The 72,089-nt window shown below is 40.2% G+C and overlaps 4 protein-coding genes and 2 long non-coding RNA genes across 7 annotated transcripts; 1 reads left to right on the top strand and 5 right to left on the bottom strand.

The window, feature by feature from the left end:
- Positions 1–9,532: 9,532 nt before the first annotated feature.
- On the bottom strand, positions 9,533–12,631 carry LOC111243920 (uncharacterized). Its single transcript, XM_086979358.1, has 4 exons — positions 12,467–12,631; positions 11,027–11,377; positions 10,399–10,717; positions 9,533–9,874 (listed from the first exon to the last, which is right to left on the bottom strand). Exons 2-4 carry the CDS (start codon positions 11,223–11,225, stop codon positions 9,673–9,675), a joined length of 720 nt encoding a protein of 239 aa, XP_086835484.1. The 5' UTR covers positions 11,226–11,377; positions 12,467–12,631; the 3' UTR covers positions 9,533–9,672.
- Positions 12,632–19,648: 7,017 nt separating this feature from the next.
- On the bottom strand, positions 19,649–22,825 carry LOC111243919 (uncharacterized). The gene is made up of 4 exons (XM_022790256.2): positions 22,670–22,825; positions 20,950–21,291; positions 20,206–20,515; positions 19,649–19,980 (listed from the first exon to the last, which is right to left on the bottom strand). The coding sequence occupies exons 1-4, from the start codon at positions 22,746–22,748 to the stop codon at positions 19,746–19,748; spliced, it is 966 nt and encodes a 321-aa protein (XP_022645991.1). The 5' UTR covers positions 22,749–22,825; the 3' UTR covers positions 19,649–19,745.
- Positions 22,826–24,810: 1,985 nt separating this feature from the next.
- LOC111245641 (uncharacterized) lies at positions 24,811–32,345 on the bottom strand. The gene is made up of 4 exons (XM_022794252.2): positions 31,621–32,345; positions 31,264–31,484; positions 26,432–26,568; positions 24,811–26,045 (listed from the first exon to the last, which is right to left on the bottom strand). The coding sequence occupies exons 1-4, from the start codon at positions 32,051–32,053 to the stop codon at positions 25,880–25,882; spliced, it is 957 nt and encodes a 318-aa protein (XP_022649987.1). The 5' UTR covers positions 32,054–32,345; the 3' UTR covers positions 24,811–25,879.
- Positions 32,346–35,222: 2,877 nt separating this feature from the next.
- Positions 35,223–40,323, bottom strand: LOC111245727 (uncharacterized). Of its 2 annotated transcripts, none has more exons than XM_022794434.2 (5): positions 40,139–40,323; positions 37,409–37,512; positions 36,906–37,017; positions 36,649–36,729; positions 35,223–36,070 (listed from the first exon to the last, which is right to left on the bottom strand). In XM_022794434.2, exons 1-5 carry the CDS (start codon positions 40,145–40,147, stop codon positions 35,990–35,992), a joined length of 387 nt encoding a protein of 128 aa, XP_022650169.1. In that variant the 5' UTR covers positions 40,148–40,323; the 3' UTR covers positions 35,223–35,989. The 2 variants fall into 2 exon arrangements, with proteins under 2 accessions (XP_022650169.1, XP_022650168.1); XM_022794433.2 differs by having other exon boundaries at positions 40,100–40,286.
- Positions 40,324–40,531: 208 nt separating this feature from the next.
- LOC147757240 (uncharacterized) lies at positions 40,532–42,537 on the top strand. Its single transcript, XR_015320532.1, has 2 exons — positions 40,532–41,579; positions 41,678–42,537. It is a non-coding gene; the product is annotated as an uncharacterized LOC147757240 (long non-coding RNA).
- A 6,813-nt stretch (positions 42,538–49,350) lies between these two features.
- On the bottom strand, positions 49,351–51,373 carry LOC147757239 (uncharacterized). Its single transcript, XR_015320924.1, has 2 exons — positions 50,477–51,373; positions 49,351–50,263 (listed from the first exon to the last, which is right to left on the bottom strand). It is a non-coding gene; the product is annotated as an uncharacterized LOC147757239 (long non-coding RNA).
- Positions 51,374–72,089: the final 20,716 nt, after the last annotated feature.

The raw sequence follows: 72,089 nt of genomic DNA, 5'->3' as shown, positions 1-72,089 counted from the left end.
ACTCCTCTCTAGTCGGAGCTTTGTGCCGTTCAAAAGAGATGCCTCTGATTACGGCTAAGTGATCCCCGGCAGCGAGGGCCTGAGAGGAGGGTACCCGAAAACCCATTAGGGTGGAAAATCCCGAGAAATTCTTCGAAGGCTCAAATTAACCTAAGCCATATAAATATATCCGTATATGTGTGGTTGTGACCTGCAGTCTAAAGCGCTCCTAAGTCATATAAAGGCATGCGGAGTTATCCGGCACTTAGCAATATATGGCGACTGTACTAATTCTCGTATATAGATATAATATGTAATATTCTACTGGCACTTTTCACAAAATAACTGACATGTCTACCTCACTCATATCTACTTTAATTAGCAATGATATACATAAAAGTGATATGAAAATATTTGGTAAGGACAGAAAACGAAAATGCTTCCATGGTATGGATGACGTTTTGTCTCTCTTGGTTTTATGTCACACAGTGAATTTACCGTGCCTAAAATCATAGATGTTTGGTTATGACACCGTCTCACGATGTCCAGGATGTTCCGCGATGCATAAATTTGCATAACGTACATTGCGTTCAGGTCCGTAATGTCATACAATATCTCATGTCGCAGCTACCGTGTATAGGTTTCTCAGATGCTTATTTTAAGTAATATTTGTTGTTGCCTAGCGTCGTCTGCTATCGTGTCGGCTGCTATTCTTGGTGCTTCCGGTTTCCTCACTACTACCTGAAAAGCTTTTAGCGAAAAATCACGAGAGACAATAGTCACAATTAAAAGGGCTGGCGTTGTGCAGCAGGGGGTGTAGGACACAGTTAAGACTGAGCTATACTTTCTCCTGATTGCCATTAAACACAAATACCATCAAAGTCGATTCAGGACCTTTTAGCTGCTGTTGCTTCCGTTAATAAACAAAAGTTATGATGTTCATATGGTACGCCAGCTGGTAAATTGCAGAACACAAATTGGATTTGTCAGCATGTCTCTTTTGGAATGGTTTCATCGTCACTATCATGACTTTACATTGAGCAATATAAATGGAATTACCTTTTTAACAACAAACTGCATCGTCAATGTACAACAGGGAAATTATTGTAGTTTTGCCTAAATTTTTGATCAAAAATTAAAACACGTCGGCTTCACACGTTTACACTCGAGGTTACCAATTGCCTTAATAGTTGAGGCTCATAAGGAATTACTTTTTACGTTGTAATTCCATTATAATTTTATAGGTGTACTAGTTGGATACAACAGTACTGTGAACTCATGTTCGAATACTAAACATTTAAAAGTTATGTATATATATATATATATATATATATATATATATATATATATATATAGAAATTGTTCGTTTTCGACTCTCTATATCAGTGACTTTGTGTGCCTATAGCAGCGAATTATAAGTGAATTATATTAACTTTTAGCAGTCAAAAATTTCAAGCGATAGAAAGCCTTTTACAGCCTTTTATATACCGATAAAATTGTAACATTCGAATTACTATTTGTCGCAGAGGCTAAAAGCATGTGATATTTCTCAGACGTTTTAGCCTATGCGTCCTGAAGGACCAAGAGTAATGCGATGCCACTTCGCTGGGTGGCCTATTGCCGGAAAATAGATATCTCTGAGAATTAGTGACTTGAAGTTATATTGGCAAGTGTCAACAAATACTCTCTTTTTTTTTAAGTTACGTGTGTAGAAAAAATACATTGAGCTTCGACCCAGGTTGGAATCACTTCGTCACAGTCAAATGTCTTGTGGTAAAGGCTTCGAACGATTTACAGACTTCGCTGGATTAGTGTAGGTTAGAAATTTTATAATAACTCTTCATATCTTCCTTCATATCAACTTACCGCAGTTGAATGAGACCCAGAAAAAAGCATAACAAAAATTTATAATCAACATCAGCGACATCCTAATCTATATGTCTGCGGCTACCGCACGGACCAGTATCAGTAACAATATGTAATAAAGTTTGAAGATTGGAGAAAAAGCTAATAAAGAACTGAAGCTTGAAAATCTCTAAAAGACGAACTTTTTTCATCAAAAATTTTCTTATTGGCGTGCAAGCGAATGAATTCTATATATGTAAGGTAAAAGATGAAGTTTTATATAGAAAATTGCCGCTTATATTTTACTTTTTCTGAGACGTCCATAAGTTTTGTAATTAATATCATGTATCACAATGGTATGACATTCGTTTAATCTGCGCTTTTGCAAAACACGCAATTGAATTTTAGTTCTAGGTAAGAGATCGTTACGAGCGTATCATCTGCTGTTGTGGATTGGTTTTTAAGCGATCTAGCTTAGTCAAACGTACTTCAAATATTATTTACTTTTCTACGCATGTACTTGTTTTTTGGCAAGTAAGTAGAAAACTTTCCCTTTTGGGGTCCTAACCTTTCGCTGTAGGTCGCGAGCTGGACTTAGGGTCACGTATTTTCTTCAACAAGTTCTTCGAATAGTTTGTCCGTGACCTTTATGTGCATTTAGGCGCACAACGTCGATAGCATATTCCCAACAATTACAATTAGCGATGTAACATTTTTCTACGTATGGGAAACGGTCGAAACGGAGGCTTTAGATATAATACGTGTCGACCATAGTTAAAAAATGGGTTTGCCTACCTTAGAACGGCACATCCGAACGCATATCGAGCCTTTATAGTGGCGCCACTGTTGCATCAATAGTTGGATATTCCTAAGATAATAACGTAATGTTAATTAACGTAATCGTGTAATTAACATCGTGTACACCTGCATATACGTGCTGATGGCATGCACCAGCACACAAAAGACAACCAGCGTTATATATGCCCTATGAAAAAATACCTAGAGTCAGTACTGATCATACTCATTCGTTAGTACATGCAAAACGCGACTGCAATATCATCATTACTCAAACAGTAACAGAGAATGAATTCAGCTATTTATTTTGAGCTACGAATACAAAGGACCAATTGGGCATATTTCCTCAGTAAAATGCCTTTTAACGTCTGTATTTACAAATAAGAGCGTCCGTTAATATAAGTAGCTTTGTAAATGTTACACACAACATAATACCGCCATTGTTTTGTCCTAGTTACAATACGTAAGATAAAAAAATAAGGGTCAGACAGGTACTTATTCACCCTGATCAAATATAACTATACCGAAATGACAGATTTCGCGCCATCGTATTTTTCTATAATATGTCCTCTAACATCGTCGATGCAGTGGTATCTGTATAAATGAAAACAATTAATACATGGCCACCCTATGTGCGATGCACTGCTAATGATTATATATTAAAGTTACGACGTATTTAGCAAATCTCTCGTCTAAAACGCATTGACATGAATAGATTCACCTCGTGACGAGGTAGACGCGCTGTGGATAAACAAAACATATAATAAGCGAGAGCCTTCGAAAGCGTTCCAGTCCGACTTTGTCTTCCGATAGATATATATATAGGAGTATATATATATATATATATATATATATATATATATATATATATATATATATATATATATACTCCCCTCTCCAATACGTAAAAGGGCACAGTCTATCCTGATTGAGCTCTACTGGCCGGTGGGGTGTTGGGGGTACACGTGAAACATCCATTTTCGATTTATCTTGCGAAGCCCGATTCTGGTTAGGCCCTAAACGGAAGCGAATTTTTCGACGCTATCCCTAAGAGGGTGATTCGAAAGGTTTGTCCACATAGTCCATGTAGTCGAAAGCGTCAAAAAAAAGCAAACTTATCTACGACAGTTGACTCAGAGCAGCTGCATCTCAGGACGCATTTCTCCTTCTGCACATTATTAAAATCGCGCACCGTTGAGTTCCAGCGCATCACTCTCTGCAAACGGTCTCTCGCTTGCACAACTTCAAGCGCTGTGCTTACCTGAGCTAAGCAGGCCACATTCAAGTATACTGTCGTCTCCCTGTACATGAAATATTCATAGGTGAGGCTCAGGCCAAGCATAGGTTTCTGTGGAGTAGAGAGCTACGAGCCTTTCATGACAAGGCCGCTGTTGTCGAAATCGACCGCTAATATCCAAAGCCAAGTTTATGTCAAGCGCATTCAAGTATTGATATTTCAGATGGGCAGATATGCTTGTTTTCATAATAAATTACAACGCTAATTATTAACAATGTTATCGTTGCTTATTGAAAATCACAAGAATTCTATTTTTTCCCTATTCCATCCTAATCTATTTACAGTGCCCACTTACGAAATGCTAGAACTTCGTTTCGACTACTACACCAAGTTGAAATTACCCTCTAATTTTTTTTAAAGAGAGGGTGCTAAGTGTTTATTGAGCCCACTATTAATTACCGACCTAGTTGAACAAACAGGTTGTTTACCTCTGCGTAAATGGTAAGCCACGCGTGGCACAAATAGCGTAAGATGTATGTGTAGGTAACTGAGAGTCAGTACTTCGGAAAGGCCCGATAAACAAAAATGTTCTGGCAGCGTCTAACACGATAAACAACTCTAATCAATAAAAATTAGTAGAATAGCAATATACTGATTTTTGATTTCGTTGCTTACGCATATAGCTTTCTTTTACTGCAGTGTATTTCGGCACGATACTGCGTAAACAGTAGCAGCTGTCAGAATCTCTCCGATCACAACTTTTGTAGGGACTGTACCTCTCTGCTCGTTTACGCTTCTGTCGTTTTGTTGACGCCTCACCGCATAACAATAGGATATCTTGATCGCACTCGCAAAGGCAATCGAACAACCTCCATTTCCTCTATTGCAATGAAGAGTCCTATATATGGGAGCGCTGTTAACGCTCTGTTACGGCGTAACAATGGCAGAAAGTGACGCTCAAGAGGCTTCAGATAGTTTTGAGTAGAACAGTTAGTGGTAGGGAAAAGAAACACTGTTTAGTGAATACATCGACAGCTAGCTGGAGATCCTTGGAAGTGTGCGCAGGAAAAATATGAATCATAGTTATAGCGCTAAAGGTAACTTGGGTACAGGTACTTTCGTATTCCGCAAATTTTAATATCTAGCAAGTCTATACACCGGTAAATGCAGAATATTATGGCGCAGCTGAACACGGATAATCTTCTGATTAACATCTTCATTACAGAAAGAATTCCAATCAGGTAGAATCGCTAGCTAACTGTTAGGTAATTGTCGTTTTCAAATAGAACGCCGCATCATTTGCCAGATATCTTTAATTATAGAGTACCTGGAAGCACCAAAGGAGTGCATGAAGAACGTAACGCTTGTATCTACAAAATGATACTGCCTCAAGGTAGACTAAAGCATTCATTCTAAAAATCTTCGCACAGAGTCTCACTTAGCGCGACACGATTTCATACTCCAAACGTAAGTATATAAATCAGCTGGTTTTTAGCTTTCGTTTTTTTGTCTTTACCCTGTGCGGTACAAATCCAAACTATGAGGAAAAAAGTTGAAAAAAAATTGGACGGAGGGGTCATAGAGCGGGGCTTCATTAAATCATGATGCCAAATGTAGCGCCAACGTTTTATCATTTAAAATTTGCATAGGGGAAAAATTTGCGGTTACGAAATTTATGGGAAATCGAAAGGTAGTTGCTCTAAAGTATGCTGAATGATTAGCAGAAGGCAAGATTCTGTTTAGAACGAGCACGGGCCCTGAGACTTATCTTTTCAGGACTTAAGCGTATTATTGAGGGGCAAAAAAGATCATGAATAATGGAAGAGACTACGCAACTGGTAACATTGTTTTTAGTAAGAGTGGAAAAACGACAAATCAACTATACAACATGGCCTTCATATTCACCAGAATTTGGTAAACTACTATTTAGGCTCAAACGCTACTTATCAACAGCTGGCAAACTAGCTTAAACGATACGGTGCGCCACATTGTACCCGAAATACGTGCTGTCTCCGTAGAGCAAAAAACTATGGAATCGACTGATCGCACGAAAAAGTCGACCTGTTTCCTCTTTAGCATTGCGGTACATCAGAACGGAAGCCTTTCTTTTCGTACTCCCCACTCTCATTTTTGCGTCCTAACCAGCGTATCCAATACACAGCGGTAGTACGAATAAATATAACTGCATGTAGAAAATTGTCAGGTTAATCTCATAAGAGATATTCGCTTTCCAGCCGGAAATTTGATGGCCATGGTTCCCTTACGAGACGTGCTGATTGCCTGTGCTCGCAAAGCCCCAAGAGGATTTAGTTATACGAAGGGGTGCCTATATCAACAATAGTGAGAACTGCAAAGCAGAAAAAGGACAATTCAAATTTGTTTCCCTTTAGTTTTTCATGAGTGACGTTTAAAACGGCATCTTTTTGTAACGGAAAAGTTCAGATGAAAATTTGAACGAAGCGTAGGGAACCATTTTGTTCGAGCGAGGACACTCCGGAAATCAGCTCTTTCCATAAGTAAGTGAGAACTACATGTGTATGTATAGGGTTAGGTATCGAAAAAATTACCGTCATCCACACAACCGAATCAGATCAATGAAGTTGCTAATCAGCCTTTAACGAATTTCAGATTAGTTTCTACTTGTTGCCTGACAGGTCTCTCTCGACCTAACTCTCCATTTAGCGGTACTACGGGCTGAAAAAGTTGTTACTCGATCATTTTTCTCTCTGACTTGTCGTTCGTAGCGGCTAGCTATAATTTAATATTATCATGCCGAGACGCCGACATCTGAGACGTTCATAATGGCCCTCTATATATAGACAGAGGGTTGTGCCAAACGAATACGACGGTTGGTAAAATTATTTTAGAATACTGCAGAATCGCTGGGGAAGCTAAAACACTGGTATCAGCTGTGGTTCTTACATATTAATAGAATGCTTATGAAGCCTTTTTAAATGATGTAGTAAAGATGTGACACGATGGAGTAAGGGCTTAATCTAAGCGGCACCAAGAAACCCCTAGGGAAAAGATTTAACCGAATGCCTTATAACATTCTAAGAGCTTCACTCTCGAGTATCTATGCAGGCGACGAGTCAAGCAGAGCTGAAGCCTTTAGCTTTCCCTCATAAACAACATCGGCGATATTTTTTTACGCTCTCCGAAAGATAATCGTTAATTAAAAGTGAAAAATTTGCTAGGGCATTGATGCCCTCAGGAACTGGCAGACCTGAGCAAAAGGAATAAAAACCAAAGTGTATAGTTGCTTTTTACGCGCCGATACCGTGCAGAAGCTACGCCATGGGCTGTGGTAAAAAATCTCTGACGAGTTAACTTGGATCGTAGATTAACAAAATAAACTGTATACAACAAAATACCTGCTCGTTACAGTCTCCACACGAAACAATTCTATTCCTATATCTGATAACGTTACACATACAAATATCAGAGAGTCACGTAAGTTTCTATCATGTTCTGCATGCCCAGAACTTGTTTATGAGCTAAAAGCTTTTTAACTGCTCTATATAGGTACGTTTTCAACATAATTCCGGATCATAAACTTGGCGCCATTATATGTACTTAATATAATATAATAATAACCGAATTGAAGCACGAAGACCTGATGATTTTCGAAGTCAACATTATCGATATTCAATCAATTAAACAATATGTGAAGGATGAAAAGTCGTAACTGGATATGTGAACTCCAAACGTAAAAACAGATAGTAAAATAACAAATATAATTACAAGCGAGCTTAAAACGTCTATAGAAATTAATTGAAAATAAAAACCTAGAAAAAAAAAGGTATGATGAAAAAATGATAATACGTAAAGGGAAAAGACGAACAATGATTGGTAAAAGCATTGGGTAACATACCTTTCTATTTTTCTAACTAAATTTAGTCGTTTGTCGAAAACTAGGCTTTTACCGATCCTCGATCGATTTGACCTGTTCATTCGACGAGTGTTATTACGTTTATTTTTTAAGCACGCTTTTTACTTTGTAAAATGCCGCCAGCGCGTCCATTTACAAATTCAGACCAAAAGTAAATCAATAATAAAAGTGTATATCAAAAGCTTTCCATGTGCTCAAATTGACATGTTGAAACAAAATTTAAAAGCAACAAATAATAAGAGACTAGTAAAAGTGTGTACATCTAAAACATGCACACAAGATACAGTCGATATTGATAGTACATTTCCTATCTGATGGTTAGGAGGAGGGTGAGACGCTATAAATAAGTACTTTTCTGGAAAATACGATACGAATAATATGAAGACTAAGCTTTTGAAGGTCACCAACATTTTGGAAGACCTGGGTGTGGCGTAGCTGCAAACAATTTTCTGGAAACAGTACCAGACCTTCTAAAACCTTCGAAGGCTCATAGCAGACGTTCCCTAGGCCCCAATAGCGAAAATAGCTCCCTGTACGATTTTGTCAAATGACTTTTCAGATACATTCACATTCGACTAGATCTATTCTTTGGTTTTCAATTCTGTGTGTATCCTCCTCTGCTGTCGGCGAGCTTTTATATATTAAACATTTTTTACGACAAAATGTATACATCGAAACTTCTTTTTAACATGATCGGTCATGGACGTCGTGCGGGAGGTTTGTAGCTGTTGAGAAATGGAGAGGTTTTAGCAAGAGTACGTAAAAGGAGGAACAAAGAAAATCCGCTTAATTGCCAGGAAAGCTCTGTTTAGATTCTACTTCTCAAATAATTGCCATTCGGCCTCCCTCATATTATATAGATATACGCATACCTTTTATTATTTTTTTTAGAATTATCATTTTTTGGAAGGCATCCGCGGCAATGTTTGTCCAGAGGCATCTCTATAGAAGCCCTAGTTATATTCCACTGAGCTACTTGACTGGATCAAAGCAAGGGAAATCCCGTAATCTGCTAGGTTTTTATATGAACCGATATCGCATCTCGTTTGAGCATATCGCGGTAGAAACTGTTGATAGTGACGCATGACAGATCGATGATTGAATAGATTGATCTAATAACTGCAATATCGGTAGCTACATATGGGTGCTCCCTTAATAGATTGAACTCTGGAATTTTATGCTGTATGGCAAACTTTGAACTTTTGTGATACCCTTTGTGATCATTTGGTATAAGGACAATTGCGTTATCAAGTGGGGACCTAAATACGGAGACAATCTGATAAGCTGCTGCCCGAAGGACCACGTCTGGGTGTTTCTTGATCGCGGGAATTTACCGCAGCCCTGTGTCTTAAATGATCTTATAGCCATTTCAAAATTCAGCTCAGATCAAAATTCAATTTATTAAAATTACGTTGGAATTAATTGAGATCTATTATTTCTAGATTGAATAAGGACGCTGTCCCAAAGAGTCGTGTATTGGAAGCGGAAACTATCTAAAGGTACAATAGTTAGAACGTAGTCGGTATGATGATATGAAATTGTGACTAATAAAGGAGCTTATGTAGAATTAATAATCTCCGGAAAGATACAGTTGAAAAATGCAATCTAAGTCGAACTTCGTTACATTTGCGGGGGCCTTATCTGAGTAGGCCCAGACTACGCGATGACCCTCCCCTAAAAGGTGACCATTATATCTAAGTCTGTTACTTGATGGCAAAATGTAAATATGCTAACGCTAAATATTTACCGTAAAGTTTGTATTGCCACATGAATGAATGGTCCAGTTTAGCTAAAATACGAAGCGGAAACAAAACAGGTTTATTTTACCCCTAACTTCTAGCATTACCTTGGAATCAAAGGATACTTCCGTTGTGTCTTTTCACCTTTCTCGAATTTGTTATCCTGTGAGGTGCCTGAAAATGTTTCAAACTTCGAAACGGGCTATAAGACGATCTAGCATTTTCTCGGGTAATCCAGTGACCCAGACGCTACAGCGGGGCCCGAATTCGCTAACGATAGATGTAGGGAGACAAACTGGGCAACCGTTCCTATCCACTTCTTTACTTCTGTATAACGAGCAGCACTCGTGTGGAATCTCAGGACAGGTGTAGAAGTCGCAGAATTTCCTGCAATTATATGCAACACATAGAATGGTTTTTAGGCTAAGGTAGTGCTCCACAATAGGCAAATGGGTTTCGAAAGCTTCATCCGTATTATACGTTGAGTTCGACGCCGCAGACCTGCTACGTTCCGCCCGAATGTTGGAATACCTAATTATTAAGTAACTCAGCTCTGATCCATAGAACTGAACAAAGCTTCTCTTTGACTTCTTACAAAAACTTGCACATTTATACAGGAGCAGTTTGTTACAGCAAGCTGACATATATTGGCTAACTATAGATGCACCAAAAGGGAATCGTTGTGAAAAAGCCGCAGCTATTACTGGATTCTACATTACAAACTACGGAAAAACATTGTTCAGCGTCTAAAAGGCTTAGAGGCGGCCAGCAGTGTCATTTAACATTTCATTAGAAACCACCACTAGACTACCGCTTGTCGCATTCGTCATTGTTTCTTAATTTACATACTTGAAATACAAAATTGACAAGTATAATAGAATGTAACTAGTAAGTTATGAAGCTTGCATTACAATAAATAGTGGCTGTCTGCCCAGAAAGAGGGTCGGTGCAGTTCTTTCTTGGCGCGTACTAATCGTCCGTACTCGCAAAGCTTCTCGCGGAGTGCTCGACTGGTCGCTTCGGATCCGAGACAAGACCTGCAATTACACGGAGCCGCCTTGCCAAGAAGAGCATACTGCATGCATTTATCGCTCAGCTTGGCTTGATCCATGAGTCCTAGGACAACCAGGTAGCGTTGAAACCAATTCGATTCTGAAAACGATTGGGTTTTGTGCGTCGTTTCAAATAGACACGAGACATGGTGGCCTCTCAAGTCGGCTGAAAAAATAGCTGTTAATAGATAGGATACTATTTGTTAGTGACCGGCCTTCCTTACCGTATAACGTTTGCACGAAGTACTACATCATTCTGTAACAACACAGTGTAGAAGAATAAGAACCAAGTTTATTATATAATTGAAAACCTTAACAATAATAGGTCGTTACAGATATATTGCATCATTATTGTGGCTTTGCATTATCCGTATAGTTGTTCTCAAAATATGTAAATTTGTCCCCATAAATTAGTCCACAGAAATTGAATGTATTAGTAGATTTATGTTACATTCATCAACCTTAATTAGAAACGATATTCGCTTACAGTTGTCGGTTGGTAAACAGGTAGGACACCCGGCCTGCATCGGCAGTTTTGACCCTACGGGGTCGCAACACGTCGATGGGAGGCGAAAACGGCACCTCGGATTGCATATTGCTCTCCACATCCAGTTTTTAGCTTGGACCTTCGTCCTGTCGATTGCGTCTGCGTACACACGGGCCCTGGCTCTTCGGAAAGTGCACATTCTCGTCACGAAGTCAGGCTGTGCTTCTAAACATGCAGAACAGTCGCATTCAGCGACACTGTTACGTTCTGCATATTGGAAGCAGTCGTAGCTGATATTCTGGGCGAGATATACCTCGTATGCGGCAACCAACAGTTTTTCGCGTTCTAAAACTAGTGCAGAGATAGTGAGCATTTTTTAGAAAGGAACGGGAATTTGAATTTGAATGTAATAGAAAAACACGATCACAAGTAGTATTTTCAAAAGATTTCAATAGATAGCGTAGATGCGTCCGTTGGAAAGGAGAAAGAAATTAATAAGATTGTGCTAACTCACAACACAGTTGTGTGCTTCATTATTGGCTTTGTTATGGTACAGTGGTATAGTGTTTGCCTATGTAACCTTAAAACAGGTCAGGTGGCCTAGGTCTAAAATTTGGCGCAGGAACATTTGGGCTGAAAAGACAGTATTAAACAAAGACACCAGAAGTACCATAGAACTTGAAATATTTAGCGGCAAGAAGCGCCGGCATTACTCATTACCTTGCCAAAGAATGTCGACATTTTCTGTTTCCCAAGCATCTTACACTCTTAATCTACCAAAAAAACAACAACTCGATGAAACGTTGAGGGTTCAACGACCCATTACCGCAAAAGTTTAAAAAAATGGGAAAAATTTGCACACCTGGGTTCAAGGAATACGACGATCCCAAACGAACTAGATATTTCAGGAAGTCAGAAAAGGGCTTAAGGAATTGTATGGGTTACTCCAAATGGCACAAAAAGAACTGAAGTGACTGAATTGAGATTTTTCATTTTCCGCACCGATTTAAAACAAACACAGTATATATTTCTATTAGAAATTAGGGGTTGGTATTCGGTAATATGTAACTGCTCATCAAATACGGACAAACATACCATACGCTACAACCAACAAGAGTTTTCTTTCCAGCCAAAACGGCTATAATGATCATAAAGTACAGGTAATTTTAATAGTTTTAACAAAGTTTGCTTCTAGTACACAATGAGTAAATACCTGGATCATGCGATTGTTTAACGGCTAGCGCTGCATACGATACAAACAAAGCAACAGTTGCTTTGTTGCTGAATAGAACCATCTTGGAGCAGCCAAAGGTAAAGCAATCTGTCACAAGCAAATGGAGACTTCTCAAAAAAGTCCAGGGTGGAAAGACCCTCCTAAGAGGCTAGCTGCCCAGCCGCCAAGCATTACAGGTTCGAGAAACAGGCTTCATTTTGTCAAACCTTTTGTGGACACGCACGCGCCTACAAACGACGTCCGGACACATACGAGCCGCTCATTATCGAGACGGTGTCGATCCTCGAGTGCGCCCCGTTTCCACAATGCCCGCTGTTCAATGCCGCGAAGATAGGGCGAGTCCGTGACGTAAGAAAAGCAAAGTGCACACGTCTCTTCTTAAAGGGACAGGGCCATTTGTTCTGATATCAATTCTCGGCTAAATAACCTCGAACCTTCATCCTGCGTCGATGTTATACTTGTTTCTATTGTTTGAATTGTTCACATCTTTCCATGTATTGTAGAATTACTTATAGTACTACGGGCGCATGCAAACGCTGTTTGAGTCAGCGCTTAACCGTAGTAACGGACGTAAAACTCGAAAATATTTATAGGTGCCAAAAACTGGCCCATAACGAGGGTTCATCAGTCACATTTTAGCCTGGCTATCGTCACCTGTCGATCATTCCAGGTTATTTGCTTACAGCAACTGAAAGTGCCAAGGGAAAACGTATTCAGCTAGTTCTCTAAATGCCAACTAAAAATGCGGTGCCTAATACTTGATCAAAGAGGGCACATGGCTATAGTGAAGACAAATTACTTTCAACGGAAACCTAACTAGAAGACGAATAGCTTATATATATATATGTATCTATTAACTGTAGAGAACACGTGGCGACCTAAGCTCGAACCCGTTCGTTTCTTGCTGGCAACCGGTCGTCTGTTATCATAATGCGTAACGGCAGTTCTGGATGTAAAGGGCGAAACATTTATATATTTCTATAATCGTAACATTAAATAAATTATGTAACAAATCACCAAAAACGGAGAGACGCTACGGCCGCTTACTCGTATATCAAAATATTCTGTTGACGTTCTCTATCTCATCTGACTTTCAAGACCTAAATAGCTTTAATGCCCATATGGACTATCAGCAGATGTTTCACATACTGACCCTAACCTAGCTATTACCTCGAAAACTGCAAGTCAATGTTTTCGCGCGGTTTCTGCTCGACATTTCTATGTAGAGTATTGTTTGTGTGTATATTTTCGGTACGACTCGTAGCCCGTAGATGATATGTTCACGGTTCGGTCCTATAGAGCCTTTCGGACAATGAATGATAGGAGCTGATTATTGAATTTCACATTTAGCGTACAACGTAGCCTGTCGAAAGTTTACTCTGTAAATTTCAATTCTGCCTATGTTTTCTTCATCTTTCAATGATGTGTTTTCTACTTTAGTTACCTAGTTGAAGTGACATTATTGAACCAAGAACCTGTAAAAACTCCGCTAATATATTTTTTTCTATCAATTAAACTTAACGCACAGTTCTATAGAGATTTCCTCCCTCTGGATATACGTATAACAAAGGATGGGGCGAAATTTTATTATCAGTTTAAATAAAAACTTTTTGATAGCTAAAGCGTGTTCTCCACGTGTGTTAAGTTAGGGGGAAGTGCACAAATTGTTGCATTTATTAGCAAATACGCATCCAAATTTTATTTCTACAAATCCATAAAAATATGCTATAATGCCAAAATGCCAGTATATCTAAAACGCATTAGCTGTAACAATGACCACTGGGGTCATTCAATTGAATAAAGAATACCCCCTACTAAACGCACTGTGACTTGCCTATCTCCCGACTCCTTAACAAATGTAAAGTTAACATTTTACAATTGTAAAAAAGCAAAAAACTCTGCTTGGAATCATCGAACAACTTTTAACCAGCTTACTTATGCATACTGCCACATATCACAGTATCGAAATTTATCAGAAAAAGTGAAATGTTTTTACAACATACACACGCAAACTTCGTCAAAGGTGTAAAATCGTGAGATAGTTTTTTATTTTTTGAACTTCTGAAAAAAAAATTATTTGTCATATATCTAAGAAAAGTATACTTTTTCTGAGTATCTTATAGCCTTGGAGGCTAAAAAGATAGCACCCCCCGTATCGATGGAACAGCTAAGTGTGTTGAGCGTCGTTCCCATTGAAGAATTACTATACTCGTATGATTTATATATATATATATATGATTATAGGAAAATTTAAGGTAATGATTCAAGGGTTGCTGAATGTCTCATTTGGTAACTAACTTGGTTAGTTGGAATTCATACGAAAAGCAAACGAATTGATCCTAAGACAATTTGCAACAGACTTTAGAAACATATATACCATATAAAAATGCTTTAAGGCTGTGTTCGATTAGTGCCCTGAATACGGGTGATCTGAAATCTACCGTGCGAGGGTAGGGGATTACAATACCCACTACCTATTTTATCGTTCAAGCTTTTGTAGGAAAGCTAAGTCATGTCTATGCAGAGTTTCATTCAGGCCAGTAGACATGCTTCTCAAATCTGTAAGCAAACACACGTTTTCCCTTGCTATTATGAGGACAAATTACAACATTTACCTTCAATCCCATAATTGCTTCTTTCGCCGATTCAATGTGTGATTCGCAGGGCCCCTCGAACAAGCAGCTTCGCAAGTTCGTAAGCCAGAGGACGTCATTGAACGAAATGTGCCGTCTTCTTCACTCATTGAAAATCAGCCTTGCAAACCCAGACTATCTGCTTTTCCTTTTCCCACCCTTGGCCATTGGTGTTTCGCAGGCTACAAGGCTCAAAACTCTCAAGACACTGCTACGGGAGCCACGAGTTGAACGCGCTTGATACACACATGCGACCCTCCAGCTAATATCTTTCATCTCCTAGGAGCCATCTCTTTTTTTTTTTCTTTTCATGTTTCTAACGACACGATGTCTCAGGTCGTGGCCATCATTTTTCGCGTACCAATTTATTTCTTATGTATCGTCGCATTTGCCTATTTAGTGTATTTGTCGCTGTTGTTCACGCATCCTTTTCCTGGTTGCCGCCTTAACCATGGCCTTCACAGAAAGTAACTGCCTCTTAGAAATGATTGTCGAGACCAATGTACGGCTTACACAAAGCTACAAACACGCTTTTGCTTGGCGATGACCTCTTGAGAAATCCAAGCTTAGATCATGTACAGCCAACGTTGGAGGTTTAGTCTATACAAACAGACTCCTAAAACTTACTCATTATAAATGGAAAGGGAAAGATCAAGCAGCCTAAGTCAACATGATAAATAAATAGAGAAACGAAAGTCATTTACCCAAAAGAGTAGTCGTATCACCCGCCGATTGTTTTCCAAGCAGCATTGGCGAAAATAGGGCTTAATTTGTTGCTATCATCACATATACATACAGGCATAGTAAGATACTATTTGGTAGCTAAAGGTCTATACGAGGTATATATTCGAAGACGACATTTTGCGGGATCGAGTTGATTTTTGTTCATAAGTGTTAGCATGGGAATGTTTCCTTTTACATGGCGAAAATTAAATGTTGATAAAACGTTACGTATTTTTTTTTATCTACACGGCGAATTTGTGACCGGGGTAAGCAAAACTGCTAAACGGTAAGCCTGGCATAAAATTAACTGTATTAAGCGTTCTTAGTGGCCATTGTACTCAAGGATGACGCTGATATTCTCGCGTTTGGCTCAACGTAATCCAGCCTATATAATTACATCAAGGACTATGTATGCTTATTTGCTAGAGGGTAAGCATATGACAAAAAATTAAAAATCTACTTCAGGCACATTTTTTTGTTGCCTATTAACCTTCCTATTTAATCTGACCGGGTTTGTTAGGCTCTCTCGTGCATCGCGTGCTTCAGCCGGCCTTATAAGCGTGCTATGAAAGAGGCTAGTAATGCGTTATGTCCATCCCCAAATGATGGGAAATTAACAGGAGTAAAGCTCATTATCGCCTTGCATTGATCAAGCATCTTAGTGAATGCATCCAAATTATACAATTCCTTAGAAGGTTTTGTCCATTTAATACTGAGAGTGCCTACGCTCTTCAAAGCAAGAATATGTATTTTGAGTATCAGAAATAAGTGCCCGGAATGAGCTTCGTAAATAAACAGATTTATCCCTTGTATAGTTTCATCATTAGCTTAGAGTCTGTCGCTTTTTTATTATGTTTTTGCTGGCATGCAAACGGTTCTCAGCTGAAGCCTCGAAGCGCTCTGAGAGTCATGTCCGAACTATCTACGGCAGTTCCTGAAGCCTGCATTCGTATCTCGGACTAGAAATGATAGCAAAGTAGTTTGGAAGGACAGGACCTTATTATTAGGTTAGTACTTTGAGCCGAATCTAGGTAACATTTTAAAATAGGCTTGAAAATCAGACAAGTTTCTGGAATCACTCTACGACAAACACGCAAATGTTCTGGATCCTAGATTACAGTTCGAGTTTGAGAGGCCTGCTGTGTTGTGTCTAATGTTCTAATAGCTTACTTTACTTATTTACGTCCTAAATTTACTTGGTCCGAATTCTCAAAATATCGCCGCGCTGTTACACCGTTAACATTCAATGGAAAATTCACAATAATAATAGAGATATCACTATCATAATTAACTATAGTAAGTGTTGGAGTTTGTTTCACGAGTAAAAAATGTTTCTATCTAAATGCTGGCCAAACGATTTTCCGTTGGCGCGCACCAACCTCTTGTACCTTTAAAACTTCCTACGAAGTATGCGACCAGGTTTCTTGAAATTCCAGCACAACCTGCTGTCGCATATACTTGTTTTGTCAAAAATAGCAAAATGGATACCTTTTTCACTCAGGTTTGTTGAGGTCAATGTTGATGTGGAAGATACCGAGGCTTCGAGTACCTAGAAATTCCCTCCATCTAACATTCGAGACTAAACAGGTTCTGAAAAGAATCACTGATACCGTACCATCGGCAATGTACTGGGTGAGCCAAAAATCCCTTGATAGTGAAAGCCTCCTCATTTTACAGCTGTTAAAGTAAGAGTTCTTATAATATCGAGCGTATTTATTTATACGATGCATTCGTAATAAGGCCACTATAATACAATACAAGGTATATTAGAAAGTTCCTTAGTATTAATCGAACTACGACACTGACTATCATTGTCGTAGCTTTTGCATTTTAGGCATATACTAACACTGCGGCCTCATAGCATCGGAGCCAATTTGATTTTTGAAGCTCCTTTAGTGTAAAACCTATTGGATATATTCTAACACTTTTTTCTTTTTCTTTTTTTTTCCAATTTTTTAGACGTTTGATGAAAATTGAAAAAAAAAATGTAGATCACCACAATCAGTGAAGAAAGAAAATCTTTAACTTCCAAGAAACTTTGTCAAACGCAGAAAAAGTAAGTAGTATCTGATCTTTGCCTCAAGTCGCATATGAAAAATGATGCATTAGTTTTCGCTATAAACAGTTTTTTTTTAGAAAAAACTAGCATTCTTCCGATACCAAGAATAACGGGTAAATGCGTACTTGCTAACACAAATCAATCGATCAAATGTTCCACCCTGTATATATATATACAATAGGTTTTACGTCTCCGATGGTATAATGACACATTGCTTATATCTATTATATAGTATAGTACTAGTAAATAATGATAGAGATAGGCTAAGTTATTAAACTGTTTTTGTTTGCCTATAAAAATTCGAATCGCTATTATAGTAAGAGGTCATTGCAAAAATATCAAGTTGGTCATGCTTCGGCTCTATTTCAACATATTTCCATTACCCTGATTTACAAAGAGGAAATCTCTGAGCAGATATCTCAATTGCTATCGTAATCAAACATCAATAAATACTATTCGTGTGTAATTACCGTTCCCACTGATTGATCGGTATCCGTTGGCAAATATGTGGGACAATCATCCCCTATTGGTAAAGTAAGCCCAGTAGGAGCACAACACTCGTACGAAGCACTCGCATATCACCTTTCACAGATCTTTCGCTTCAATCTGTCTTCTGTGTGCGGCACATACGTATGCTCAGGTTCACGCCTCTCGAAATCCGAGTCACGAAGTCAGACTGTGCTTTCAAACAAGCCAAGCAGTCACATTCAGCGATGCGGATGAGCCGAAAAGGAGCTTCTGGCCAAGCTATACCTCACGTGTTTCGCCTGTCACGAAAAATACGTACGTTCATTTACTTGGAAGCCGCTGGTCGGTGTCCAACCTTCACTCTATATTCATAAAATACAAATAAACGTCGAAAGTATGTTTGTTGTAGATAACGAAATAATAAATTCATTCAAACGGTAATTTCTGTTTATTCTTTGTGAAAAGACCGATACGGCACATTAATATGAATATTCACAGAATAGTAAGACCGAAATTCATGACCGCATTTGTCTAGGCCGCGTTGCCCTTCATAGGTAACAACGCATCGCACAAACAGGACGGTTCCCAGTGAAAAAAACTCGTACCAGAACGATAAGTTTTGTTCGTGCATTTCCAAAAGTTCTCTTTGCTGACTACGTTAAACTTCAAGCGAATCCTTCTAAACGTGTCTTGATCATTTAATGTCCTTGCGGCAAACAACACACACGGTGCGAGCACCATGGTTCGAGGACCAGACTTTAGTCTGACGGCTGATCGTACTTTCGAAACCTATAGAATATGTTTCGGATCGACAATGATAAAACTCAGAAACAATTCGTGATGTCTCTCTGCGATTTGTTCAACCTTTTCATATATAGGTCCAGATCTGTATAAGGTCGTTGTTTCGAAATAACAGTGAGCGTAACCCGCAAGAGCCGGTTATTCAATGCGGCGGTAGCTGGCGTTGAGGCAATAGAGTGACACGGAACAGAGGAAAAGTAACGACTCTAGAAACCGGCAGGATGCCCACAATCATCTATACGACTGGTGTCATTTGCTGGTTTTCGACCCGCTATAAGGCACAACTGCTGTTGTGCTGACAACGTAAGATGGCATTCACGGACCCCTAAACATAACCGTGCTATATACTATAGCTTGCATAATATTGCAAATTGAATTCGCATATTCAACTTGATACAGAAAAGGACCTGTTCTAAGTGTTTATGTGCTTTTGTCAAAAACCTTTCCCTCTTCTATATGCATAATCAAAAACTTAAATGAAATAATAGTAGTAATTATAACAATATATCGAATATATATATATATATATATATAAAAGATATCGGATATAACTCAGTTCCTGTAAATAAAAATTAAAGTAGAATTTATTGGCCTAAAACAAATCAGTGGGATTACTCGCTAGCTTCGGTAACAAAGGAAGTTAGCTGTTTCGCGTACACACAATCAGGAAAGAGCTTCTGGAGATCAAAAGAGACAGCTCAATCTATAAGTTAGAATACAGATTTATTGCATAATAAACATTCTGATCGAAGTTTTAAGACTTGTTGGACTTTCCACTGATTTGCCGTGGACTTATTGGATTCAGGTCGTTTGGCCAAACTGGAAGTTGTCCACGATGCGGTCTCGAATGGCAGCAGGCAGCCGCCGGAATTTCCGTTGACACCGGGGTCCAAAACCGTACAGGTCTGATGTAGGCAGACAAGCAGGGCAGTTCCTATCGTCGACGGGGTAACGGCCCTCCTTGCTCTCACCACCATCGTGTGGTGTGCAGCATTTACGGGGCATGTCAGGACACGCATCGAAGTCACAGAATTTCCTGTATGCAAGAAAATCAAACTTACTGACGCTATGAACTTTACGTTTAGTAGGCATCTTAAGATAAAGGAGCGGAATTAAAACGGAAGGATATAAAACAGCTGTATCGCACACATTAAAGCAAGTTGGTAACGAGTGAAACTTTCTGCAACCATCGAAAATCAACTGTTGTGACTAATGAGGACGAATCTCATAATTGTTTAAAATGAAACGTGTGAGGTCTCACAAGAAATAGTCGTTGTGCCCCCAAAAGTCCGGTCGACTTAGTTCTTTCGTGGCTCGCACTAGACGCCCGTACTCACAAAGCCTCTCGCGAAGTGCCTTCGTCGATGGCTCGGACTGGAGGCAAGGTTCACAGTCGCATGGGTTGGCATTACGAACAAGAGCATAAGAAATGCATTGACGATTTAAACGCGCTTTATCCATGGCAGCTACGAAGAGGGAGTATCTTTCGAGCCAATTTAGATTTGATGGTTTCCTAGCCGCATCCGTTTCAGCTAACAAACACGAAGCATGTTGACCGACCGTCGAACCGGCTAAAAAAAAGTGGAAAATGATCATTTTGAGTTTAATGTAACTATAACGTAACGTTATTCAATTCGGCACAGCGTATAATAGTATTCTATAAGAATGACCCCCCCCTCCACCCCCGATACGGCCAAAGCGGCCTCGTTTCGTTAGTGCCCTTGTTTAGGGGAAAGGTCGTTGTTGGAGAGATTATGCGCCGCGAAACAACAATGCCAGTCGTGTTTCGCGTGTGCCTAAGGCTTTCGACACGTTGCCCGTACTCAAAGCAGCAGCAAAAACTGTGCTTTATAGGACAACGGCTTGTCACGTTGTTGAGCACATTGTTCGAAGGTTATTTCAATTATACTTGCATAAACTGTCAAGCTCAAATTCAAGTGGTGCCAAGTGGAAGCAGAACTTATATATGAGACAGTGTGCTACCTAACAAACAATCGATTCTTACATTGACGCGTGGGTAAACAAACAGGGCATCCATGTTGCGTTAAGACTGTTGGCTGTGCGGGATCGCAGCACTTGAATGGATAGTGCGAACTGCATTTCTGGTCGCAGATAGCCTTCCAGGGTCCATTTAAGTTACGTCGTGTCGCTACAAGATCGCCTTCGTACAACTGCTCTTGAATCTCTCGAAAACGACACATTCGTTGAACGAAATCGGGCTGAGCGGTCAGACACGCGAGGCAATCACATTCAGCTACACTGTTGTGATCGGAATATCGGAAACAGTCGTAGCTAAGGTTCTGAGCAATGTAGGCGTCATACACGGCTGTTAATAATTTTGTCTGCTCTAATACAGACATACACATCACACGCGAACACACACACACACACACACAAAGCAAGGACGGCCTTTTTATATGGAAAAGGTTATCTTTTTTTCTTACGTTTACGTACTAACTTTGTACATATTAATAACACTTCTATAACACATGCAGAACAAAACAAAGCTTGCTTGAATCCCATATCGTTTTCAGATCTATGAAAAAAAGCAGCATGCATATTCAATTCGAATTTAATGTTATACTCGATAAGTTGCTGTATACGCTATTTTAAAATATGTTTTGTTCTTTTTTTTACAGATAAAGATTGAACCGTAGAAGAAGAGGTCCAATATCAAACCCATTTCAGGGTTTCTCGGTAACAACTCCAAAAGAGTGTGGAACGATTCTCCTTAGATTATGTATAAAATGGATTTTTACTAAACAAAATTATTATTTGCGAAACCCTTAAGAACAAAAAAAGGTTTGGTAATATTAAATCTCTCAAAAAGGCTTGTTGATATAGATTTCGTCACTCCTTTGAGACTATTGTCCTACCAAGTTCTAAGTTTCGTAGCGAACATTTCCATTACAGTGGTAGCTTCTTTATTAAGGACAATCCGTATGTATTTTAGCGGGTAAGGTCTAGAATCATTAGCGAATGAGCTTAACACGACCGATCGAATCTAACAGGGCATTGATGTCCTAGCAACAATAAACACCTAAAACAAAGGTCTTTTTTTGATTGACAGTCGAGTAAACCCATTTATGATTTCTATGATCAACCTGTTTTGACCGTTTTCTACTAACTAGGCTTCGTTAGGTGCAAGCAAATCGGAGCAAAGCTGATCCTTGATTTTCCAACGCAAGTTGACTTAGTTAGGGATGGTCTAGGCCTGAGCTCATAGGGTATAGACAGTTTCGTGCTGATGAAATGCCTAACGGCGATACCGGACGTAAAACTCGAACCATAAAGGTGCATTTGAGTAAACTGAAATTTATAGTAAGTTACTTTGTTCTGCCTCAAACCTGATAATTAAGCAAAGATCTATCAACAGCAGAAATCAACATGCAGAGATCGAAACTAATAGAAAAAAGGTAAACATCGATTAAGCTATACATATATATATATATACATATATATATATATATATATATATATATATATATATATATATATATATATAGATGTGTTGTTCAGATTGCCCCAGTGCAGACGGCAAGATCGTTTTAATGCCCACAGATATTGTTATCGTTTCGAAAACATTGCTATCGAAAACTGAGACGTCGTTCATGTGAATATTGTGTACATAAGAATTTTTTTTTACTAACTAATTGATTATATTAGTCTACTTTTTCAGTTAATGCTGGCGTACAAATAAAAACCTGTATGTAGTAGATAAATACCTGGATCTAATGGTCTATCGGGACGCGCCATGGACATCGCAAGAAGTGTAACCGTCAGACCACTGGTAAATGACCACATATTGAATAAACCGGGTGTCAAATGCGCTAAACCGACCCTGTAACTCTGCTATAGGTGAACGGCGAGTCCTGGAATATATCCAGGGTTGCGAGCGGTCCGACTAGAAGGATAGTCGTGACGTTGGGTGTTTCTTCAATCGCAGTCGAAAAAGCGGGATTAATCTGTCATATATTTATTGTTATAATAATAATAAACCTTATTATCCTAAATAATACGAAGATTTAGAAAAAGCAGCTTCGATACACTTATGATCCATGAAACATTTGCCTGATTCATAGCATTGACAGTTAAATAGAGCTACGGTATACATTCCACTGTCCCTCTATCAATCATTTACACTAAAAACTGGCCAGATGTTTCTGTCAGATGAAAATATGCATCTGGTACAACCTTGAGATATTCCATCACAAGCGGCGTTTGGTGCACGTACGCATTTCCCGGTCAAACGATGTCAGAAGAGGCTTACTAATAACACCAAACGACATTAACTCTAATGGAAGGGAGTGTCCCTTGCTGAGATTGTGCGACAAGAGGCAAGACTCCGCGACAATTTTCGTCTTCTGAACAATTTGGAAAGCCTGAGACTGTGGTCAAATTTAGCTTTGGGACTTTTATTAAAACTAAAACTGGTTCTGATCTTTTCTTCCCGTGAAATTCAGGAACAAGCCGTGACGGCACTAGCTACTCATTAGCGTTGACATATAGCGAGTTCGTGGTAAGGGGGTGCAAAACAGGCGAAAAGGGCAGGTCACACGAATCACTAGAATCTCCCTCCCTTAAGTGATCTTGCGACTTACTATCGTCATCGTCTGTCATCATATGGCCGCCATAAACGTTTGTTGCTATTGTGCGCAGTCATTTTTCAGAAATTTGCTCTTATAACGATAAACGTCTAGCATTGATTGTTTCGTCTGGTGTTCGTTAGTTCCGTGTTTTGACGCTGCGTTTAAAGTAGAAAGGAAACCGGCGTAGGTTAGTCTTTCAAGCACTATCCATCCACCAGAAAAGCCATGAAGATTGTACTAACGGCAATGGCCCTTGTTATAAGGGCTTTCAATTTGTCGTTTCTCTAACGAGACTATTGACACCAAGAGGATTAACCAGCCAAACGACTGAAGATCAAATCATAGATATACATCTTACTTGTTGTTGAAAAGTGGATAGAACTAGCATTTATGTCGTTGCAGTATAAAGATTAAGTGATAAGAAATGGCGTATTAGAAACGGAATGTTTCTTAGAATCCAAGACGGTGCTCGTGAAAAAATAGAAAGCTGATAAGAAACGGATCCTGTTAGCTGTCCGTGAATGTGAATCCAGTTTACTTAGTTTTTATTTATTTAAAAATAATTAATCATGATGTAATAACAGAACTCATCAATGAATAATACATGTCCAGCGCACTCATACCAGATATCTCGAGGTTCTGTATTATAACTGACAGTGATTTATGGTCGAGGACCTTATCGTATATGTTCGAATTAGCTACGTAACACGTCTACAGCTACACGTAAGCCAAAATATATTTGAAGGTCTCAGCTGCGGCCGGACGCCACTGAAGTATTGGCGCACGGGCAACAGCGTGTAGCTTTGTTCACGGGAAAATCGACTCTCATCGTCGGCTTCCTTCAGCTCTCGGTGATCTTTCTCCTCGATGGAAGAATTGGAAACAGACCGAGAGGGGACACAATAGGTTAGGATGAAGATGCACAGGAGAGCGCAGCCCTAATTGTTAATGGTTAAACTCATTTAATATTAGGCGCTGCCTGAAGAGTTCCGTCGCAATTATCGAACGAGCGACTATTCGATCGGATATCAGGCACGGTTCCTTGAATTCGAATTGGCGTTCACGGCCTACTAGAAGCATCCATCCGAGGAGAGTTTTGAAGATCACTGCAGCCTTATTCTAAAAACTGTATCACAGGATATCATAGCATAGCATTTGTGCATAGGCATCATAGCATAGTTGAAAAAATATAATTAGAATATATGGCAAGTCTTTAATATATATTTAATAATTATGTGCGCTAGTTATTTTAATGATCATATCAAGAATGCTATATGTCAAGATATCGTTTACGCTTTATTATTAAGTATGTACAGTGCGAGAAAGTTAACTTGGAATTGGTTTTGTTGTCTTTCATAAATCTTGTTTATTAGGTAGCTTCGTGCAGCAGGGCTACAGCTCTTTGAGGTTGCTATAATAGAAAACACTAATGAGGAACTCAGTGGAGGAAAGACAGGACAAATAAAATCCCCAGGAATTCTGGGCTTGCGTTTTTGTCAGTGCCGAAAGCGACCAGACGTAGCTGCCTCTAGCCTCACCGACGGCTATAACTATATAAGCTGTGTAAGTAAAGGTGATTATTATATTGTTTATTTCAGCTTGCGGTGTACTGAGGTTCGGCCCCTTAACTTGGCGGGCTTTTGCTGGTAACGGACTGCTTGCTTTGCTGGGTCGAGTATTGCCTAATCTATATATTGAACCCAGATCAAAGGCAACCTTAACTAGTAATCATATTTAAAGACATCTTTTCAGTTTTTTTTTTCATCATTAGTATGTCGGGCGGGCAACCGCGAGAAAGCATTCAAAAACGAAATAAAACGCTCGTTATTTAGGAAAGATCTCGGATTCGTTCGTTGATCCTTTTATACTGAAGACATGCCAGACGGGAGACAGCTTACGATTTTTTCTATTCTACTTCGACTTTAGTAAACGACAAAAGGTAATTATTGCATTAGCTCCTGGACGCGTTCTTCGTGTCTGACGTTTCGCCCTACAACGTATGATAGAAAATTGTGTATCCGTAAATCAGGTATGAAAAACAGTTGCCTCGGATCGAACGACTACAGTGTACCGGTTCGTTTAACCGAAGCACGTTCATATTCGTTCCGACAAAACGTCTACACCTGTATTGCGACCTTGAAAAGGCGCTACCTGTAATGTCAATTGAAACTATTCAACGTTACGTGGCTCTGTATCGGCGTATGTTGACTTTAACGTCATCCAAAATGTCGAGAATAGAGAACTCCTGATTCTGAAGCTACTCGAAACGGTTTGAGCTGGTTCAAATACTAGCCATTTAGAGGATATGAGCCTTGTCGTAACGAACGCTGTGGATGTTACTGTTGGTCAGAGATCGTTCGCGCTTGCTAAAGGGGGCGGAGTGAGAGATCGAGGGTTGCGCGGTAGAGGATTTCCTCCAATTTGATGAACTTGTTGGCCGCGCGAGGGAGCGTGTGCTGTGATGATCGTTGGTGATGTCTTTCCATTTAGTTCTCCAGTGCATTCGCAGGTGCTAGCAGGGGTTAAATTGCACAAATTGAGACGAACAACGGTTATAATAGTATATGGCAGACTTCAGTTCTCAGCTGAGAGATGAGTCATTTATTTGTATCGTTCATTGTAATGGTAGTTTTTAATGAAAAAGTAAAATAAGTAACTACTATAGTGTGCCCGTTTCCACTTGCCAAGTTACCGAGAGTAAGTAGCCTACTTTTCCACTCTAAGATGTTTGCTTCATTGCAATGACTATAGCAGTTCGAACTATTTATCCATTTAAAAGTAGATTATTGTAAGTGAGTCTTTGTCAAAGGTGAATTTGTCTAATGGGAATTTGGCTAATATTAGCTGGGAACTTTCATCTACAACTATAAGACGTAAGCAGCATGTGTCATAACGTACCCGAGGGATGTGATTTCACTGAAGAATAGAATGAAAACCATGGAGTCAATAAAACAACGAACGTTTGAGACGATATACGCGAGATTATCGGTAACAATAAATACTTCCCGATATTCCCAGAAGACAATCGTCGGTAGCTGAAAAACGGCAAGGCGGCATACATAAATGCAATTGTGTCCGCTAGGCGAAACTTATAGTTAGTGGATACATGCACGATTCTCAAACTATTTTTCTATTTTAGGATACGTAAATAATGAGCGAGTCAGCATACATACCAACTATGACTAAAAAAATAACACTAAATATCAAGTTAAGAAAAGTTGTTTTCATCTATAATGCGTTATTTTTTGTGTATGACATTTCATACAACGGATCGCTTTGTTTTTGAGTTCGGTCGAGGTTATAAACGCACTATACTCTCTGTGAAATCATTGAAGGTATTCGTTTATTACATAGTCGCAATATAGGACGGCTTCCCAATAGCAAATTTTAACGGCAAGCAATTTCGAACGTGCAGTATATGCAATGCATGGAAAGATCCCAACTTCTTGCGTCAACTCAAAAACCTCGCTCCGCTATTTAGAACATGATAAATTAATGATTAGATTATTCCTGGCTTTCGAATTAAGCTGATTCTGAATTTATGCCTCGATAACGTCCTGTGTTTCGAACTGCTTCCCGGCCGGCGTCGTATAGACGTTCGTGGACCGTGGACGGATTCCACCATCGGACAGTTAAGCGGACATCACCAGACTTTGGATTAATAGATGTCGAAATGTTCATGTGTACGAGCATTTAAACCGCCCTAGACGACTCCACATAACTATTCTATTATTTTCTAGCAACAAGGCTCTTGAACGAATACAGCGCAGTAAATGCGTCTTTTTCTCATGATGGCTACTGCGTTCACTGAAAAAATATGAGCTGGGTTTCGGACGAATCCGTCTAACGCTCGTTAGTCAAGTACAGGACTTTATCTTGTCCGTCTGCCCCTGTTCTTGAGAAGGCAAAGATGTAATGCCATGCCGAACGTTCAGGGGATACAGGACGAAACTGGCGTCGACATAAGCTCGCTCTCCTATGAACAATAGAATAGCCGTTGAGACTAGCCAAAAAAGAGATAAAAGAAATGGCGAATCTTCGTCCGAAAGAATAAAAACGTCTATTGGGCATGCATAGGCTAGAACTTATTTGAACTGTTTTAAGCGTTTTACTCATTTTAAACTACATAGGATACTTCCGGAAATGCTAAGCATATAAGTTAATATAAAAATAACTTGCAGAACTTGCATTTTGGTTTTCTCATAGATAAAGGGACTATTCTATAAATTTAGTAACTAAAATGTTACTCAACTTATCATTCATATCAGTGTCAAAAGTTACAAATCTATCTACAAATAAGGCCGAATCGTTTCTGTATTCCATACACTCTGTCAAGTTGGATTGTCCACAAGCTAGTCAGAGCTTTTGTTTATTTTTATTTTATTTTGTATTTTTTTATATTTTTATAATATCACTTGAAATGCCCTGCAGCCCTTGCGTCTGCTAGGTCCATAACCTAGGCAACTATCAGGTGCCTTTAAGACAAGAGAGGCGCTTTAACATAGTTCCTTTTTTCCATAGAAAGAGAACACCTGAGAAAAGCCATCGGTATTTCCAGAAAAAGCATCATCAAGCATTGAGGTGGCTTTCCTTGACAAGAGGTAGGTACACACCAATGCAGAGCTTTTCGTGTTTCAGTCCGCGAGCAGTGAGCACGAATGTCTCAAGATACATGTAGCCCTCTCGACAGACTTGCAGATTTAAAGGGGAAGTAAAGAGACTTTACAATACAGCCATATACGAAGTATGTATGTACATTTAGATACAAACGGTGCAAGAAGTAAGGAAGAGGATCCTGGCAATGAATGCGCCGCTATTGTCTTCACCAGACATCCCACTAGCAGTACCATAAAAAGTTGATGTAGCGCTAGAGACTTCTAGACTCTTCTAACTTATTTATTCCTGACCGCTGTACTGATGATATTAAATCAAATATGCATATTTTCTGCCCGGTGTTGCTCAAACCCCGAGCGGATAGTTACGGCGCTGTATGACGTAGACATCGTACACTCGAGTGTACTCTCAACTTGAATTAGGGATAGATAAAGCTTTAAATTAATTCTAGAAGTTGCCGTTCTTTTTTTCAGATTCTGGTTGCAGACTAGACACAAACTTAACAACACATGAGATGTAATCCACTCTCACAATAGTTCTTTTATGGGTCATAAACGTGAGACCCACATTTGAGTGTGCTGATTTGAATTGATGATTTAATTTGCACCAGACACGTGTAGCTGTGCATCTGTATAGAGGCGTTCAGTATTAGCTCCAGACTGGCTAAAAAATGAATTTTGGTTTAAGAACTATCTAACATTGTATCGAGCGCTAAAGGTGAAAGCAAGCTCCTTATCCCTTGTATCACTTGGCCACTAAAAATAGAGAAAGCTATTTTTAACACCTCGAAAGGTAAATTTTTTAGCAGGTGCAGCCAAACAAAAATTAATTCCATGTTCATAAAGGCTTAGAAATACAATTCGTCTATTCCGTTTGCCTTTTGACATCCTTTAAGTAATGTTGCCTGGCAAAATGTTTGGCTTCATCCTATTTAAATCATTATTACAGCAAAACAGGATCTCCTGGCTGGAGTTTATAGGTCATCTTTTTTCTCTTTACTCATAGCTCCTTTAGCGCCTATTGAAATTTCACTCGTCTTCGCTTTGTCTAACGCCTTAGGCCAGCGTTCCTAAGCAACAGGTTTCAGGTCGGGCGCTCTAGGTCTCTCCTCGAGCAAAGAATTGCCTACTCTAGACCTAAAAAAAAAACAGTGATTTATTTTAATTGCGTCTCTATTACTCTACTTATGAACGTCGTTAATCTTGCTACGGATAAATCCAACCAATTCGAATAATAATAGAATAGACCAGTTTGAATTTTAAACCTTTAGTTATAGTAGGGATTGCGTGACTATGCTGTTTAGCTGACGTCAAGAGTGTCATCTTCATTAGGCTTATCCGTGACCACGGAGAGCCACGCACAACACGTGTCGGTCTCACCCATTGAAATAAAGTGTTCACTAAAAATTGTACTGATACTATAAAATAGGTATTTTATTTAGTAATAAAATGCAAAAATTAGGCAATTTTTGATTTCGTTTAAAGGTACTTGGCTTTTGTCACTTGAGCAAAAAATACTTACAGCCCGCTTAGTTGATTCCTAATTAATATCGTTCTCACAATGAATCCCCTCGAACTTAATCATCTGTTTTCTCCCTTAGCTGGCAGCGACGACAAATCGAAGGGACTAACAATTCCAGTCGGCAAAAGAGCACCATTTGGACGAATGTCTTACACAGAAATACAATTAAGCGATCCAGGAACCCTTCACATAAATTAACACGTGATCTCGACATTTTACTACCGTAGTAATGTGGTTGTTGTTCCACTATTGTGACGACTTGTACGTTGCGTGGCCGTCTGAGCTGTTACGTGCCTAGTAAAACTAGGGATAGTTTAGCTCCTGATCACTGACCGACTGCTGATGCTACCAATAGGTGCAGCTATATAATAGGTTTCTGTGAACAGGTAGGACACCTTCTCGGATCAATCGTTAGGTGTCTTTTTCTGAATAAACCTAAAGATAAGCTGATGTATGCATCACTGTTAAATGGCGATACGGTGAAATGTAAACACGTGCTACCTTGAGAAGTTCCGCTCGTCGACCGGCTGTACGGTAACATTTGCAAATTACCTGAACTTTCTACATCGCTATTGCACATCGTAACGAAGTAAGCATAGATCATCACAACGGTCAAGAAATGGATCGATGGATTTAAGACGCGTGGCTGGTAAATCCATCGTGTATTACTAGATTTAGAAAAAATCGTATAAGAGCATACAAATTCAGTATTTATAACCTGATCGTTAGACGAACAGATGACAAATGCTATAAGTCCAAACATGAATGACGACACGAATGGAAGTTGTTAATATATTAAAAGGATCATTTGTATACTGGTAACTAGATTACAGACGAATCTGTATTATCCGAGTATGTGAGAAACGCAGCCCGCTCAAAGTGTTTCCAGCATTCAGATAAGTTCATTCAAGTGATAATTATAAAGGGTTCAACACAGTCGTATTAGATCATCAGTTTCGAAGCGCGCGCGTGTAGCTTGAACGCTTGTAGAGGTTGGCCACATAACGAGTAACTATTTCGAATATAGAATAGAATCGAATATAGATAGGGACAGCCTTTTCGAAATTAGAATGCTATCTTCAAGTTCTGTAACCATTTTAAGACAGAACACCAACAAAGAAGCTAACTGAATCGCAAATGGCTGCTTGCCTTCGTCGTCGCTGTGCACCGCCGATCCCGATCCTCTGCAAGCTGGATGTAGAAAGTTAGTACGTTCTTATTCCTCACGCAGACAAGGTCCACCATTTTGAATTCGGAATTAGGTTAGTACAATATGCAGAAAGCGCACATATCTAGCTCGCTGATGTCCAATAATAAACTCAAATGAAGAGTACTTACCCATCGGAAGTCCATAGATCATAATACTCTTGATTTCATTGCTGGATCATAGCCCGCTACAGTGGGGTAGCTAAGATCCATCGAAACCAAGTGTTTGCGTAACTTTTAGCTTTCTACATGTACATATTGTGGGTCGTCTACGTTACGGATCAATCTTCACCTCCTTCACGGCTATCACGACGACTAATTTCATAACAAGAGAAATGGTTATTTCACAGGATAGCTTGTACCCTGAACACATGAATGTTTACACGTACCTGCTTGATAACCCAACAGACGATAAAGTTCAGAAGCAGAATGACAGAGAAATCTCTCATCCAGTCTTCACTAACGTGTACATTCCTTTCAAAGTTTTGGGCAGTCTTGAGTAGTAGCAGGAAGCTCCATGCCATTGGCACTAACAAGTTCATAGATGCTAACGATATTTTGTACACGATTTGGTATTGTTCATTCATTGTGTAGGGCTCGCAGATTTTCTCTGTACATAACGAAGATATGAATAGGCCTATGTAAGTAGAAGAATGGATTGTCCTATGCCTTGCTATTTACATAAACTCTCAAATTGGCGGCTCTACATCGATATTACCTATTGTACTACATTACTTTGAACTTACGATAAAATGGAATGCTAATGCCATGAACTAGAAAGCTGATAGTCCATACGGCCAATATTAAGAGAGTCGCCCGAAGTCGTAGGGTTCGTCGTTTTACACCGCGTCGCCATGCGCTCCTGAAAAATATTTCGAGGCATAGCAACAACAGAGAGTATCCCGCTGAAGTCCACGAGGCTTCTTCAGCCGAAACGGATACGCTGCACCACCAGGTGTATTCACGCATAACCATAATTCCGACAGCCTCCACCATCGATATCAGAACCTGCACTAGATCGGCGCATAGAAGGCTTAAAACAAACTTGATTATAGTGCGATTCCGAAACGGCCAAAGGCAAACTATCAGGCCTACGTTGAATGTCGTTACTAGACCATATAGGATGTAGATGGCATATGCCGGGATGTCCACGACTTCGTGAAACGTATCAAGTCGCATTGTGATCAGCCTAAATGCGTGCCTAGCAAAGGCACCGTGAATACGCGATAATCCCACTACACAGACCAAACAGCCATAACCAGATACCTTTTCGCTTGTATTCTGTGAAGTTGCTGGTGTAGCTGGGTTGTTTTAACGTCCAGACGGACATTTAGTTGGCATCATCGTTGGCATTCATTAAATGTCTGATCGCCGCAACGAGCGCTGATAGCGACATGGCGAGTACAACCCTCAGTCGATATAGTCACACCGAGTTCGTGAGCTTTCGCTGCTTTTTCTTCAACAGAGTACCCTTCCTTACCAATTTGTAAAGTATTTACGTTGGGATCCAATGACACACATACACTGTACTCTTGAATACGTGGCGAGCCGCTTCAAGCCCTTTGTATGAGTCGAACTTGAACAATTGGCGCCCAAGTCGCCCTTGCCATCCTTTGGGACATTACCCATGACAAATCATGTAATGCGTGATCTTTGATTAAATCGTCTACACAATATCAGAGAACCGCTCGATGAAATAGAGTAGACCCAACCTATCACTAAACTCTCTGACTACTGCTTTCCTGTTTCATTTGGCTCCATTTACCAGCACCGTGAGTCATATCAAGCGACTCTACTCTGGTAGTCGTACTATGGACCCTCTCGCTGTTGTTACTCCTGAACGCGTTGATGCTGCGGTCTCGGTGATTGAGTTTTGCCGTGCGCGCCTTCGTGGTCATATCATGGCAACGTCTTGTGACGCCCTATTTTCTATTCATATATTTGCCGCGCCATCGGCTCTGTTCGCAAGCAGCGCTCTATAACGTTTGTTCTTGTTCAAAAAAGTCGATAGCGACGGCTGCCGCTGTGCTGTACACGACGTTCCCTATACAGTGCATCCTCTTACTTATTGTGCGAGATATACGGCGAGAGTACAACGTCATGCGCGATGAGTGTGTAAGCCGTGCGAACACTTAGTTTCAGGAACGGCCCTATAAGCCCCAGAAGAATGCGTACGAGGTAGAAGAGGAAGAAGAACACTGAAGGCAAGATAAACATCAATTGTATACTGGTCGCCATGGCTAAGATGCTGCTAGTCAATAATACTACGCAGCAGGAGAGATCATCGAAGCTTTCCTTAACAACATCAGTTTTGCTGTCATACCACTGTCGTTTTTATTTTCGGTTTTCGTCCACGTGCCAGGTCCCGTCGTTCCGTTGCCACGCCCAAGCTCGTAGTGGAATACAGTAACGCACCAACAAGGCTGTACTCCTTCTAGCGCTTGTCACTGGTGCAAGAGGAAAGCTCGTCTGCTGGGGGAGTTGGGAAAACAGAGTGGCTAGTTTTTTAGAAGCATGCACGGGCAATGATTGAAGACTGTCGCTCCTTTCGAATTTAGTTCATTGTAATATTTGTCTGTTGCGTCTTCTACCACCTTCAGTTGATTTATGAAGAGAATGAAGATCGTGGTAGGGATGCGGACGATGTTCTAGTTTAGATCTGTGAGGCCGCCGCCTTCCATCTATCAAGCATCCTCAGCGATGATGATTGAGAAAACATGAACAAATGAAGACAGTAGCTAACGTTAATGCTCCGTATGATCTATTGCGCAGAACGAACATGGAATTGATATAAACTAACCGGAGACTGTACGAGATGCCGTCGACACGCGTTTATACCCATGCCAATGAAAGCACTAATCGGTATTGACCAGGAGCCACCGACAACGGGGCGGCTGTGTACGGGCACAAACTTAATACACACCTAGAAATGGTCAACTATAATTTCGGGTTTAAGCAGGTAGTCACTAAATATGACCAATTGGGGGGGAGGAATAGGCTCGGGTGGGTAACATTCAGCCGGGGCAATTTTTAGGAATTCCTTCTTTTTGGTTTATGGCCTTGTCATATATTTCGGTTAATACGTGAAAGCTAATGACTAGCGTGCCAATGGTATCAATCGGTACTTATAAACATACATAATGCCGTGACTATAATTACGACGTGACTGCGATGTAATGCTAGCATTTGTGGCGATGTCCTTGGCGGGGGACCTGTTAGGCTAGTAAGATGAATAACACGATGTCTACTATAAGATGAGTGCTGGGTAGCGTGGTGTGTACTACATGACGGTAAAAGTTGATAGTGTCTGTTTCTAGTTGTATGAGTAAGGGACTCGCCCGAAAAATTATCACGCATATGATCAAGATTGCTTGTTCAAGACTCAGTTAGCGTTCAGAAAGACCTATTAAACGTAGGCCAACAATCCCTCCCATGTAAATATATTCAGCTAGACTTAACAAACCTGAGTATTATTTGAGCAGTACGAAATCGTTGCCTTAGACTTTGTTATTTGGCTCATTTCTGTTCCAACACGATGAACCATCTCAGAAGGTATATGGGTATAGATAAGGAAACGCAATCGATCCTAATACCCTTTATGATACATATCACACATATATATCTGTATATAGTATATATAGACTGATATACATTTTTACTATTATTATTACTAGGAAAAAAAATTTACATTCTCTCAAAGGCTAAATGTACCATCAGAGTCTTAAACATGGGATGGCTGCGTCACGAGGTCCTAAGCTCTATGCATTTCTTCCGCTGGAATGAGCTCACAGCTCACCTTAATGTTGTTAACGTCTTGAAACTCTGTTGCATTAAGTAAGTAACTTAATAACATAGATGGCACATGGATTAGAATGTACTTTCAATTCACTCCCAGATGAATTGGCACTATATTATCAGAAATTACCGAATAGTAGTAAGTCCTTTGCCCAAAATGTTCCGACAGCGTTAGCTAGTTGAAATAAACTAAAGGGTTTATATCGTACAGGGTCTATATTTGAGATCCATAACACACTTGGGGATTATCTCTAAATGTACTCTAAACTAAACTACCTAGTAAAAGTTCACAGTTCTTCAACTTGTTCCTAGTGCCGAGTTTACGGCCCAGGCTCAGGCTTTTGTGCCATAGGCATTTTTATTTTAAAGCGACCGCTTATTAAGCGGTAGTTCAGGTTCAGATTCGGTGTAAGTACACATCATCTACTACTGGAAGCCGCCCGTCTAAAGCAAGGCGTAACGATTTAGGTTGGGCGCACAACATGCAAGTATATACCTATCAACCGTCCTTCACCTAATTGCCCTTGGTAGCGAAAATGAAACTACAAGCCTAACCGATTATCGTACAAGGTTAAAAATTTATTTAAAATATATAGACATACTCACGATAAAAATATACAAAATCAATAGGCAGTACTGGTGCATACATAAAAGCGCCATTCGAATCCAGCCACACAATACTTCGTACATCGGTCCGATAGCAAACAGATGCTGTCAGAAATTACATCAAAAGACGTACACAATGTCTGTATTCAGACGTCTCCTCCAGAACGTCTCGTATTTTCATATTTTTTTTTCTCGTTCCTGCCTTAGAGTTTTCCCGAGTACACTTACGACGTTGAAGTAATCCTCAGGCCCGATCTTCACATACAGTGATGTCGGACGGAGCACGACAGAGTTATAATTAATTTTCCACTGAGCACGAGGCCAAAAGATCAGTACCGTATTTTGAAGAACTATTTCGTTAGAAAGACACGAAGGATTTTCACGACCCTAGTTTCGTCTGAGGCAAGACTGACGGCATAGTTGTTTTCTATCTGAACATCAATTTTCGATTCGGCTTTTTTGTACGTCTTTTTTTTTCTGAATTGATCTTCTTTTATGTCTTGTCGCCCCCTGCCACGTTTTACTCGAGACACTTCTCGACTGGATGCATGTGGCGCATACGTTTGACATATAAATAATGAAACATTCGCGTCGTACGTGTCCATCGGCCCCATCGGTTTGGTTGTGACATATGGAAATTCTAATATCAGACTGAGATAGAGAAAAGAAAAATTTGATTAGATCAAATCGTCTCATTTTGCGTTTGATCTGAGTTTAATAGTGAACATGGCCGTGAACGCCAGAGTCATCGATGTGGGTCGGTCCGATATGGCAGTGAACAGGTGTTATTTCTTGCTGGAAAGGAGAATTAAGTTGACAGAAATCAGTGGGCATCAAAATGAAGACGGGACGTTCGGGTTTTGTTTAGTAACGTAAAGATCAACATCTGACGCTTGGCCTTCTGAAGTTATGCTTTGTCCTTGAAAAGTTTGTTAGACTATCAATGACCTTCATTTTCCAATGTCAATAACGCCCGAGCCAAGACTGTGCTCGATTACAGATGCTATTTTCTAGTATCCCATATACATATCCATGGGTCAAGGTTACCACATAAAAATGCTATATTACAGAATCAAATGAAAGTGTGTTTAATAAATAGCACTCAATTTTTAGAGCTTTGCTTTGTCACCTACGTTCTGTATCCGTGGCTATAAAAAACTACGATGGATGGCAAACCAATGACGGCCTTAAGAAGAAACTCTTTGATGGTCGTCACATCGGTCACCTTTGTCCTAACTAGTTGACTTACATTCGATAGCCGGAATTGGTTTTAGTTTGATGTTATATGCAAAGAAATCCACAAAATGAAAGTATCCTTGCTATGAGGATGATTAATCCATAAGAGCTATTGCCGTTCTTAGCTAATCAATTACCTTGTAAATCTTCTTTTCAACGATGGTACGATCGTCGGTATGGTGATGCTGATGGTCGACTTGGCGATAATTAACCGGGACCTGTAAAAACGAGCCGGAGAAGGGTGATGAACGTATGTAAAAAAATTTGTTGATTCCCACAAAGTATCTCATTCTCTACATGTGTCCAGCTTAAATATACACTGAATTGTTGGGTGTGAAAAGGTCCCCTCATATTAATATGCGATTCGTTATTTTTTTTGCTTAAAATTCGTTACCTCATAGGTTCTCGTGTACGTGGGCAAACGCTGATGAACCACTGGGTCGCTTAGGTACTTTATGTATTTAGGTGACCGGTAAATGTATTCATCGTAGCCGTGGTAATGGTACCTGCCCCAAATAAAGCGTTCGTATTTAATTCATCTCGTTAGGACATGAAGCTGTGTGATTGTTTTGATCACATACTCGTGTTAAGAAAACTAACTGGACACAGATTATAATTTGGACGTCTCGTCGACATACGAGCGATGATAGATCAATTTGTTTTATTCAGGTTTATATTGGAAATATGCAATTTAGGTATTCTCGTCTCAATATTACGTCTCAATGTACGTGTGTTAAGGACTAGAAAAATCTTTCTCTGAACCTAAACAGGCGATACACACGGTTAAGCCAATCGGATTCTAAGTTGTCCAATTTTAACGGCAACGTAATGTTATCAAACTGGTTACGATAGTGGTCAATGGTGTGAACGCGCGTCAATGTGCTAGTTACAAGTTACCTGCCGGGGTGCCAATGCGGAATTCCCTGGTGATCAAAATGATAATACCCACCTTCCCGATATGGGTTGTACGCATGATCGACGCGCGACGCAGCTGTTACTGCCTGTTGAATCATTAAAGTAAAGGGGTTGCGTCAATAAGAGACCCATAGCTAGGCAAGAGGCCCTCTTCAACAGTAGATTTAACTAGATTGGATTATGGGCCAGAGGATGGCTTTCTAGGGTATACGGCTCTAGCGTGTAGGCTATGGCGTCTCAATATTGGCGACATGAAACGCTCTCATGAACCAATGACTGTTTTCGTCACTCTAAGCAACAGTAGCTCACGACATTTTGTATAAGATTTGCTAGGAAGAATGGTAGATGCTAGGATTAATTCGAAACAAAGCAAATTTAGTTAATTTAGAAAATCTATTGGTGCATTGTATTGCAATAAAACTAAATAGTATCATCTAAATTAGAAAGCTATATCATATCCCGTTTGCCCCGTTTCATTAGAATTGAAAGTTGTTGTTGTCGCTATGAGATACGTCAGCTATTCTGTGGTCAACGTGAACTGACGGCTGTTGAACCATCACATATTTTACGGGCCAAGACACGAAGTAGCCTTTTCCGTTTGTAGGGAGTTCCTTTCGTTCGAAAGGTGAAGCCTAATTAGGGCCGACTAACTGAAACAGTGCATTAGCCTACCCGTATGAGGGCTATAAAGTAGTAATTATTTGGTTCTATCACAATTCAAGCCAACGCGTAAAGCAACGGTGTCGATACACGAATTGCTAATAAAATATCGCCCTTCAACTGAATGTTAAGCGTATGCTCGGCAAGCTTCAGACGAGGTCGGCGTACTTCTCTTTGCCTGAGCCTCACAGAAAGATATATATATATATATAGAGCGAGAGAAAGAGGATAGCGGAAAAGTCTTTTAACGGCTTGAAGGTTCTCGTTTTACATCTGTTAGCATAGCACAAGGGGAAAATATAGTAAAAGTGAAAACAAATTTATACACGTATATACTTCATGAAGTCGTTCACATTGTCGATATTTATACGTTGAATTGCATTAATATATCGGATATTTGGAAACTACACGCAAGGAAAAAACATTTTCTACGTTGAGAATTTTTCTATGTTTCGAATGCAACTCCTTACCACATAGTGACGACGAATGTAAGTAACATAAGACAATAAGGGATAGCCTCATAACGACGGAAACAGCTTTTGCACGGTATTTGCCAACGTTAGAAATCGCAATTTCTTACGTTGCTGTTGCCATCGATATGCGAAAGATCGGTGTAAAAATGACAATCCCAAATGAATCAACACTAATAGAAAATACACTAGGGTCTAGAAAAGGATTAGAATTGCAGAAATGTCCGTCAAATTGGCAGCGTTGCTTCAATCCGATCACGCGTCCCGCTGAACGCCTTAACTCCTGCCAACGTGTTCGGCTACCCCCCGTACAGGATAGGCCTGATAGGATGAGTAAGCGTGTGACTGTGCTCGTTTGCTTTATCTATTATTCATGCAATGTCCGTTCGTTTATTTTCTTAGATATTGCCATTGAAGATAAGCAAAAATGCTATTAGTTTAATCTGACTAACGAGCATGCTCGCAGGTAGTTTCCCTAGTGGGATATACGTACGAATAGAATTCAGAGCCAAACGCTTACTAAGCTAGATGAAGATAAATAAATCATAGGGCCCAGACACCTTTTTGTCTGCGGAAAAAGCAGAAGAATTACGAAGGCATTAAGCCTCCCTTCTTATAGGTACCCTTCTGCCAAGGACCTTTGTATACCATCTACTTTGATTCAAGCAGTAATCAGCTACGAAAGAGCTGAATATTTAAATGCGAAATGGCCGAATAGTCTATTCTGATTATTAAATGGCAGCAACTAAAACCCTGTGACCACTTGTATTCAAGATGGCGGAAACAACTTTTCATTCTTTGATGGACATTATTGAGAACTCCCTATTGAACGACAGCAGAGAGGAGCGCTGCGTTCGAAATATCCAGGAAGGTTGTGTTCATGGGGCAAACCAGAAAGACACACGCGAAATCTGCTCGTGCTTTACGTTTTATGTAGTTAGTTTGCAACAAACGAATTAAACTGATAATATTTGAAATTTAAATAAAAACTATTGAGAAAGCAGCCGTAGTGAACAACGGGGCCTAAGTGGATCTATTTAAGTTCTGATAATATATTTTGCACAGTCACTTTACTGCGTCTCTCTATATTCTCTACGACTTGGAAAGGGTTGCACACTATTTACGAGACTTTTATTTTAACTACGGCTATGGATGAGGCAAAAAGTACTTATAAACTAGAATCGATTTCTTTGTTTAATTTCTGGTACAGTTAGAAAGAACGCTACGTCCGTGTCCGTCAAATATATATTCACTCGACACCGTGTTGACGCGAAGTGATTTGTTAAAGTCTACGAAGTACGTGCTCTGTCCTGATGTATTCAGGTCGGCCAAAAGGTGATACATCAGAGATCACATTAGAAATAAGCGACGCAATGGATCGAACACGCGATCAGTGATCATTTCCATGAGAAAAATCAACGTTGCTTCCTTATGAAGCGGTTGGCGTCATTAAACGCCAAGAGGCTAGCAAACAAACAGCTTGTACCGAATAAGGCATAGCTTCAATTGTTTCTCGACCTCGGCGATGAGGTAGTCAACTCACCATAAGGATAGCAGTCACGACGAAAGGGAGATAACCTACGTTTCTCATGTCGACCGTTGTACGAGCAGCACCAAAACGAAACACTTTCTTACTTAGTATGCCATGATCGCATTTCTACAGTGAACTTATAATCAGAGACAGTTCCAATGCAGGTCTGACTTGTCAAATGTCCCTCTCAATTTTGTTCCAATCTTCGGTTGCATCTCGAATACCGCAGCCACAACCATTAAGCGCATACAGCAGTGGTCAAATGCAGATACTTGAGCGGTGCTATTCGCTGGCGACGTTCAAGGTTAGTCGATCGTCAGCGGCATCTTCCCTGAAAGGCCAGAAGATTCATTCATTCATTCATAGCCGTACCATGGGGAACGGCTTCGAGAAGCAGCATTACTAATCGATCACCAATTACTACGCGTTGCTTGATACAGCGGTAAGCGGAACAGATTTTCGTCTAGGACTTCCTTTTTGTCCGCTGCACGACAACCACCGATTTTTGCACATTAGCCAAAGTTAGAACCATCATACGTATGCGTACCTATATTGAATAGTTTCATGGTCAGTGTTTGCCAGCTCGCTCGGTGACGCCCTTGCATTCCTCTTTTCTGACAATGCGATAGTTTGGCGCACACAGAAGTGCCTGTAGCTAATGAAGGCTCTTCTCTGGCAAAATCGGAAGAACGTAAAAAATAGGGAAACAGCGAACAAAACTAATAGAATAAGCGAGTTTCAGTTTTTTCCCTAGCCCTTCGTATCATTTCGGGCCACGCTTACGCGCCCCGGCCATCACATGATATGCAGACGACTCGCCAGTAGCGCTTTAAAAATTTCTGCTTCTATGGTACTCCTCAAAGAAAAACGAGGGCAGGGGTAGACAGGCTTGTTGGCAAATGTATCATGGCCAGCTGTAAAATGCGGAGAGACTAAGATGGAAACGAAAACACAGGCGGCGGGGCTAAGCGAGCTGGACCAGCCCTTGACCAGCCGTTTTCCCTCCCTTCGCCGCAACTGCAAGGAGTGAAGCGATGATATCACTCGTTTAAAAGGATTTTTTGTGCGAACAGATTCTCTGCGTCCTTCCGTACAGGCCTGCTAGTCTCTGTTTACCCCCCTCCTTTTTGACGGTGCGTAGCACGAGTAGAATATTATATTTGCATATTCCTTTAGCAGTAGCAGCACTAAAGAAAAAGGACCAGATACCATAGAAAACTATGGCGATACTAACATCAACACCAAAGAGAGTCAACGGCAGTCATTATTTCAAAGGCAAATCTGAGAACGTCGACGTTTAGACTATGAAGAATGAAAAAAAGCAGCAGATCGATGATCTATGTTCGACCATCCGCACGATCGTTCAGTAATTAGTGCTGATCTGAAAAGTCCCCAAAATACCTGTTGATATCCATACGCCATCGTTGTAGGCTATGGCCAGCTGCCAAAGTCAATACCGAAAGCGTTTGTACAAGATCAGACGTAGATTTCGGTGTGTATGAGATATATTTACCTTTGTAGGGATGCAACGCTTTAACTAAGTACCATAAGATGACAGTCACTAACCCAAAGATCTGATTCGCTGCTTAGCAAACGGGAGATATTTGAAAAGCACAACAAGAAGGAACAGAAACATCTGCAATTTCGCCGTGGTCAGGCTGGCCAGCGCCGGAGGCGCCATGGTATAGCGCACAGTACGATGGCCCGAAGCAATCCAATTTCAGCTAACGAAGAAAGGTTACTCACCTATCGACTATGCGGAAAGAAACAGAAAACAGCCGGAATCAGAGTCGACTGAAGATGTTATTACTGGAGCATTGATTGTGTGTCAAAGACGTATGAGCAGTATTACGCGACGACGAAAAGTATCGATTATGATGTTATACAGCTGTTATTATGAAGTGGCGAATAAAAAACACTACAGGGTACCCTGTCAATGATAACAGAGAGATTCGATTGCAAACATACTTTCGCTAGAGCCTTCTTAATTTACGAAGCTTCGGCCAGCAATCGATAGAACTACCGCATGATTTTGATTTGTTGTTTCGTTGTTACATTAGCACAGTAACGAGATAAACATTGCCAAACATAGAATAGAGCAATGTGTGCACACATGGAAGCTGATCAGCGGTGCACTACGGGATCGGTGCAAAAAAGCCTGAAATAGTGATAGCACTCTCTGTATGCGAATTTTAGAGGAAACATCTGACCATATCCAGTTCATTTCGCAGATCACCGCGCTGCTGCTGCTGCATTCTTATTTAGTATAAGCTAGTCTCCCATTAGCATCTGACCCAAGACCACCACGTGTCTAGATAGGATATTGAAACCATAAAGAATATAACGAATTACCAGAATTTCCGTTGCGACAGGTTCTATATGGCCCGACACGATCGTAGCAGTGGCACAAATTACTGTTTATAGTACAATAAACGGGTGTTATCAATGGAGCATAAGTTTCATACTTTCTAAGGTTCGGGCAAGCAATGCACAAGTTATTAGTGATGATGAATGTGACGACTCAGCGTATTATTATATATGGTGCGTCTTACCCTGCCCTTTTTTCACTACGAATTAAAACGACCGCAGAGCTCATTGAGCATGAGCTCGTTGCCAATTAAAAAACATATCATCCACAATTAATTTTTACATAAATTACTACTTCGGTCGTCACATTAAGATTCATTAGATTAGACAGTTCGATATGTACAAGAAAAAAACTTGTGTGTTTCCTTAATTACATTTTGATGCATACTGTTTTAAAACCCCAAAATTGCCAGAGGCCAACCGTAAACGAGCAAACCGTTCGTTGCCGACTTTGATCATTGAAATCATTATATAATCTTTATTTCTAAATTAACATTCTATATATTTTAGAGATGTATTAGGTAGTGATACAGTGAAGCACCTAGCCCTAAAGCGCTAGTCTATAAAAGCAATTATATTTAAAAAAAAGAAAAGAGTCTCATAACCGTTTGTTGAATAGCTATGGTTTGTACTACAGGTACATTTTGCTTGTAATTTGTTTTTTTTTTAATTTGAAAAGTATATGTTATTAGCTATTATAAAGCGCATTTTACTAAAAGGTTGTGAGAGCAAAGTGAAGAGTATGCTATACGCTAAATCTATGCATTGGTTAATGCAGCTTCACTTGTTAGGCTCCTTGGCGATTTGTATTTTGGCCTATTGAAGGCGTCCTCAAAAATGTGGCACACGACAAACACTAATAATAAAGTGCAAAGTATATATATTTAATACTTTCCATCGAGACGTTTCCGATTAACGTGCGCGTTGGTCGCAAATCATAGAAAATGCGTTATCGACGTCCTTAAATAGCTCCTTAATAATAAATAGAACATTGCTAGGTTTCGACTCGCTCGGACGAACATAAACAAATTAGGAATATCCCATAGGCTACAGGCGATCTGTAACGCTAAGTCCTTGGCTTGATAGCGGTAACAAAACGCTTTGCCCTGCCTTACTTTTTCATTCGAAAAGAACGATAATAATCAAGTTTCTATTGAACAACAGCTGCTTTGAATGCTCAGCTATCAGTCCAATTTCCATGGTATCATTGCTTTTCGAATGGTCTGCATTGGTAGTCATTTACCCTGCCGCGTCCCACTATAACCATTTCTAAACGTATAATCAAATGTGCGTCTGTGTGGGAGTTTCGCCTACGGAAAGCACAGGACAGCCGAAAGGTTAAACGGCAATTTACTTACTAAAGTGCACGCCGTTGGCTTCCTCTTGTACAACTTAGTGACAACGATGACGTTTCGTTGCATCACAGCTGGCTTTGTTGTTTACAAAAGCCTAAAAGCTAGAAACTCAGAAGGAATTATATAGATGTACAGTCAGTCGCACCGAGTCAATCAGGCAACTGACCTTATTAGTCTATAGAATATATGGCTTAGCAGATATTTTTGCATTATGAATTCTTCGTAAGGGCGCTTCGTTATCTAGACGGACAAAAACAAAATAAGCTCAATTAAATGTCAACTTCGAATGTTAACAATATACGCTTAGGATAAAATCATTGTGGTTTCATCAGGTTTGTGATAAAACACTGTTGAAGCGCGCGAATATTTAAAGTAAGCACGTTTTAAAAATAATATATTTGTACCTCTGGACTGAATAAAACAGCCGGTAGTAAGAGTAATCCTCATTATTTTCGATTCTTCCTGTTACTCAAAAAGCCAGGGATTTGACATTGGCAGCCATTTGTTAAACCGTTCAAACCTAATAAACGTTAATGAATGTATAAATGACGCTGACAAAGGAAAAAATCAGCTGCACTTTAGAAATGTCACTGCTATTTACTACTGAATGGTGTTGAATTTACCGTTTACACTAACATGCGCAGACACTTTTTACTTCGTCCATGCCTTTTTGTCCGCTCGCGTAAAAATTGCCTACCTCCTTGGATAGAATTCTCTGGTAGAGCACGACATAAATTTAGCATCGTCGAATGACGCCGAAGCAGAAACTATTTCACAGAAAATGTTGTATAAAATTACATTGATATCGTAGCTAGAATCGTGCCGTGTTCAAACACTCGGAACTCCAGCCGCGAGCGGCACGAAATTGTTGTTATGGGTTGGCAAATACAGATGAACCTGGTGGTGGATATAATCGAGTCAAGGCGCAAAAATAAGCTTCACTGGCTGCACGTCAGAAGCAGTAAAGCCGCTCGATTTAGGTCTCTTTTTTGTTTGCTCCGATGCGGACACGTCCCTGTCACCGTCGTCTGGTTGCCTTCAGCGACAGCCGCTTTGCCCTCGGCGTTCGTGTGCTAGTAATATAACTACGTCGAAAGCTTCGTGGCGACTCGTTTAACAGCATCGACACGTCTTAGGCGTCTTCATGATATCGAACTCTTCTGTATCAGTGACAGCATTGACGGGAACAGACCAGACAACATTTCATTCTGATGATGCTGAACGGAAGCAGCAATCGAGGAGAAAAATGCAGAGACCTTCGGGTCAAAAGGGCTCTCTCGTTCGTCGAAGACGATGCGCATACGCCTTGAAGGACTTCACGATTACCCTGCTACCTGTATTCTAACGTTGGAGTAGAAGAAAAGACTGTCAAATGTTGGTATTACTTCCTACGCTAGGAGGTCCTCATAACTCTTTTTGACGTCGGTTCGACAGCGGCTCCTCTAACCGCTTGATCGGATAAGGAGCTGTAGCACCCGCCTAAGGGAAGACAGGGCGTCAAGCAATCCAATAAGAAATAGCCTTGAGCTAGGATTTTCCAAAGCTAGGCGTCGTGGTCCCAACAACTGCAATGTTCGCTTCGTAAAATAAATAGACTATCATAATCGGGATGAAGTTTTTAGGAACAGCAGTAAGTTGGAAGTAGACTGGGGTATTTTTTTGAAGGTTTGGCAAAAATTCAGCCGCAATGCTCCACCTCCAATTTGGCTTGTGATTGTGGGCTTAGTGCATATCGTTGGACACATTAATCGATTTCGGTTGATAAAAACACCAAGTTAACCATTAAGGTTTGTCAGTACTTGAATAACACTTGATAGATACAAACGTTAAGAACAACGTATGAGGAAAGACGATTTGGAGTTTTGCTTTAAGGCACTACAATGAATTTAAAATAGCCATCTATCGCTGCGTGGCAGATAGTCATTGACGGTTTCAGGATGTTCTTTCTGGAGAACGTTTTTTGCCTGGCGTTAGCAAAATGGGAACGGATTTACAATCCGAGCAAGTCTCTTAGGCCAATCCCCGCTGTATGTTCGGAGAATGCATACATTCGTATATAGGAGGACCTGGAGGAGCAACCAGTGCCGTTGTCTAGGCAACGGTTGGCGGTAGCTGTGTCAAGCATTCCCTACGTATCTAGGAATATCGCTAACCGTACGCGAATCTCTCAAACAAAGCAGACGAAATAGTGGGTTTGTCAAAATGTGCTTTTCTGAAGAAAAAAAATTATGTCTTTCCTTATCTATACCATTTCGAAACAAAGAAAATCGTCGTTTTGCTCATATTCGTAGCGCGACGTTAAGTATCGGTGACAAGTGAGAATAATTCAACCTAATACTTCATACACGATATGAGAATTTTACGGAACCATGCTGGGTCAATAATGAGGTGGCATTTTTTTTTAATTTAAATGTAACCAAATGGACTAGCTTAAATGAGGAGTGAAATCGCTAAGTAGGGGAAAAATTCCGAACGACGGAACAGGCCTAGCTCTATACGTAGTCGATTTTTCATTTAGTCCTTTCTCTACAATATTCCATCTACAAAGGCCTTTCTAACATGTCCAGGCACCTCTGAACATTCCCAATATGCTTCGAAGCTCGCGTGCTTCGGCTCCTTTATAAGGTCGACCTATGTGCAGGTACCTTAGACAACAGATCAACTAATGATGACTGGCATGATAAATTTCAGCGGTTTCGTAAGAGATTTATCGTATTGTTGAGGCCAACCTCAACGATGTAGTAAATATTGCTTCGAATCGAAATGCGTATGAAGCTTCCTTCCTTTTAGCACGCTCGTTGTGTTTTTTGCGCGCAAGCTGCGGGAACAATTAATGTACGAAACATTATACATCCAGCTGAGTGAGCGTATCACTCCATTGTTAGCATGTGCAAATTACAAAAAGTATCTGTACGTTCTATGACAGAATTGTCCGAGTACGCACACCGATCGTAATTACCATCAGAACACACAGGCACAATAACTATACAGGGTACTTTGTTTGTATCGAATAGAACACTTCAGATATTCGGGACTAAAAGGCTATAGTATTAAGTCACGGGTGAGCCCTCCGTCCCCCGGTGACATGGGTTTCCAGCAAGAGAAACTTAACGATTAGGTAGGCTCGTGCCTGCGCAGAATGAATTCCTATTCGGTAAACAGATCATCCTATTTCTGACATGGACACGTGCTGATAGCCTTAAGGCTCGACAACTTTACGTCTTCAGTTGATGTTAGTTACTTCGTTCAGGTCAAATAAACGACTGTAGTTACGCTCAGGGATCCCTGATAAGTGATTTCAACGTGGGAACTGATTACTATGTGAAAATACATATGTAATAGGTGTCTTCGTTTACTATCTGGTCTCAAGTGATTTAGTGTTTTTCTAAATTACCTAATAGGCTTATGACTTACAATAATGTGTTTAATTTAAAAGGATCGCGAACTGTGGATAACTTTCATTTTCATCATCGTCGGCGAGAAAAAAACAGGACATTTTCATTAATCATACAAACCATCGATTTCATAGAATACGCTTAGGTTTTGTGTACGCTGGCAGCATTGAGCTGAATTCAATAGGTCACGCAATCTCAATTGTTTCGAAATACATTTTTAAAAATAATTAAATTTATCCAAGAAGTATATATAGCACGGCATGTCCTGTTATGTGGATCATGGGTGGTGAGCATCGATGGAGTATAATGAAATTGTTCTCGGTCTAGAACGTTGCACCGCGGTACCTGCTCTCTTTGGAAGAAATTATTAGACGTCATTGCTGAGGAGATCCTTTGCACAAATTATCTTTCGCTTGCCTTCTATATACAGTACTTCCGTCGATGCTAGAAAGCTTTACGTGCGCGTCAAAGCCCTCCTTTAGTAAGCTTGCCCTTAAACCCAAATACGAACGCACATCCGTAGCGGTTTGTTTTAGTCTTTGGATGTTGGTCGACCCATGCCTGCGGTGACAGCTAATTTCTAACAGTATTCTTTTCGTATACTTGCAATAGTATATTCGAATGTAATCGATAATTGACTTTCAGCCATATCTTGCTTCTCGCCATAATAAACAAGATCTAGCAAATAGAATTAACAAATGAGCGTTCAGTCTAGCTCCGTAGCTCTATTTTAGACTGCTGATATTGATAAACTGCCTATGAAGTGCTACCATGCGACGAACACATACAGACGTATAGGCAGCCTTTACCAAATAAACATAATTATTGTTTTTTTGCAGGTATTTCTTGCGAAGGTACAGCGAAATGATCAGAACCTGGTCTTAGAAAACGTGTCTATGCTCGTAGAGGCAAGAACCGGCTCTTCGGAAATTAAGAGCTTAATGGCTTGACAAGTCCCCGTGCAAGCTGATGCGAGTAGAACGCATTCAAAATTAATAGTTGTAAAAATGATGGAAATTGACTTGAAACGTGACCGATTTAATTGTAAATCATTCGTGAAAAATAACTGTGAGAAATACCTGCTTTCAAATCGCTTTATTAGCTAACCAGGGCTGAAAAAGGTAACAGCGGACATCGTGTTGTTGTTGTGAAATACGGTGGTAATCTCGTGTGTTGCTAAGCGGTGACCTGCCAGCGGTACCCTTGGTAATAACATGGAATACGCTAATTGCAAAAATTCGTTGAAGAAATCTTGCGCTTCGTAGAATGCTACCTATTCAAGGCGCTCCGAAGCTCACAATAAATTAATTAACAAGCGGCACGAATTTGTAGAAAAAAAAAATCAATTTTTAATCATACTGTGTAACTTCGAGGCATAATCTCATTCAGAAATGCGTGTAAAAGTAAACCAAAAAAATCACTTAAGGAAATAATTGATCGTACGATAGCTGCTACTGCTACGCTCGGAAAAGTAAAGGCGTACGTACGTGCGTGTGTGCACTAAACTTCATTCAAATAATTATTGAACGATGCTTTGCTTTGAACCAATTATTTAAGGGTTCTTAATGCTAGCTATCGTTTGTGGATATTTATGTCGCGCTACCCCCGTCAATTCCAGGGTTTGCCGACAGATATTTGCGTAACTATTTGTGACTTATCAACTAGGTTCAGCTTGCAGTTGGTTGTATCAAGTCTTTGAGAAGGGACGAGGAATTTAGTCATGGATTACCTGAAACGATCTCCTCAGTGGTCCCCAATGGTTGGGCCCGACCGTGGGATATCATTAAGTACCAAACCTGTTATCCCTTGAATTCTACCAAGGTTTTAGCGCAGTTAAATTCTTTGTGATGTCCACCCTCAGTCAATCTCGTCCGCTAAACTCATCAGAAGCTTTGACTGCCGTATACAAGATTTAGTGTATTGGGAAGCGTTCCTTCCTGCGCTGGATATTGGCGTCATCTTAAATGGCGCCGCGATTATTAAATGATCGTTATCCCACCTCCTGGGGCGATAGATGCACACCTGACTGAGAATCTAAGAAGGTACTGGTAGCAAACATTTTTTAATTATACATATATGTTGGGTAGAGGCGAAATACAAGCTAACGTTCGCACAACTAGCGTTGCAGATTATTAGTGGATTAAAGTTATGTTATAACTTGAAAACGAAGTTTATTAGCAAATTTGTGGTACAGAACAGCGGGTTAGCGTAATTCTTTCAGTATCAGAACGCACTAGTGGCTGAACTTTTGCATCTGACAGCCTTTAGCTTGTTACCTTTTCAAAATTTTCTCTCAAAACAGGAGGCGTACAATACATTGCGTGGCAGACAGAGGTATTCGAATCCGATATTGAAATGACTCGCCAAAACGTTTATGCTTAACTACTACTACTACTACAACTATCCATATAAGTTATTCGAATGTGACCAAAGTCCATAAACTGAAGTCAGATCTGCCTACCTAGATCTGTCTACGTATATTTTCAATTTAGAATTTACCACAGGTATCTGGCAAACATGTCCTTCCGGAGCTTAATTAATACGCTGGGAATAATCACTAGGAAACTGTGGTCTACAGATCTAGAAGTAGTCTTTGACGTTTAACTTTTTTAACATGGAAGCAATGCACAGGTTAATGGTCGTCCCCTAAAATTGTTCACTGTGCGATAATGCGTTAGAAATACTAGATATGGTACTCGTTTACTTATTATTGCCCCCTCATGAACATTTTTTGTAAATCATTATGAGTATTACTTATCAAAAGTCATAGCACATTTGAGAAATTAGACGGTGTACAAACTGAGTTCCCAGAACGGAATATAACAATGATACAAGTCTCACGGATACACAGGAAATGGGACGAGTTTATTTATATGACGCTGACTCCGTCAGACCACTAGAGTCTATACGTTTTTAAACAGCAACACATTGCGAGGGTAGGTAAACAATTCAATCATGAGTTGTCATTTGTTGCCAGCCCAAAGTCGATAGGGCCACCAGCAATTTGCGGGTGCAAATTTACGCGACGATGCAAAGCTTTGCGGTAAATCTCGACAAATCTGAAATCAAAGTTATGATGGATTCAAATACCCATTATATCTGCACGTTCGCTAAAATAGTGCATTTATAGGCATGTGAACCGCGATGAGCTACCAAAGACAAGACAGATCAACGTTAGTTACATGACAGATGGTAGAATCATATAACGATCCATAGGTTATTGACAAACGAAAATATTGGCTACGACCATAACTGGTAAGCTGTAAACTGACCGCGTTCGTCGTCCTTGGCTTGACCTCATTTATGTCCGTTAGAATAGGCAGCCGCGGCGTACACATTTACGCTCTCAACAATCGTTTGAAGCTTTGATGTTCAGCAAAATAGGGTGCACACAATTAGTAGGTCCCGTTAGGGATATGGCGACAAAGACGCGTGTTTTGTTCCACTGCTTCAAGTCGATGTGTTTAGAGTAATCGTCCTTTTCATTTTACCCTACATTTTTACCTGACATAACCAGCTACTTCGGGGCCTTTTAGCTTCGTCTGTTATTTAGGCCTTAGCGCCTCGCGTAGGGACTAAGCCTAATCTGTCGATGTCTATCGCAGTCTACCCCTAGGCAGAAATCTATCTACTAGTAATTGCATTGCGGGCTTCCAATATGAAGTTGGTCCTATTGTCTTGGCGGTGGAGGCTCACGTGTCGAGCCTTCGTGCTCCGGTTTGCCTCACCCTTTCCTCCTGACTTTTGACGCCTTCTTTCTTTATCGTTTTACACAGGCAGTGCTCCGTCCAGAAGCAAAGGTGGCGCTTCTACTGTCAGTACCGGTATGGAAGTAGAAGGTCCTTCCGACAGAAAAGCACTTCTCCCATTGACCTTGAGCTGTCTTTGCCGCTCCATAATGGCCTGGGCGTTCGTTAAGCTCCAGGCACCTCCTGCGGAAAGGAGCATTCACCGAAACAAGCACCCAGGAAGCTATAGCAAAGGGAAAGAAAAAAAATCTAGCGAATTTTCTCGTTAGTTCCGTGTAAAATCCACTTCCTCTGCGCACTCATCGTACGATAAAAAAGGCTCTCTACTTGGTCTGCGTCAGCTTAGGCCCTACTACTAGACTTCGAGAGCTCTCTAAACCTGTTCACTCCTGCGCTTCTGGCAAGCCTATCTGACTCCACGCTCTTTTAGCCCACCATTTTGACTACTGCGATCCTCTTATATCACCTTGCATAGACCCATCAAACGTTTCCAACGCCTTTGCCCGAGTCTAATTTGGTTGTCGAATTTAATTATTCTAAGAGCACCTCTAACTGCTTCTTCTATCAATGCTGCGCTCGACTGCTGACTCATCGTAGTACTTGCCATTGTTGAAACTAGTGGACGACAAGATCCATTGCTGATGCAGTGGATCTTAGTGCCAGTTTACTATCATTAGTATTACTGTCCATTAGCTTAGTGGACTGTCCTAAACAGAAACTGCAGGCGATCTGCAAACTCGAAATGAACAAAGGGCCTCCAATAATCGTTGTCTTTTCTTTGCAGCACCACTTGAACAAATCCTTTTAAATCCAATTTTGAATAACAATTTTCAGAAGTTAGTTTTTTAATACTAGACCAAATAATTTTTGAAAGCAACATTTGACTCAGTCGAAAACTTAAAAATCATATTTGTGCACGAAGATACATATACAGGTGGATGGGCAAAAACGGTGTTACCGAGAATGACATATGCTCTATTATTATGTGGCCTTTTAACAGCATTGTACCTACTAAGCCTCTATCTTTGTTTAAAGTCCATCCTTGGAAATCATAAAAACTTATTGAAGTTCAACCGCAGATGGAGATCGGCGATATCACTGCTCATGGGCCATTATCAGAAGAAATTATAAGGGTGTCTTCCTTTACAAGTTCCATCTTATCTGGTATAGAGGGTTTTATAAATTCGATGTAGGTCGTTGTGTATGTTTGTCTATCTATATGCACATAGAAAATATGATAACGTTTCATGCTTTTCGTCCGATTTTTCTTCAATTGTTGCCAGTGATACTTTCGCATACCAATTAATTCCCACAAGCGGGTAAGAACTTAAAAATAGCTCGGTCCCAAAAGTTCCAAAACCTAAACATGTTTAGCCATACAGCACGTGCTATATGTTATAAATCGAGATCGCTTGCTTTCAGTATTCAACGTCGCCCTATCGATCTATAGATTAAGCCTTGTTTTAAACGTAGGCAATAAATGCGGTTCCTTACGTCGTACGATTCGAGTCATTTACATAGGTTTTCTTTACACTCGAAATAGTTCAAAACAGAAACCTACCGGCAAGAACCTTTAGAAACAGTGACCCGTTTGTCGCTGAAATCATTCTCATAGTCATTTCACTTGAGTTGTTTTATAGAACGAATGCTATTTTGAGGAACTCTCTGAAAAACACAGAGAAGCGTTCTGTACTTGTATGTTCGCGCAACGTCGAACGATGCGAACCTCTAGGCCTGTGCGATATGCGCAGGAACAAGACCCGTCTTCTATGGTGTACGCGTGACAGAGACATAACGGCCGCTGTTCAAGTTATTATTTGATTTATTCCACGCGTACATTCACATTTGTGATTGATTGTTTGCTTTTCGAACTGAGAGAAAATACAAGTTTAACTGACGGATTAAAAGAACAAGGCCGTTTCTTGTTAACGTGAAATTGAGCTAGATGTGTACATCGTTCTGTCCTCTACTGTTCTGCCGTTGAGAATGTATTGAGACGGCTGGCTCCCAGCGTGAAACAGCGTATCTGCGGATTCACACCTCACATGTCCCTAAACTTAGGATAACAAATGCATCACTACAGGTACTTATTGCCTAATCAGCTACAATTTTAGCTAGCAAAGTCAGCAACTTCCAATTCAGCTCGATCATGAGCACGGTGAACAAAGAATTTCGGGTGCGAGATAGAACTCTGAGCGACAAGAAAATTGGGCTGAACAAAAGGCCAGTTGGGGAAGTCGTTGCCCATGTGCAAAAACATAGAAAAATATTTCGATCGTCATTGGTAAGGTAGCTTGAAAACCGTGCCGACTGGTCTCAATAGCATTTCTATGATAATATCTACGTCTACCTGTCTAATTTCGCCTAGGTTAGGTTGGAAACCATCGTCTGGGTGCTTTCGTTGTCAATGCAGTTACGGAAAAAGACTCTAGAAAGAAGATACTCAGAGATTTTTAAGAAGAAGCAATTGTTGGAGAATACAAGCGGGGGTTTGTGAATTGGTCTATGAATTGAAAGAGAGTGAACTTGAACACGTACCGCTCTAATTTATGTACGTAGTAATGTTCGCATCAAACAGTCTTACAAGTTCGATGCCTTACAAAATAGTTTCTCGTTGTCCCTACTACTCGATTTTTTGTCGTCCGCTAAATTGGTTCGGGAGTTCCGGTAGATAGTGACTATTACTACATTTCGTCAAAATCCCGGTCAACTCATGTGAGGAAAAGACAAGGGCTTGCTCTAGCTGTGATAGCCGATCACTCTCAGAAGCCAGTTGCTCCGCAGACCAGAAGTTCGGAGTACTCATTATGAATATAGCGTGAATCAGAAAGACCGTTTATGAGGTGCAGCGTTTTCCGGACGCCGAATGGAGCAGTCTTCGAGTTGAAGATATCAAATGCTACAGCAAATACTTTGCTGTAGTCTAATAAGTCGCGAGTTTGGACAGTGGCGTCCACGTTCTGGACTATATGCTCCTAAATAATCAACTTTGCAGCGCATCTAATTATCCCAAAGCATCTGAACATGTACATCTTCAGAAAACTTTGCAGCATATATTCAGCATCTATTGCACGTATCGGCCCTAGGATATATCCGCTGACTAAAAAAACGCGACAATGGGAAGACTGTCGGCTACTGCAGGCTGATAATTGAGAATGCCGCTGCTGAAGCCTGTGTTTTCATGAAGGTCAGTTCCTGAGGGCCGGCTGCAAACTCGTCGATTTCGCGTAGTCGCAAGACGTCACGTAACAAAGCATATCGGGACTGTTTATTAAACGTTAGCGAGCGCTAATTAGAAGCGCTTAGGATCCTGACCAGTGAATTAGGGCAACCTAGAGAATTAAACTAGCTCGGTTATGCGGCCACATACTAGGGAGCGTGTCGGAACGCACCTGATTCCAAAACCTTTTAAGCGATGTCGATATACTTTGTGCAGCCATAAGCAATAAATAAAAGTAACCCAAGACAAATTTAATACGTACAAGTACATATATTCCTAATTATTCCCTACGTAATACCCGTAACGCGCATAAGCTGCCTTTTGCGACAAAATCTCAGCCATTTCAACTTCACTTATTCCAGTTCCTAACTGTTGCCACAGTCGTTGAAATTCTAACGACTCGCGTGATTACTCGTTGTCGCCCCTCGTATCAACATCCTTCTGCTCTTTTTTCGTATTACTTTAACCGTTAGACGTTCCCTGACGTAGGCTGTTGGTGTATAAGAGCACAATAGCTACCAATGAAGTAATAGTCAAAATAACGGAAGCATCACTTGAAGTCAGTAACAGCGCACCTGCCTGAATAACGAGCAAAGCTCAGCTATACGCTATTGCTGCGTAGAAACGAAGAGAAAAAAAAACAGTAATACAAATCGTCAAGCGAAGATCCTAATGAGATGCCGCATCTCTCGCTAGTACCCGGCGCTCCTCTTAACCCTAACACCTTTGAAGATCTTTCCTAATGGGAACTTCTGCACAAGTCACATATCCTATGGAGCGACCAGATTTTCCAAGATTATCTGAAGCTCTACCCACTCAAGAACCACAGTCTCTATCAGCAGATTCGCTACTGTACCGAAGCCGATCGCGGATTGGGGTGTTACATAAAGAGATCGTCTCTTTATTAATGCAGTGACCTGCTACTCATAATATCTGCCACTTACCAACACGATTGTCTATAATAAATGAATATGAAATTGTACTATTTTCGCTTTAGTTAGAAAAACAGTGCCTCCAATGACAAACAATAATAATCGCCTTTTAATCAATAGGACGAGTGATTGAATGAATATATCATATGATCAATAAATAGTCGCTGTAACGTGGCTGATATTACGAAATCGCAAAAGTAGAGACCTTCATACCTATAAAGTTCGGCGTAGTTGATACGTGTTCTACTAAATTTCAACGAATGCGATCCTATCGCACGAACTTTTTTGTACGCATCTCTGGAATTTGTTTGTTACGAAGACATTCTGCAAACGCATGTAGCACTTGAGCACAACTCAACTGTTTGATCAGAACATGCCCGTTCTGTCAAGTTCCAAGGGATCCAATCAGAGGTTCGATTGCGAGGCTCAGAAATAATTAAATAAAATTAGGATATATTTATTGGATCTGTACAAAATGTGAATTCATAAACCACCGTCATCGATGTGTTTATGACCGATATAATATCAACGTAGCTAGTGTAAACAATCTATCACAATCTTTCTGTAATCGAAGTGACAAAAAATGGTTCGTACATTGTCTTCTATGATATTATTGTGTGTTTGTATATATAGTGCATTCGATTAGACCAAAAAAATTCAATTTTTATTTTAAAAAAAAATAACGCAGAAAAAGACCTAGCTTGTTGAGACGTTCACTGCGGTGAGCGAATGCTTCTACCAAATCTCGAGCAGTTTAGATATTTTATCAATGTATCGGTGCGTGCATTGAATAAAGAAGAATAATCGAAATCAGAATACGTCTGTGTAGTTGTTGAAAAAACTGTTTTCTTGCAGCAAATTGAAGTTAGCAGGCTTAGTGTTTTCCTAGAGAGGTTTACTCCTGCGCAGAAGTCGAAGAAACGTAATTAGCCGCCAATATAGCCTTCGTTTAATAGTCTAAGTATGATAACGTGTCTATAAATGTTAACAAAGGATCGACTATATCAACGATGACGCAAATAATGGACAAGCTACATTAACGTTCCACGTTATAGCTATGTCCCTTGCAAATTTGTTGTTTCGCATATCGGGCATCCCCAAAAAATGGCCTCATAAAGTGTCCGAACGATACGTTCTAGTATATGTAATCCTCGACGAGGGGACGGTTACTACAAGTCCATTAGGGCACTGACGTAAGTCAATTTCAGTCAGGCTCCAGGCACGACGATTCGATTAGAATAATCTCATAACGATGACGGATTTCAAACTATGTCAGCACCAGTAGTGAGGTATGCTGCATACAGTTATCCTTTTCGAAATCGGTGCAAAGACGGCCGCCCGGGAATTTTACGCTTGCTGAAGAGTATGGTCCTTACCTTTGGTAATGTCAAAGGAAGCCTTTCTATAGCAGCATCATGTGGGAATACGCCATTCAGAGCACGAATGTCAATACCGGCAAAGCCTCTTCTTCACAGCAGATATCACAGAAGGTAAAACGTCAACATCGTTGAGCCTAAACTTTGAAAGCTAACTTGAAGAGCAAGCGTGATATAGAATGCAAATTAACGAGTACAGCTTCTCTCTGAGAGACTCGTCTGACTCCGCAACAATCTCCGATATTTCTTCGTTATTGTAGTTAGCAGAAAAGAAGAGGCAGCTCAGGTATATTGGAAACCTACTCAATGAACGGACGTAATCTACGTAAACAAACGCAGTTGCTCCCAGAACTATACACTCCTAACGTAGGGCGGGACAAACACTAAGCAATTCTGCTGTCCTCTTACGCTCGACATCGCCTGCTGCTGTGCCCGAGTCACCCTTCTGACATTTCTTCAATAAACAAAATAGGCCATCCCGAAGATGTCGTCCTCAATCGACGATGATAGTTGTAAACGTCTGCGTTAGTCAACTATTAGCGACCGTTTATAATCGGCGTTATCATTAGCTTGGCGAAGTCACGTCCTCGAACACAGAGCCCATCAGAAAATATCATTGAAATATGTTGTGGACATATTTTCCATACCCTGTATCAGTCCCTAACAATGTATAGTGAAATATTCTGTCAGGAGACCTTTTCATTCTAGAAGCTCATGTGTTCCAATGTTGTAAAGCGGCAAAACGGGATTTCTTTTTTCGATGCTTGGACTTGTTGGGTATACCATGCCGAATGTACTTCCAGTGTTATAAGGTCGATTGGGTTAGCATAAGAAGTGCGTATATTCAATAGAGATCCTATAGTGACATTGAAATTGAATAGAATTATACATCACATGAGAAATTAATCGATAGATGACAGCCTAGCCTTATCACTTAATGTCTGAATACATCAGTTAGCTGTCATCATTTAGCTGACGCAAAAAGTAGAAAAAGCAAGGAAGTGACGTTCAGACGACGGGTTTATAGTATACTTTTTTCAGAACTTTATATTACAATGCCAAGTACAATAATCCTTTGTTTAAATAACGTACTGCAACGCGTTCTAAAATAATCACTCTAGACATTTTTGTGCTTACTTCTAATACAGTTGACTTCGTCCTGTTAAGAAACGCCGTTTAGATCCGATAGCCATGATAATATACGTGCTTAATTATTATCTATTTTTTTTATGTCAGTCTTGGTTATTTATCTTCAATCGTTAAACACAGCATGCAGTCTTTTAGACGACATGTCTCCTACGGCACGCTCTAAGCTATAACATTTACTTGTATTTGTCTCTCGAGTATACGGGCAATCTGAGTAGAAATATATAGAATAGAAGTATAATCATCGGAAGCTTTTTGTAGGAAAAAAGATTCAAGGGAACTCGGGTGCATTAGTAAGTACGAAAATGTTGACTGAATTTATATAAATATTTCAGCGCCACTCGTAATAGTCGAACAACGATGCAGACTAATGACCTTTTTCTCTGCTGCATTTTTACTCGTGGCTGAGCATAACTTACGCTGAGCAGCCACGTCTTTACTCTTAACCGACAACTCTGTGTTTGTGTTTGAGTACAAACGTACTGAGATAGTACGAACTGTAAGTGGCCTCGATTATCGTGAGCCGGAAAGCGCAGCAGGTAGAGCAGGCGCGCGCCCATCGACATTGCTCGTTCACTTCATTAGGACATTAGTTGAAAGATAAACTTCCTGGGAGAGTAAATGCCACAAGGGCACTAGACCATAGGGACATAGGGGAACTTGAAGCGCCCCCGGTAACGAGCAGGATAGCGTACATGAAAGTGGCCTTCCCAGGGGAAATGGGCGCAGAGCGTGGGAGGTAGATTAAGTTGGAACGTCGGACTTTGTGAACGCTCTTGTTGCCTATTTTCGTATGCACAGAACGTTTCCGTACGTTTCAAGTCCCGGCCAACCTTGACTTAACTATGTATAGCTGCTGCGAAACGTTTGCATCTCACAAGGAAATAAAAATGATAATAACGCTCCTTAAAATGACTGTTTTCATGTAGTACAATTATATAGTTTTAATAGAAAATGTTTTCGCGACCGTCTTAGCTGCTCTGTCCAGGATTTGCAATATGAGGGGGTTGGGTATCGCGTCTTTTTAGTGGGTCCTGAGTTTTTTGCTTAGTAAGTTCGTCTTAACAAATAACTTCGGTCATAAATTGAAACAAGCTAAACTTAAAAATCAAATCATCGCTATCTTGTTTATATGAGATGACATTTGAGAATATGGAGCTGTCGAGTGCATATATATATCTACAGAATATTTTAAGAACTTCCTTAACGAGTGACTATTTTTGTTCCTTTCATGCTCGGCTTAACGAGAAGATTACAGTGAAGGCAGCAGGCTCGGAAAAAGATGTCGTTTATGCTAAAAGCGTAGAAATACTTTCAACATCGACAGTAATGTCATTGGGCGCGTCTCGTCGCCACGCAATACCAAGCCAAGACAGGAAGACAGACAATCTTCCGATCCAGGTGTTACACCAAACGTCTGTATAGCGTATACAGTGAAGAGCTATCCTGTGATTCGATAAATAAATCGGCTAAACTAAATTATACAATAAAGGCTGCAATACATTCACCAGAATTCTAATCGATTTGGTCTTCACGGAGGCCCAAACTTTTATACTTTCGTTGTGGTTTCCCCTTGACCTTTTGCGAGCTTTTATTCCCATTACAACGCTTCAGATGCTCTGTGTATGCCTGTGAATCACCATAACGTTTCAGAGTAGCCAGCACATCGTAAAAGCTTATTTTATTGACTACAGTTTATCTTAGCAAAGTGATCTGTTAGGCAGTTTTAGGGATCTGCTTCAATAGACAAAATCGTTCGTTAGAAAAAAGGTATCCATGACACAAGTAGATTCGGTATCTACTAGCGCCAGTAACAACACATCGAAAACGTTGTGCCATCTATTAAAAAAATAGCCTTCCCGATCTGATCGAGCAGAAATTGACACTGGCCATTTATTCTGACTAAATGAAGACTGGTTCGTCCTAATGGTGCGCTTGTCATGCGTTCCTTGAAGCTATTGGCGGTGTACAGAAACACGTCTGTTTCCAAATAGAACTGTCCGTGTATCACTTTTCTGTGCCCGAACACTGCTCTCTGCCTTCATTTAGTGCACACCACCTCAGTGAGGTCATCTGCGTTTTGTCCTCGTAGCACACACATTCTAGCAAGGGTTGTCCCAAGTGCCTCTAGTCGATTAAGGTTGGTAAGTGGCCCGTTTGTCTTTACCATATGAGAGAAAAGGGGCGATCGGATCAGATCTGATTTAACCGAATCCATAATACTTCTAAACACTCGTAGATAAACCGCTTCGATAACGATAAGGTTGAGATCGACACAAACTCAATACGCGACGAATTTTTATTCATCCTCGAACTGTAGACAACGTCCTAGAACGCAATGAGAGAAAACTATTCTCCAAAAAATATACGCACTACTTTTTTGACATTTCGGGCACCTTCCAGGCAGCCGCAGGTCAGGGAGAACAATAAAGGGAATGTTTTTGTCTACGTAATTTGGCTTGCGCTAACTGGGTGGGATTCGATCTAGAGATCATGCAGATTCTACCTAACAACCATGTTAAGAAGATATCACAAGAAAGCTGTGCATATAATTAACTTCTCCGCACCAATAAGAAGCAGCCGTTACCGGCTATAGAACGGCCAAAATCAGAAACAATTGTTATATTAAATGAATATAAATTATAATGGATAACAATCAAACATGTACGATCGCTGATTCATCGAACATATTTAGACAATATTAAGATAAGTTAGATTTATCCATTATAACAACAGAAATAACAGCAATACGCTTCTCAAATGATAATTTTACTTAACTTACATGTGGTATTTGTTAAGTTTGAGTTCAGTTCGATAAGTTATATTGCATTGCATTGTAGTTTCCTGTGATGTGCTCATGCATTGGGTGTAGCAATGATCAATTGGGGAGATACATGAAGTTGTACTAGCTTTCAGCTTGTTGATCGATCCAAGTTTAAGCTTGACGCATTCCATAACAATCAAATTCATTCTCTTGTATATACAGACGGATTGCTTTTGCATCTACATATCACTGAACAAGTCCGAAACGGTGGTAAACAGCAACGTATGAAATTCCATCTTGGTATTTCATGCTTCCCTCAAAGACTCGTATGGCGTATAAGCTTCTGAGAAAAAGCAATTCTAAACAACTTCTTTGTGTTACTTTAACCTATCACATACCAACACATGCCATCAAGAGACACGGTAATCCACGACCTTTTTGCTCCGCGGCAGCAACGATTTCCAACAGAATCAATAACAATATCTTGTCTCTGTTGAAGTACGCGTAGGTAGCTCTAGTAGTAACCTCTGAACCTACCGCCATTTGGTATTGGGTTGACGACACTGCTCGATATACACTGGTCTTGAACGACTACGGCTCCCCCGAACATCAGGGGATGAACCTCGCTACGCGAACACGCGCCGCTCTGCAGTCTGCGTTAGCCTGCAAGTTCTTTTGAAGCTATTGAGCAATACCGAAGTTTTTACTTTTGTAACAGTTGAGCGCCTCGAAGACGCTGCCGAGATTTCGTGCTTGTAATAGAAAAGCTGCCGCTTACTTTCGTAGAGGGAGAGGAATACATGGCTGTTTGTATTGTCCAAGGGGAGGCTAGAGGAACAACGGATTTTACTGCAGCCAACGTCTAGCGGCACAAAACGGCTTCCGATTCGGCGGAAATGCGGTTCACTTTAATCTTCCAAATTATATGATTAGCAGCGCTGGAGTTGTGTTTTTGTAGATCGTACTGCTGTTGCAAAGCTTTCCATAAACCAGAAAGCAAAGCGTTCGCGATCAACAAGCGCCAATGGAAATACACCGGTTAAGTAAAGTAGAAGTAAATCATACGGAGAGATCAATAGCCCGCCTATAGGAAACACAAGCAATAGACATTCGTTCGTCTTGCGATCGATTTAACCATTAGCTAATGTCATGAGTCGCGTTTGGCAGTGGAAGATCTACCGTTTTCGATCAGGATGATAATGGGCGATCCATTAGAATTTGCTTCGTCTCCGCCAGGCATATGTTTCGCCGTTTCGGTGGCCTGAATAGTGTCTAGGCCGCAGAAGTTATTCAATTGCTCTTTGAACCTTGCCACTTAAATCATTATTAAACCGCTTGACTCCAGAAAAACAAAACTAGTTTATAGAGGGTGATACAACTCTATTACTCATTAATGGCTTCTACAATAACATAAGAGTTCCGAATTTAACCCAACGTTTTAGAATCAACAGAATACCTCGATTTCGATCTAGTTTTTATTAAATTTTAAAAACGAATAACTTAACAGCTAAGTTACAACTGTAACCCTGTTGATTAGTATCACCGTAGAGGTTAGCTGTCGACAAAATATATAGATCTGAATTGAGCTTAATACGCAACCGATCTTTATTGGGTGTATAAATCTGGCCTAGGTTAGTCAGCCAAACAGAAGTGTAGAAACGAAGAGATCAGCTACGTTTTGTTATTGTCTATTCAATCATAGCAACTTATTAATATCAAGTAAAAAATAAGTTCAAACGCTGATTATATTATTGATCGAAGTTCAAAATTCGCAAGCTTATACTATGCCGTATGTCCTTACAAAATTAAATAGTTTTTAATTTATGCTAACTTAAACTTTTTACTGGTGCATCAATTTATCAAAGCTTATACGTGTTCTATTTAACCGTAAACTACAGAAGATCTCTAGAGAAGGGTCACCGTCAATAGCGTTGCTGTTCGTGCTCAGTTCAGTTCGAAAACATAAAACACAATGCAACCCCTGCTTAAACAAACGCACGTTCTCCACAACCTTTCTCTACCGTTCGTTGTGTTATTATTTACGTTTTATAACCAACGTTGAAAAATCAATTGAACATATAATTATTGAACATAACTGGCTTCTGTTTGCCAGTATTACACTGTTTGACATGTTTAGTAATAACCGCCTTTTATAACTGTGTGAAAATTTAAAATCCTGGTAAACATCATCTAGACCCTATGAAGACTTAATGGTGACTATAACACAGTAGACTGTCAGCATGATCCTAAATATATTATCGATCAGAGTGAATGTTTCCGTATCAGAAAAAATTAACTTTTGCCAAAATTTCGGATAACAGCGGTGTGTACAACGAGTGTGATGCAGATAGATGTTTATCACTTCGTAAAGAGTACAAGTTAACTAGCGCAACCGTTTTACGCACACGCACAATATGGTCACAGACTACAGGTAGAGGCATCTATGATGTTGGCACCACTAAATGCTGAGCGGCTCGGCCTAACGCTGAACCTGAAGCACGACTGTGACGGGTACGATCCTTTGTCTACTAGAGCGTTGTCTATGATGTCGACACGATTTATCGAGTATCCCAATTGAAGACTGCTTAAAAGGGTAGAAACTTCGCCGCCTCAGGATTTCCAGATAGCATCTGGTTGACTTTTATAGCCTAAGTGGTACGTGTGGGTGTTAAGCACTTTCTGATAAAGGTCTCGTTTGAATTTTTCGAAGTTCCGTAATGTTTGCCATAATAAAAAGTGCCTACATTTTGTAATAAAGGAAGTTAATTATATTTTTCTATGTTTCGAATTTTACGTCCGGTGTGACCTTCAGGCGTTCCATTAGATTCTAATAGTCAAAGATTGATTATATCGTGGTATAATAAATGTGTTATGGCGACCTTGTTGCGTCTTCGAACCGCGATCAAAGTTTGATATTACCTTGTTTTCGACGGAACATGATCTCTTAGAACCGCTAATATTTCGCTTGGGTGCATTAACAGACGACGAAGCTAAATTTACTATCAGTTCAAATCGCCAGAGTGAGCAAGTGCCTACAATGTATAGAAGATTCAATATACTTAACATAATACATATGTCTTTCTTCAGTCATCATCTTCATTACCCCCGCTATTTTCTTCTTCTGAAACGATTGATAATTTATTGCTGCCCAGACAGCTGAAAATAGTTTTTGAGGGGAGCTCTGTGAGGTACTGATGTCACCCTGTATACTTCGTCATAGGTTCGCGCTTCTGTGTTACAGCGGACAAGAGACGGGGAGAATAAAAAGCAAGGTGCAGCAAAGCGTGATCTCACTTCCCGTTTCTGTTTGAAAAAAAATAGCAATATTTGTTTGGTGGAAGGTTGAAGGCGGCTGTTACCTTTTCGACACTCCCGTGAGTTGGGTCGTTACCTATACCCTAGTCTGTCAACGCCGGTGCCTCACCTACGGTTCACACTGATCCGTCGCCTTTACTGTGTCGTGTATACCAAAGTGAATGTCCGTGTTAACTCGCTGACCCAACTGAGTAGTGGCCTGATGGTGAAGTCGACAGCATTGACCGGGTTGGTAACCCATGTAGGCAAGTCGTACTTGACCAAGCGCCAGTAAGTCCGACATGAAGGGAAGCGTCATTAGTGTTCGCAGTTTTTTTTTCAGGTGGCAAAAGGAGACAGACACGTTAAAGCTAATCGAAACGATTTACTTACGCGGATTAGTTCTTCTTTGTAACAGCGGCTCCTAATAACAAAGGTGTCAGTCCCCGGGGAATCGACCATTAAGAGAAGATTAGTTATTGTTAACCGGTATACGCTTAAACATATTATAAATTTGGGTGTGTCAAGGAAAGCAAACGAGGGAACATTGTGGCGCGATTATTTTTAATACTCAAAGATTGTTCTATTCTCGATTTTCAGATGACCAAAGGACCCGGAAAGCCTTCTAAAAGGAATCATAAAGGATTTGTCAGTGCTCTGGAATACGCTACGTTTTTGGTAATCTGGTGAAGTGCCCGCCGTTAAAGCCCTAAGAAATGTGATTCGGAGAAGTTGCGTCTCGTTCGACTGATCGAGTCCCATTGAAGAGTTTAAGATTGATCCGCTAATAATGACAGCGGAACATAATAATATTCTCGCTCAAGTACTTCGGCAAAAGCAGTGAGAAACGAGTAAGCTTTTTCATGGGCTTAGATTCTGTGAGAACATTATAAGAACTGGGCTTATTGAAATGCAAACGATATTAAAAATAACATAATTCTATTATTTTGATACTCGCCAAAGGGGCAACTATATTTATTGCATAGCAAGCGTTATTAGTTGATCGCGGGCCGGTAGTCCTTTGATTAGCTTTTTGGAGTTGGTTCTCTTTCTACGTTTTAGCCGCTTGGTGTACAAGACGGCGCACGTGGCACATTGGCAATTGTTGGGATCGTTTCCTTACGATACTTTCTTCTGACGAATCACTTCGGTTCAAGAAAACTTCCTGAACCGTCTGCGTATTCGTACCCGCATAGATAGAACATGACTTTAAAAAAATCTGATCCAAGGTTCGGCAGGATTCTGAAGAAACTGCAACTTCCCGTGCTACAGTTGATATAAATCTGTGCAAGGAAAATTGTGCCATTAAGTGAGTTTATTAAGTCGTTTCGTGCCGGCGTAAAATTGTAGGACACTACACCAAAATATTCGTTGTATGCAAACAACGAATTCTTTAGGTATATTTTTTAGAATAGAAGATGAATTTTGCCGCTAACCTCCCAAGGCCAGGCGTCACCCGAACTAGCCTCGAGCCATTGCTATTGTCAGCGAACTTCGGAACTCAACGAAGGTGGATGAAGCGGGACGACTGGTTACAGGATAGATGTTTGTTATAATCCTGCATAGTCTGTCGACTGCGTCTGCGGCTTTTCGACACGCGACAAAAAAACGTGCATCAGAAGGGGCATCTGTGTCACCACATGCTTAAGGTTAAAGAGAAACAGAACACAGCGAAATATAGATACAACATGTCTTTGGTAATGCGGGATTGATAATATGTTCCTCCATCTCTGCTAGTACGAAATGTCAACTGTTCATGTTTGCGAAATGGCTTCTGCTTTGAGTTTTCCACGAATTTCATATGATTATTGAACTGCCACATCCATCAAGTTTTCACTGATTTGTACAGTAGAGACGAGTTTTTCGCGAGTCAACGGCTGACAGACTAAGCCTTCCAACATGTTCATTAAAAACAAAAAACTACAGTTTTGTGTTAAAGGCTGTTTTTATGTGAATTCGCATTAGGGGAGTTGAGTTTGAAATCAATATGGAGTTCATTTCGTAGTCGTTACGCAGTGCCCAGATGGGTCTAGAAATTTCTTGATTGCATGACAAAAACATTCGTTATTGTCAAAAATGCCGCAACTTTCTTAGGGGGGCAAGACCCCAAACTTTTGGAGCGGAGTAGGTAAATTCTTAACCTGGCTGCATGAACATCGCCATTAATAATATATGTGCAAAGCGCTCCCGTCGTACGGAACAGCTAGTTTGAAAACAGCTTTAATTTTTTGAAGAAATACCACCATGATGTCTAATGAGGATTACATAAAATATACTCATTGATTGGTACGAACACTTAAGCAACCAAATAGATCAATGTTTACCTTGTAACAGTCAAATCTACCTTGACGTTGGAACTTTTGCCCTATCTATGTAAAATTTCGGTGTAACAATTTTCCCCCCCCGCAGTATTAATCGTATTTAGTGATAGACATCACGCAATTAACGGAAAAATTATGTATCCCATAAACATAAATCGAAACTATATTTAAAATTCGTATTCACTCCATAAGAATGGGGTCGTATACGTTCCATCAATATTTCGGAATTAATAAAGTATACATCATTCGAATAACAGAAACAAATTATTTTAGCTACAGTGGTGTTAAAAATACGCCGCAAGGACAGAATATCGCGTCGTGAAGCAGTTGTTATGCGTGAAAAATAGAGAAAACCGTGTCCCGAACGTTTGTCCAAAGTTGCTTACACCATCAGGCCCCCACACATAGTGCTACAGCTCATACTACTTTAGAGCTGTAGGCCGACGCCAATCTAAGAACAGCCGTGAAATACCCCAATATAGTTATTCTGGATTAATGAATTCTCTCGCGTATCGAGTGGGGCGCATTAAGCGTATCAAGGGCAAATGCGGAAAAACCCAACGGCTCGTATAGCTTATTACGGCCGCTATCTGACGCACCACAAACTGAACAACTCTCAGAAATGTCGTTAACAACTATTGAAGACGTGAACCTTATACTCACTTATTCATCACGAATGAGTCGATGAACACGTCCGACGCAAGCGGAAGATAGTGCAAATCAACCAAAATAAAGGTCCAGCTAAAAAAAGGACGTGATCAGCATAAGCTTGCATACCTACAGAAAGAAGTTTATAGAGCTACTAGAAAACAACAAGTAATCAAAGAATACGGCATTCTGTTAGTCAGCGAGTTAGAATTATATCCGTAAAAAATAAGCGTGCAAGACGCGTTGAGCTCTATGAGATATTCAAGCGGAACACTAATGACTCACAGTCGCGAGGAGGCGCAAACGCTCAGCGCTTTTGTTTTTACATATACAGATTCGTCAAACGGCGAATTACTGCGATACAACTAACTGCGTCCTTCATTGCCTCCTAAAAGGCCTTCTTGTTTATAGTGCGTGATCTAGCTGTCAGTCCAGACCATATCGGAGTATCTGAACAAACTATAACCCAAAACTGGTGACATCACGATACTTCTTTAGAGCGCTCGATATCTCAGGCGGGATACTTATTCCCTACTTAGTTTTCAGACAGCGTCAAAGTCGCTCAAGTGCTGGACAGGTATAGGGCGCCCATTGCATAAAAAGGGGTCAAAAATTAGGCCTACAAACGAAAGGCCAATGTCATTAACCCTAGTGGCACACAAACTGTCATTCAAATTGTCGTTTACAAGCAAAGATTAATATCCGACGATCACTTCGCTTACGGACCAGAACAAAAGCTCAATTCGTAGCTGTTGGGGACACAATTCGAATAGGAAAAATTCTTAACACGCATCAGCATTTCAACGTGGCATAATTTGATCTTAAATCAGCGTTAGAACGTTATTCAAAGCTTCGCAAAATGTTGGCGTCAATGATCCGACTGATGAAGCGGACGCAAAGGGTAAGGTTTAGTGAGCAGAGACACCTTAGCTTGTCCTTAAAATACAATTTTGAAACTTCTCATGTATATTAATTGAATACTGCACATGATTTGGGAAAATTTACAACAGTTACGCCGAAATACACAGAACATATAACAGGTATAGCTAGCTATTCGCGTAAACACGCCGCCCGCGGATCTTAAACCCATTAGTTCTCAAAGAGCGGGCTCCAAATATCAAGCCATTGAAGACATATATTGTACCACTCTTGGTATTCGCAGCATCTGTGTCGCATCCAAAAAAGACACCGAAGGGTTTGGGAAATTTGGAGGTACGTATGCAGAATATGTTGTTGCCTTCAAATATCGGTGTGAAGGACAAAAAAAAAGTAGAAATCCTACCACTTCCTAAAAACTACGCAAGTTAATGTTTGCTTGTCTACACGAATTTTTTGTACAATGATGAAGAAACGTCCGAGGCATGCTGCAAAAAGGCTCGCCGCAAGCAATAGGCCTGAGATATTTCACATCTAGAACACCTGCGTCGATAGGCATGATATTCGATAGTGCACTTGGCTCACTCGAGGGCCCGCAGATTAGTGAGCGACTGAATTATTGTCGACAGATAATAAAAATGCGTCCTTAGGCCTAACAAGCAAAACTATAACGATATATATTGTTACAAACAAACATATATTGTTATCAGAAAAGTTTGTGCTGGTGCCGCACTCCACAGGCGAATCGCCCATTGAGCTTGTTATACTGATAGGGCTTTTGGGGCGCGCGAAAAGCTAATAAGTACTGTTTACGTCCAGAAACCGCTTGCCAACGACCGACTAGAATTATCTTCGACCTACTGCTTTATGCCTGTGTGTTATTTTATCTATTTTCTTTGTGTAACATTGCCTAACAAGAGCGGCGCGAGAACAAGTTAGGTTATAAGTTAAACAAATTTTCATGTCGAAAGCTACTTCGATAACTAAACGTTGTAGTTAGCTTGTATTTTCGAAATGACTGACTTTTTATGTATCTGCATTTTTCAAAGGAACTCCTCAGACAAGCAAGCAACCAGAGTATTGTTACCGTTGAAGTCTATTTTTTCACTGAATGTTACTGAAGGCCTGCTTTACCGATCGGTACCAAGCCTTATAGTTTTGTACTTTCGGTGGACGTAACTTTGAAACTGAGTAAAAAAGATCATGAAACTCAAAGTATACGTTCATGTAGCCACGTAGTATACGTCGTTCCACGTTCAAAGTATACGTCTATAGCGCCAAAGGATTTTAACATTCAAAATTAAATATGTTGAACTTGCATTGGCTACTGGATCCGCAAAGTTTCATAGAAATTAACCTGTCGCAATAAATGTAAACGTCTTTCTATTTTCTGCGCTTTGCTCTAAATGTTTTCTCAGTGTAAAAAAATGTTAAATCTTTACATTGCAACTATTTAATAGAGGAAGTTCAAGCTAAGTTAGACAATCTATGTGTCAAAGCAACGTCGCGGCGTCGGTTTATTAGGTCTGAATATCGAATATAGATAAATACGTAACTTTACCCTAATATACGTTCTTAGTGGTATTGGCCATGCGATATCAATAAAATTTTGATTGAGAAGGGTTTAAGGAGAAAAATCTATTATACGTAATTATAACAGTGTGTTCGTTCAAGTAATTTTGGTATATTGCCAACATTTTATTTGCACAATTATTGCTTGAAGGAGCCCTTCGGTCGTAATAAGGTTATGGAAAACATTAAATGTTTGCCTTCCTAAAAGGTATAGGGAACTCTGAACAGTCAGGACGCTTCAACCTTGTAGCCTTTAATTTTCGTTTTAATAGGTTCGAAGCGAATAATATTATTAAAGTAGTAGCAACGATAAGAGGTCGTATCAAATACCCGTGAGCACACAAAATACTAACGGACTTACATGTATATAATAGTGGGTTTACGGGTTGTGTCTCGTTGATCGGTGACCAAAACATAAACAAAAAAACGCAACAATTGAGTAGTTCATCGTCGAGATTGTAAGCCATTTCACAGACCTACCGCACAGACTAATGTTAGACAACTGTTATCTTCATCAAGAGCAATCGACAAGAGCTTAGTAGCTCAACCGTGAAAATGGAGAACGAGGCAAAGCTGTATTAATCAAAAAGTTTGAACATATAAATATTTAATCATTTATACAATTTGGGCCAGGACATGGGACATGTTGGTTGGGGTTATAAAATAGATTCTAAATGGATTGCATTTAGCTTTTCCACCGATCAGAATAATTCTGCCTAGACGATGGTTGCCCTTGTAGGGTCGATGTCCTCAAACGTACTTAATTTCGCTTTTACTTTCAATAGGACCCCAGTTTTTAAGTGAGATAATAACCGCTACTCTAAGGCGTTGGCCTACTTTATTAGGCCTGTTGCCGTTTCGTGTATTGCTGAAGTAGTAGAACATACAGTCCAATGCTTTGACTACGCTCTTTTGCCAAGTATATATATTTGTATACGCAAATTTATATTTATAAGCTTCTGAAAAACCTAGTTAGTTTTAAAGAGTTGCCCAAGTATTTGTTTAGAATTTTTACTTTAACAACAGTTTTTATAACTTTGAAGCTTACAGTGCCTTTTCATTCATAGGATTCATTGACCCCTAACCTTATTCTTGCAGTAAATTTTACCCGAGGGCTCAACGCGATCTTCCACCATTGTTCTAAGAAGGTCCAGAGCATCACTCACCTTCGAATGACAACTAATCAGATATAATGCTTATGATAGAACTGGAAAATCCATTCAGAAGCTGTCAAGCGCCCCAGTGAATTGTAATAAGCTCTTTTTTTATATTCTTGTCCCGTCGTTTTAAGTCAAGATGCTTTAATGGTGCTTGTTTATAATATGGTTTCGAAAACGAATTCTTATTATAAATGATCCCTACAAAACCTCCTTCTGCCAGAAAAAAAAAGCTGTCTCTTGTGCAGAAGCAAAAATTATTCAAAGACTTTTTTTCAGCTGTGTAGTTCCCTTAGGAGGTCCCGATTTCCTTAGCCCTATTTTGTTATCGTCAACCCCCTATGCCCACCTTCGCCACCGCCGTGAGCTCGTTGCAGTTATCTCAGTCTCTGTCCGACCGCTCCCTTCTATTTTCTTACCTAATTTGATTTATCGAGTAAGGCTGACCAGCGAACTGATTGCGTATCAGTCTGCAGAGGCTGCATGGTGTCTTGCCACCAGCTGGCACTCGGACTTGCGTTCTTTGTAATCAGCTCTCGGATGTAGTGCTCGTCCAAAAATCCCTAGAAGTTTTCTGAAGGTGTGCGCAGGAATATATTGAGAGACTAGCCGATCCGAACCATAGAAGTTTGCGAGATGGATTTAGGAGGAAGAAGAATTATTTCGAATTTGAAATTCTCAACCCGGCCTCGCTATTACAACGAATGCACATTTACTGGGAAAAGAATACTTCGGTGTAGACGAACAGTGAAGAACATTTTCTGAACCACCATAGTAGCCAATCTACAGTGAAGATGTTACTTTCCTCTACACAAACGCCATGACGATAGAGAGCTCAGCTTTAAGAAAAGATGCACGGTATATATCCGCCGCAGCTAAATGCACTTTTGGCCAGAGCGTTTTTCCTTTTGTGTCGCCTTTATCTTTCCTGCCTGTAACCTAGGGTTTGTTTTACTTTTGCTCTGCCGTCTAAGGGGCCCTAAGAGAGGCGTATGGAAGCCGACGCCTGCCTCCTCAACAATCTCTCTTTTCTAGATTCTTTTCTGTCACTAATCCCACTTGTTTCTATAGTAATTGGAATTCTAGTCTCGTCGTATACGTACGCCCTTTATGTGCACCCATATAATAGCGAAGCTAATTCTGTAATAGCGGTGAGGAGATTCTATAGGGTCATACATTTTGGTCTAGAATAAGCGAATGGCTACCCGCATCGTTCAGTAAACCTTGTGCGTGTGTTCAGTATTAAACGAAGCGTGAAGCACGTTTTTTACGTAAGGTAGACAACTTTTCAGCCAAGCCGGTTCGTCAAGTCGACATGATTTGACACATGGTTTTATGTTGTCATTCTGAAAAGATAGAAATTTTAGCAAACGACTACATGTATGATAAGAATCGTCGTTTTGGCACATCTACATATTTTCACAGAGTTTTCAGTTTACTCTCTTTCATATATGTATACATATACTACATTCGCCGTACATATATCTTTACGGAAATAAGATTTGCCTCACGTACCTTCTGTTTATTATAAAAATAGGTTACCTTTCGAGTCTGATATATCAACTCGTAAACATATACCCACAAAAGGATCAAATAGAGTTTGTGGAAGCTTTCGCGGCTAAAGCTTGCACTGTACTCAGTTCTGATCATTTTTACCGTAGCTGCATAGTTCAGGCGTGCGCAGATTCGTAGCGAATTCATGAGCAGAATATGGGTGGCAACTGGAACTTGGTAGTGCTAGTCTCTCTGTAGCTTCATGTGTTTGCAAAAAATATGCCAAGGTAAGCCGACCTAAAGCAGCCCACTCAAAACTGTGTGAATCCTACGAAG

Source organism: Varroa destructor, unplaced genomic scaffold (genome assembly GCF_002443255.2).
Source record: "Varroa destructor unplaced genomic scaffold, Vdes_3.0 BEIS01000002.1, whole genome shotgun sequence".
In the NCBI taxonomy this organism is placed as follows: domain Eukaryota; kingdom Metazoa; phylum Arthropoda; class Arachnida; order Mesostigmata; family Varroidae; genus Varroa; species Varroa destructor.
Note: the sequence above shows the minus strand (reverse complement) of the source record. Positions and strands in the feature narration are given on the sequence as shown.

Bases quoted from the DNA above. Each gene is read 5' to 3' on its own strand.
- LOC111243920 (XM_086979358.1), bottom strand. From the start codon at position 11,225: ATGTGCACTTTCCGAAGAGCCAGGGCCCGTGTGTACGCAGACGCAATC. The intron at 10,718-11,026 runs GTAAGCGAATAT...ATCTATTAACAG, and splicing joins CTGTTTACCAACCGACAACT to CTATTTTTTCAGCCGACTTG. The intron at 9,875-10,398 runs GTAATGCAAGCT...ATATAATTGCAG, and splicing joins GCAGACAGCCACTATTTATT to GAAATTCTGCGACTTCTACA.
- LOC111243919 (XM_022790256.2), bottom strand. From the start codon at position 22,748: ATGTGGTCATTTACCAGTGGTCTGACGGTTACACTTCTTGCGATGTCC. The intron at 20,516-20,949 runs GTAAGAATCGAT...ACTTTTTTTTAG, and splicing joins TTGTTTACCCACGCGTCAAT to CCGGTTCGACGGTCGGTCAA. The intron at 19,981-20,205 runs GTGAGACCTCAC...TCTTGCATACAG, and splicing joins GGGCACAACGACTATTTCTT to GAAATTCTGTGACTTCGATG.
- LOC111245641 (XM_022794252.2), bottom strand. From the start codon at position 32,053: ATGCGACTTGATACGTTTCACGAAGTCGTGGACATCCCGGCATATGCC. The intron at 31,485-31,620 runs GTAAGTTCAAAG...CGTTATGTACAG, and splicing joins CATTAGCATTCCATTTTATC to AGAAAATCTGCGAGCCCTAC. The intron at 26,569-31,263 runs GTACGTGTAAAC...GCCGTTTTTCAG, and splicing joins TCTGTTGGGTTATCAAGCAG to CTACCGACGATTGTCTTCTG.
- LOC111245727 (XM_022794433.2), bottom strand. From the start codon at position 40,147: ATGAGAAACGTAGGTTATCTCCCTTTCGTCGTGACTGCTATCCTTATG. The intron at 37,018-37,408 runs GTAACTTGTAAC...TATTTGGGGCAG, and splicing joins CCGCATTGGCACCCCGGCAG to GTACCATTACCACGGCTACG. The intron at 36,071-36,648 runs GTAATTGATTAG...TCTCCTTTCCAG, and splicing joins TTGAAAAGAAGATTTACAAG to CAAGAAATAACACCTGTTCA.